This window comes from Harpia harpyja, chromosome 5, assembly GCF_026419915.1.
Source record: "Harpia harpyja isolate bHarHar1 chromosome 5, bHarHar1 primary haplotype, whole genome shotgun sequence".
Classification (NCBI taxonomy): domain Eukaryota; kingdom Metazoa; phylum Chordata; class Aves; order Accipitriformes; family Accipitridae; genus Harpia; species Harpia harpyja.
This window is the reverse complement of record NC_068944.1, coordinates 7447421-7519509: the sequence shown is the minus strand read 5'-3', so window position 1 is coordinate 7519509 and position 72089 is coordinate 7447421.

Below are 72089 nucleotides of genomic sequence, written 5' to 3'. Positions count from 1 at the left end.
AGATTAAAATGGTTATCATTGGCAAAGAAATTGTGAACCCAGTCCAAAGCATTCCCGTGCTGTGCCTTCAATGTAAAAAAGATTATAGAGTAACAATTTTACATAACAGATAGCAACCATATTTTCCTCAAACAAAATCCAAAATTTCTTTACAGTAATGTTTTCATTCAGGAAACTTGGCATCAATAGCTTAATATAAACTACCATGTAATTGTGTATAATATGTAGTTGTACATATGAGATAACATATTGAAGTTCTAAGTCTAAACAAAAGAAGAAGAAGCAAAATTTTTCAGTAGACTTGGACCAAATTAATTTGAACGTTTATTTCATGAAATTTCTATGTCTTAGCTTTTCATTGTGAGCTAAGACTTTTTTTATTTCTTAGACATCACTTTTAAATGCATTATTTGTTTCTCAACCAGGTCAAATTTGCCTTTCACTTTAAATACAGTTTCATGTTTGCCATAATCAATGTTCAAGGGGAGGTTACAGAGTATTGCTCCTTTTTCATCTCCTAGTGTTTCCCAGTGTATCACCATGCTGAAGACAAAAGCGTCCTCCCAGATCTCTAGGATGCCACTGGTCACTGTATTCCAGTACCCATTTTGGCTCATCTCCCATTAACTTTGGCATGATGGTAAGTAAGATGTAGATGATAGGTTCCAATAGCCATTCAGATTGGAAACTAGGAGCTTGATGCTTGGTGTGATAGGCAAAGGGCAACTGCTGAAAGGCACCAGAAATGTAAGCTAATATCTGCCTAACAAAGCAATTTTTACAGGATTGTCCTGGACAAACATCAACAAGGTAGGACTACATTTGTCAAAAGCAGAAAAAAGAGTATTACACTAAGTGAGATGCAAATTACCGGATTTTGTACAAGAGTTTTGCGTTCATGGCTGGGCAGGAGACACAGCTGGTACATCAGCCACAGGACAGCTGAAGTGTAAGCTTCTCTGTACCCACCTGCTTTCTTGTCACACCCATATGATTTGGAAGAGGAAACATGAAGAAGCATGAGATCACTGGTAGGTCTTGCTGTAAGTGCTTGAAGAGAATGTTCCAATTATCTGTGCAATTAGGCTCAGTTACAAAAACAGAAATATTTTTACATGGAATCGAGAAGTTCTTAGTAATTTTAAAAATAAGATGAAAGCATTGAAAACACATAACCATTTACTTCTTTCCTCTTTTCCTACTTTGTTCAGCCTCTGACGAGTACTCAAATTTCCAGGAAGTTAGTGAAATTTCTCATGTATATTAGAGGTAAGGTTCTGAAAACATCAACTGCAATGCAGAACATCAGTGCACAAAAACTTTTTCACCTTATATTTTACACTAAATCTGACTAAAGAACATATCAAGAGACTTAGCAAATCATCATGTCTTACTGTAAAGTAATTTACAGTTGCATTTGCAGGCAGGCATCAGCAGGCTCAAAACCCATTACAGCCAAAGATAACAACATTAACTTAATCCTGACAGGCAAAATACTCCAGTCAATACAGTTGCAGGTATGGTGCATTGAAATATCCAACTGCAAACAATCCTGAGAAAGGTCAGTGCAGCACAAGTGTTTAACAATACAAGTGTTCCAGTCTGGTGTTTTAGACAAAGGTTATCACCAATATTCAAATCAGAGAAATTCACACTGAATCATCGCCTTTGAAGTTTTTGTAACACCTAGCTTTCATCACAACCACAAGCAGTAGTATTCATGTTTCACAAAGCCTTTGTTTAAAAACCTGATTAGAAAATGCATCCAACTCAAAAAGGTGCGCAGAAAAGTAGTCAACCATTTATTTACATTTTTACATTTTGTAATCTTTCTGTCCATGATATCTGGATTACGAGGAAAGGTAGGCAAATATCTGAACATTTGCATTACTTCTAAGCCCATATTCCCTATAGCACTAGCAATTCCTGGATAGTCTATTGTTTTCACAAGTTAATAGTCAAGCTAGAAGATCTGTGACTTGCCAGAGTATACAAACCAAGTATTAAACAAAGCTTGGCCAAATTCCTTTTTCAGGGGGACAAACAGCTGTTTTGGAATCTAGCACTAAGAATAAAATTTACCTATCAAAGTAGTAGTCACCTTCTGATTAGCAAAACTTCAAGAAATGGAAGGAAAACAACTGAAATATAATAATACTTTGCCTCAAACACATCTTTGTTTCAGTTAAATTAAATCCCTTATTGATTTTGATGTTTGCAATAAGCCTCTGATGTTAACATAGAAATAAAGCAACCTTTATAGTATCTGTTAACTGTATAGGGCTGTTCCTCTACACTTACTTAATGCCAAGGTACTGAGGTTCCAACTTCTAGTTATATACGTAATTTTTCAGACTAGCTAATGTAAATCACATATTTGTTAAGGCTAGTATTTGCAAGGTAACATTAAACTAGGAAGCTTGTTCCTCCTATTGTTTTAGGTTCAGACTTTGTTAAGAAAATTACTACTATAATTATTAGATTTGAGACCTCATTTCACTCGTGAATCCAGGATGTAAGGGAGAAATGCAAGAAAAACAAATCTAGAAGTCCAGGACTGGATTTTTTCAGCATTTTCCAGTAAATTAATGTTTAAACTAAGTATATTCTAGTAATGGGTCAACACTTCATGTGAAGAGTAACATGTACAGTTGGTTATAGAAGATTATCAAATTACTCTTTGCTGTGGGGGGACAGTTATTATTACAATAATAACTGGCACATTACTGTGTCATGACTCAATTTCTAGGAGAGAGCTGATGCTTCTCAGGGAGGGACAGTCTAGAAGGTTAAAGCAACCATGCTTCATTAAACAAATGCATACCACTAGATCAAGTGCCAATAATGACATAACTGACATACAGCAGAAGAGGTCTGCACTAGTGTTCTCACCTTGTTTCCAGCAGCATGTGTCATTGTGGATGCCTGCACTGGGGCCCAGCACGAGCAAGGGGAAGAAAACAAATGATGCCTTCATAGGGAGGGATGGGCACGATGTACAAATGTCATTTGTCAAAACAAAGGAGAGACTGGAGCTGAACATTTGCATACGTGTGTGTCTGATACACCTTAATTTCCAGTGTGCGGCAGAGTATACTCTGGGGAAAGAAAGGAGGATGCTTTTTAGAGTACTTGTATTGTGGCCTCGCTGTGGAACTGTAGATGGAAATACGCAAAACAGAGACAATTGTGGTTAATCCACAGTTTGTGTAAAACATCTGACTAATTGCCTCTCCGTTTTGAATTTCTCTCTGCATAGGTTTGTAAGAGTTAACATGCAAGTATTAGCGGGTGTTAACACAAACTGAAATCTCCAACTGTTTGCATAAATACTCTGCTCTTTATAAAACTTTATGAAGTTCAACAGTTTACACCATTAATTCATTCTTTCTCCAGCAGTAAACTCCAGCAGAGGGACAGGATGGACAGCTAACCGAGAATAATTTTTTTTAGGTATCCCAGCTATATTTATTGCCAGGTAAACTTTAATATCAGAAACACCGTAAGGTCAAGCCACAATAATTCTCTCCATTATGTCTCATTAATTATGTTCCAAAAATGCTGAAGGAAGAATTTTGTTAAGTGTTCATTTAAGTGCTGTTACAGGGCTACTTTTTCCCAAACACTTAAAAGGCTTTTACTTAGATATTACCAGTTCATTCAACCCACACTGGCCACCTTTATTTCAATTTACTTTGGGATTTTTAGCCTCTCTACTTTGCAGGGGAGGTGCACACCGACTCAGTTGAGCACTGAGGGTCAGCAGCACCTCCTGAGTGTCCTCAGTGCTCCAGTAGAACCATTACCCCTGTCCCTGGGGAAGAATCACAGAGCACTCGGACTACTTTGCCATAAAAAAAGCATGGAAAATATCCCAGAAACTGTCACACCACAGAGAATTGGTGAAGGTGAAATAGTTATACGAACATTGTCCTTTATGTTCCACCAATGGTGCAGTAGGCAAGGCCAGATCCTTTGGCTACCCACGGTGCTCATTTTTGGGCATAGGGCTAGGATAAGGAGAGCAAGGCAGGGGTGCTCATGAGGAGAACCGTGCATTTGCTCCGCATGTTAGAGCACTGAAAAGCACGATTACCTGCATACCTCGCTACTGGACTATTTCAGGGGTTTCTGACCACCACTGAGATACCGGTTGGGCAGAAAAGATCATTTGTGACTCTTCTTTAGAAAGGACCCACTGTCACTATTAAAAGATTAGATGGGTTTTAGAGAGAACTTGACTTCAGACTGAGTTGCCTGTGAAAGCGATAGCTCTGCACATATGCACACACACGTGCTGAGGCGCACACACACACACACACAGAGATGTTCACACCCAAGTGTCAATCAACCTTCTTCCAACTACCACAGCCAGTGAGTAAAATCATGAGGCTGCCTGGTTCCTGCCTTGACAAGAAAACTTGGAGGTTTCTTTAGCTCTTCCAAGAACTTAATTCTATTACTACTATGCTGTTTAAATCTTATCACTTGACATGCATGTCTGTGCTATTTTCTGTTTAGCTCATAAGGGTTCAAGCCTGCAAAAAGGCCCTTTAAAGCGACATTATAAGCGTTGCCCATATGTCCTACCCTTAGACACGCAGACCACCTACAGTCTTCTTTCCTGGTTTTATAACAAGCCAGTCATCACACCTGTAGTCTGATAATTTTCACCAGCAGCAAGATCATTTTTTAAGAGGAATGGTAGCATGGAGATGGAAAGGAATTGAGACTGGGAGTTTGCTGCTTCTGGCTGTGCTTGAGTTAAAAGAACAGTACAAGTCACCTTTTTCCTCTGTGTGTGTTTGTGTGTACCATACACACATAAGATATATATGTGAGCACACTTTCCTGTTCACAATTTTGAAAAACTTTAAAAAGAACGGACTCCTGTGATAGAGAACTGAAACACCTCAAAACTTGCTGCTTGGATGTAAAAGCTAATAAGCAATAATTAAGGTTGAGAAGGCTTGTTGTTTTTTAACTAAGCTAAACTGTTGTATACTATCCGCTATAGCAGGATATTTGGGGGCCATGGAAGGTTAATCACTAAAACTTAGCACATAGCCTCTATGGCAAAGCACTTTAGGGACTTCAAACTAGGGTTAACTGACTTGCCCCCACCTTAGTCACCCCTTATCTGTGCACCTGTGTAGTTAAGCGCCTATTAGAATACAAATTAATAGGTCTGAGGTACTTAAGATGATCTAAAGACTTATGTTGATGTAATCTGTTTAAGATGATGTAAAGGTTTAGCATAGATTATGATACTTATGTATCTGAAAGCTTTAGTTTGGTTTATCTGCAAAAACCCTTCCAAGACACGGTTTGGAGGGAATAGAGGTAAAGAGAGAAAAGGGGAGTATCAGGAATGTTGAAGAATAGTTAAGAAGCGAAGGTGCGTATTTTGCCTCAAGCCATGCACTTGAAAGAATATACAAGTACAGGTCTAGAAACTCATGATTAGCCTGGCATACTAAGAAGATGCTAGTCAATTTAGTCTATTAAATATCTCCCAAGTGTGTTCATGGGAAATTACTGCTGACATTATTAGGCAGTTGCTAGATTTGTTATTTTGGAACCATTAGAGTTGTCTGAGTCTTTAAAAAGATAGAAATGAAATTTTAATTTCTGAGCTAAATATATACATTTTGACCAAGTTTATTTAAACATAAACATATAAAAAAGAGAACTTTGAGGAGAGTTGACAGCATTCATCACCTTCCGATTTCCACCCAGCACTGTGATAGGATAGATGTCACTTGTGATAGTTGCTGGGAATTGTTATAGTTACCTAATTATAGGTTATGTTCTCATGCATACATACAAGGAGGGAAACCTAAGGCATTCAACCCCAATTGTCATGCTCCCTCATCTTTAAGAGCTTAACTGAAGAATCCTAAACTTGTTTTCCCTTCAGTATCCATCTTGTCCCTCTGAAAAAAATGGTATTTTTACTAGTGATTTGGAGATGTACACAACAATGGCTTCAATGCTTTGCATTTAATAAAATAAGAAAGCACTTAAAGATTTAAGATTTGTTAGAGCTTTAATTTTTGCCTTCCTTCCAAAGCAATGTGAACTTTTCAGCCTACGTGCTAAAGATTGAAGTTCCACAAAGATAAAAATGGACAATGTTTCTTTAGCAGACAATTTGTCACATAGCCTTTAAGTTTTACTAGCCCGAAGAGATATCCGACAACTAAATAGTGAAAGGAAAGTGAATGATTAGCTGGCAGAGCTTCAGGCTACTGAAAGATAGTTTTAGTAGCCTGTCATGAAAATCTGTGGCCTCAGGCTGCAGGGCTACTTTTTATTTCCAAGCCTGTTATTGATTTTGGTATGAAGAAAATAATTTGGTATTGTTGCTTAAGGTGTCACTGAGAAACGAAAAAAAAACCAAACAAAAAACCCCAACCACATGTTTCATTTGCTAACAGTTTTTACTTCAAATTTACCTTTTTATTACAACAGGGATTGAGCTGGTAGATGAAGGGCTTTTACTACTTAAAGGTACTACCATCTTTATGAAACATGGCACACTAATCGAAAACACAAGTAAACTGAAAATTAAATTTAAAAGCCTATAATTTAGTATCTTCCTTGCCAGGAATGATGACTTTCATTTACGGAGGGAATCCAGAGCTGCTCAGGGTCAGTCTGATGTGTGCCATTTTCAGGCCTATCGCGGAGGCTGATGGAGTTGATTAATTTCTTGGAACTCAGCTTTGTCTTCTCCAGCTCACTGAACAACTTCATTTCAGCTGATGAGTTCAAACAGGGGTCAGAGCAATCCTCATTTCTGACAATCCCACAAAATGGGAATTAATTTTATGAGTTAGTACTATTGCGCTCAAAACTAAGCGGAAAGCAGTCAGCTAACTTAACCTAAGGAGGGAAAGAAATATTCCATTTACGAAGCCTACTAAGATAGACTGAACTGTTTAAAAATACAGGAAAATATTTACATTAGCCAGAGAAAATGATTAAACATCCCATAGAATCTAATGCCTGAAAACCCGTTTAAGGTCCATGTCAGAGCAAACACTTAAATTGTAGCTGTTGCTCTTCATCATTGTTTAAAAAACACATTCAGGTGGATTAAAATGAGTTAGAGAGAACTGAAAGATGCAGGGCAACGAGGAGAGCATACCTGCTTTAGAGGTAACAAGACTACAAGCTCTAATTTTGTTTCAGTGGCTGCTGAGACATAATAAAGCAATGCTGCTCTTGTAAGTAGTAATGGCATTTAACATTATGAATATTGATACTCTTTTCAGAAGCGAGTATTTCACAATGCAATCTTCAGCCTTTCTGCTCAAAGATGATTAAATACAAATAACATTACTAAACGAATGAAATTTTGAAAAACAATATACAAACAACACCGCTTGCCCTAATTGTATTCACAGCTTTCAGATACTACTGGGACTTATTTTACAGGTTTTTTTATAACTATTATTTGCATAGAATGATCTAGAACTACTCATATCTTGACATAAATACATAAGCTAAACTTACATATTAGAAGCATTTGCTAAGGATGTTACCTATGGCATTGCTGTTCCCAGTGCACCAGTTTGAAAAACCTGCAATGTCTGAAACACCTTCTAGATATATGGAAGAGGTTTTTTCTTTCAGTGTGCTGGGGTCCGGTTGAATAGCAGAGATCAGGAACAAGGAGAGCATCATATCCAGCAGCAGTGAATGTGGGTTTTCTCAAATAGACAATTACTCCTTCTTGATTTGATGGCAAAAAAATTTAAAACACAGCCTTAAAAATGGAGTTATGTTCAAGTCCTGTGGTTTCCTATTCATATATAATCTGAGTAGTGCAACAACAAGCAAGAGGCTGTAGATTTTTCTGTTTCATCTGGTTTCTGATGTTAGTGCACTGTTTGACTTGTATCTCCACCGGTTCATAAGCAAAAACTATTATCTTGTTCCTTTCTTCAGGGTATAACACAACTCTGGCCGAATGGCATGGTGGAAGTAGACAGAAAGTCAAATACAGTCAGATTACAAAGGTCATATTGTTGTTACTTTGATGTTTTATCTTGCCTCTAATTTGTAAAAGGACCTATTTATTCATTGCCCAACTTGGTTGTACGAAAACCCACAACATCCAAAAAACATCAATCCAACATTGATTCTCTAGAAGGCGAGAGTCAGAAATCCTGTCTTGAATGAAATAACCATGGTCATGGATTTATCCTGCCAGGAAATTATCCATTTCTATTCACTGTTAAACAACATATATATAAGGACAGTTTCTCTAACTCCGATGCTGTGATATGAATTTTTTTCACAGACGTGTTACAGTTTCTACTGTCTTTTGAATGTTTTTATTACATTTTAAAAGTTCAAACCACTTACAAGTCTAAAACAGTGAAATGACATCGGTATCAAGAAATATTGTTGTATTTATTTGTATTTTCTACATCTTTGATATGCAGATCTTCATAATAATAATTTCAGTAGGTGATGTTCAGACATCAGACTTGACTTACCAGTTTGAAAATCCCTAACGCAAAGCATCCAGTCAGTCATTACTAAACCATACATGGGGGTACACGCAATAAGAACATTTGACCCACGAGATTCCCAGCTGATATCTTAGACTTCTCTTAGAATTGACCAAAAGCTTTATTCTACAGAAGCCAACATTTATGTAGTCCATAAAGGTTAAAAAGGTAGAATTTTTATAAATACATGATTTTGTCTGTTTTTCTGGTTCCATGTAACATATGTAAATAAAATCAGCTTTTCAAGGGAAAAAAAAAAGTATGGGAAAGGATAATTTAAGAACTTCAGTAAGTCAGGTAACTATTGGATTTTTGTTCACAGCAATTTGATCAGATAATGGAATTATACTTTAAAAAATCTGTTTTGAACATCAGATGCTTTATTAAATAGAACAATTTTCCTTTCAGCTTGCACCCCCCCCTTTAGTTTATAACTGGATCTAGCAAAATGTAATATTCTACCGATCAATTTATCTAACGATTGACTCCAAAAGCAATCAAAAATCCCAACAGTTGTTTACTTACATTCGTTTTGTACTAACACTTTAAACGGTGATAAAATGCACATGAAAACAGAAGAGAAAAACTTGCGTTTTAAATGACACACCTGAGAAGAGTCTAATCTAAAGGTATACTGTTCAAACCACAGAAAATGTTGCCCTGGTCTCTCCTATTTAGAGGCTTCTCTGTATATTTTATTTCTATGGGAAAACTGTTTGGTCACAGATTTCTTCTAGTTTATTCCTAGCTTTCTAACTATTGCATCCGATCGAACCATTCTGAAAAAAAGAACAAGCAAAAGTTACTCTGTCAGTGAGTAAGTCCCTGACAGAGCTTCTCTCTGCAAAACATGCAAACCGCAAATGCTTAAAAAGAATAAATGATACTGAGGTACGAGGGATCAATCTTTTGTGTCGTTTTGCATAATTTTGCACAATCCTTTCTGTGCAGGCACTAAACAAAGACAGTAACTTTCTTTCCCAGCAGTTCATGGCAGTGCCTACGCAGGCATTGATTTTTAACACTGCCCCTTTTCTCACCCCTTACTTGCCAGGGAGACAGGGAAATGAGTTAGAGCTTTTGCTTATCTGTATGATGTTCTGAGTTGCCCTCCTAAATAGGGTTGACTCATGAAATTGCAAACCTTGGGTTCAAAATATGAATCGCTTTGCTGACAGGAATAAATGAAACATTTTCCAGGTGAACCCTTCCAACTTCCATTGTTTTGTATATGGAAAGATATGGCAAATCAGTAGCTCAGAGCTAGAAGACAAAAGAATAATTTCTGTTGTGACCAGTGAGTGCAGCAATTGTTGAAGCACAAACTCAGTGCTGGTGAAGTACGTGGAGTTTAAGAGTTTTCATTCAACAGCTGATGTTTGACACTAACTCATGTAAATCCTATAAATCTTCTTGTCCAATGAAGCTGAGATCTTGACGCAGATCTTATTAGCAGCAGACCTGAATGCTGTGATGTTTTGAATTGATAAATGTATTTACGTTCTCAGGTATTTCACTCAGAATAAATTACTGCATTGTAATTTGCAATGAAACAAAGCGAACTGTGTATAACAGCTTAAAATGTCACTATGACCATGAACCTTAGCTACTTAGAAGTGAATTTTTCTGCAACTCTTCTTTAAATAGAAATACTTATCATTTGGATAGCAAGACTAGAGAGGCAAAAACCTGAGCATGGTTTAGTTCCACTACAGAAGCCTTGAAGTGCCACAAATCCCAATCCATGGCCTACAAAGATTATATGTTAGGCATAAAAGGTGGTGTGCAACTAATTATTACTTTGAATTATGCACAGACTCTCCACCACCAAAGGTATCATCCTCTTCGGGGGGGGGGGGGGGGGGAGAAAAAGAATGTACTCATTCATTTTGAGCAAGGTATTGCTCATTTTTCTTCAAAACTCTCCTATTACTTGGTTTAGTTAAGTAATTAAGTATCCCATTTGTAACTGGAATTACTAGTTATCAGATTATACACAATAACAATTAAAAGGTACACAGAACACTGAAAGTGGATGGGAAGAGTTACCTGATCCAGTTCTGCAAGCAGTAACACATTTTGCAAAGTGAAAATCTGGCTTTTTAGACTAATTCTCCTGGCTGTCTCTCCTTCCAGCATGTGCAAACCTTTCACAGCCTCTGCTTTTCCAAGTCACAGGATGATAACTTTTTTGCTCACAGGTATCCACAGTGCATCCAACCCCCACCTCAGAAAGTCTTATGATGGTTTTACCTTTTCTTTTCCTTAATAAGGGAAGAAGTTAGGCTATTAAAATCCAGAGTCCTACTATTTATCCAGATAACAAAGCTGTGCCATTTCTCTATTGATGCAGTCACTCCTCAAAGTTTGGTATTTTCTGTACTTGAATGAAGTCAAACTGTGAGTATCATAGTTTAAAACCATTTCCAAATAATTTGCAAAGGACGAGAGATTAAAAATTATACAGGCTTTTGTGCTTTGAAGTGCTGGGAACTTTGAACTTCCACCAATGTCAGGTGACATTCTGTCAGCTGCAGACCTGCATCTTTCATTGGCACTGTACGGTATGAAATCAAATCAATCTTTTGATAGCACAAGTTTCATCCACACTCTTAAGATTGGGAAAGAGCAAATATGTGTGTGTCTGTGTAGGCTGTGAATTGGAGTTGCAGGTTTTTTCTGCAGTAAAAATGGAATTATATACTATTCAAAACTAACTATAGGATGAAAAAATGAGAGTGACTATGTACTCACGTTTGACACATATACATTACGTTTAATTCAAACACTGCTGTTTCTGCTGGACTAAGTATGGAAAGATTCTAGCAGCCTTCTGGCCCAAAGTATGAAAGGGGTAAGACTTACTGAAGCCTAAATTAATACATAACAGCAAACACTTCTGCATCAGCTACTTGCCATCTCTCCTTGTAACACAAGAAAATGGACAATACACATGGGAACTGTGTGCTATCCACTCAGAGGTCTTCAAATAGCATTCCTTAATTAATCCCCACGGGATACAGTTCTGAGAAGTGGAGTAACTAGTTTCTCTCATTACTGAGTTCTTCTTTATATTAACAGTACGTTACACCAATGGGATGGCAAACTGTTATGAATTGGGATTTTACATTTATTTTATCATCCTTAATCCAGCCTTTCGCAAACAAGACCTCACGTACGCTGTGCTTCACTGTGCTCTGTCCATTTATGCCTCGAAAAGATAAAGCACAGATTGCAGCCGTTGTGGCACTGCCACCCAGCCCTAGCAATTCACTGCTAACCTGGCAATCTGACTTGAAAGGACCAGTTTTAGGGAGAATGTAATTTAGTCATTATGCCCATAGAGTTTTAGGTTTATCTCACCCTCTCAGTAGCTTCACTCTGGGCATTGTCAGTTATACTGTTCTGAATGGTTGCTCATGAATTAATATGCAGTCTCTGATGCACCTGGCCATGACACTCTGAAGATGTCAAAAATTGAGACCTGGGACTTGAACTGCTGCTGAAAGTCAAGTGATAGCCAACAGAAGATATGAAAATCCTAGGAAAAATGTTCAGCTTCTCCAGCCAATGAGATTACACCTACCTTCTGCAAAGTCAAGAGGTTGTGAAGATCCCTCATCGTGTCTAGAAACTCATCCCAATCATAATTAGTACTGAAGAATACAATAATGACTACCTCTAGGGCACAAGCTCTGTCAACTAAATAAATTAGATTTTTCCTGCAAAGAACAGATGTCATCATCCTTTCTTATACATATTGATAACCGAATGTGCAAAATAAATGATAAATTTGATCTGAGGAGATCCTCTGGAAAACAGATAAAAGCTGGGTTTTTTTTAAATCCTTGAATAATTTGCCCATTTCTTCACCTTCAGGTTTATTTCAGCAAGTATCAGACATAAAATTAAAGAAAGAAAAAAAAAAGTTACAATTGGCAGGGATATGATAACAAAAATATAGTAAACAATCCAATATTTGTCTTATAACAGGCTTATTTAAATAAAAAAATGGGGAAAAGAATAGTTTAGAATAAATGAGGTAAAAACCAGTAAAGCCCAAAATTTTCATTTTGATTTGTGTTCATTGGACAGGTGCTCTGTGTTTTTCATATTCTAAAATACCAGTTACAGTTTGTAGTTTTATACAGTTGCCAGACACAAGCCTGCCTTTCAGCATTTAGCGTAGCCAGGTTTTATTTGTGGGCTTTTTTCAGCTTAGTACCATCTGTAAATTGACATCAAGGCTGTCACAGAATCACGGCATGGCTGAAGTTGGAAGGGACCTCTGGAGGTCATCTGGTCCAATATCCCTGCCTGGCCAGGGCCATCTAGAGCAGGTTCTGATGGCTTTTGAATATCTCCAAGGTGGGAGACTCCACAACCTCTCTGGGCAATCTGTGCCAGTATTTCCTGATATTCAGATGGAGCCTGCAGTGTTTCAGTTCGTGGCCGTTGCCTCTGGTTCTGCCACTGGGCATCACTGAAAAGAGCCTGGCTCCGTCTTCTTTGCACCCTCCCTTCAGGTATTTATATACATTGATGAGATCCTCACCGAGCCTTCTCTTCTCTAGGCTTAACAGCCCCAACTCTCTCAGCATCTCTTTATATGTGAGATGCTCCAATCTCTTCATCATCTTAGTGGTCCTTTGCTGGACTCTCTCCAGTATGTCCATGTCTCTCCTGTAGCCCAGAACTGGACCCAGCACTCCAGGTGTTGTCTCACCAGTGCTGAGTAGAAAGGAAGGATCGCCTCCCTTGACCTGCTGGCAACTAACTCAGGACACGATTTGCCTTTTTTGCCACAAATGCACATTGTCAGCTCATGTCCTTTCATGCAATACTCCTTTCCAGCCAGTCAGACCCCAGTGTACACTGGTGCCTGGGATTGTTCCTCCCCAGGTGCAGGACTTGCCTCTCCCCCATGCTGCACTTTTCAAGAAACAAATGTAAAAGGGCACACAAAACTCACATACTAGCAAAATAAAGCAAGTACAAAAGAAAAACTTTCTTTTCCTTCAGTTCCCACCCTTTACTTGCATGAAAAAGAAGCTGTATGTCGAATACGCTGAGCATATCAGATACACAAAATGGGGTAGCCAACACTTTTCCACATCTTGAGTGTGCCTGATATTCCTTTGTCGACCAGCACTCATCGCGGATTCAGGATATCTAGGCCCCTTCATGTCCTCTCCCTGAAAGAATCCAAATTCCGTCATTTCCCATGAGACTTAACCATGAGAGTCAAACCAACCCATATCTTCAGTGCTCCCTGCCACGTTGCTTGTCAGCTCCCCACTCTGCATTTGGGAATCCCTTTCTGAAGATTTTGCCTCCTGTAATGGATTTTATGGTGAACTGTCTTACTGGAGATATGGCTGCCTATTCTGCTACAGATGTTGGGGCTTAATCCACAGGTTTTATATATCTGGTCTTTGCACTTTTATATATACGCACAGAAATATATCTTTATGTATCCATATATAGGTATTTATACGTACCAACACAGATATTCCCTATATACACAATCTATACTATAGGTGTGTGATTTTACACACAGAGCTATATGTAAAAAGACACTTATTTATAAAGACATTAATTTTATAGTTGAAGGTACAGCTGTAGATTTATATTTATTTATAAGGTATATCAAGAGGTTTATATTTACGTCTAAGTATCTATCTTCAGTAACTGTAAGGTTTTGCATATAGCTGTATCATGCTGAAGGAGACATCAACACACATACACCTTGGAAAGGAAGTGTAAAATTAATGTGCATCTTATAGTGATGGGCTACCTGCCACTTCAGTTCCTCTCAGAACAGCCAGGTCAGCAGGGACAGAAGCTCAACTGACAGCATTGGAGAGTGGCAGCAGAAAGCTGTAAATTATCACTGGTAAAAAGGAGGCTGTATATTTGCGTATACATCATTGTGTCTTAAAGCACTGGGAAATATGACAACCTGTTTGCTGCTTATCCATTTTGTTTGCTGCATCTCTGATGTAATAATCAGTTGTGCAATTTACGCTTTTAGAACTCAATAAATGTGTGTTCGGCATAAAAAAAAAAAGGACCCATCAATTCCTCTAACACAGGCCTTTGTTAGCTATGTGCTGTGACACAGATCTTACTTTGCTCATGGACTGGAATTTTTTTGCTCAAAACTACTGGAGGAAGTAAGGTAGTATTCTTTCATTTTCATGTCATTTTTCATTATTAAATTGAACAAGTAGGAATTGCAAAGCTGAGCAGGTGGTTTCAGGGCACCCAAAGTAGCTTGTCTTTTGGACAGAAAGAAAGTTAGGCTATGGAAAGTATTAATTAACACTTATCATTTGTGGGAGTTCTCAGCAGTTGACATTGAAAAGATCATTATTCTTCCACATAACGTTTTTTAAAAAATGTTATTTTAAAGTTAACAGTAAATTTGTCAGTCTCCAGTGTAAATCAAATGGAAGTAGCTATCATAAAATGATGGACAGTACCACTGAAAGTCTTCGCTACAGCGATACCAAAACAAGATATCATGGTATGGACGTGTACGACTGTGGGGGTGATCAGAGTTTTGGAAGGTTATAGGGGGAAAAAGACAACATTTTTTTCCCCACATCCGTACGCCAGAGCTGATCTGATTTTTCTGCAGAGCCAGGCTCTATTCCTTGGAAAAGTGCATTTATGATGGAGTTTACGGTGCAAGTCAGAGGTAGGGACACTGGAAGTGCATCCTTCTCCAGCTGCCCTCTCTTTCAGACACTACCATCTTCCACAGACTTCACAGCAGTTTTTTATGGAGTAGAAGGAAGAGAAAAGGAAGTAAATATTCATTTGCTGTAATATTTTAAAGAAAGAGTGGAAAACAGTAAAGCTACTTTTATAGAGTGTAACATTTTCCCAGTAGAGGAAAGAAAATACTTTGAAAATTAAAAAGTCATGAATGAATATTTAACATACATAAACAGAAGTCTATAAAATCTGTAACAGCTGTTTCAGATAAGATTTGTAACAGCCACTTAGTTTTTCAAAAGTGTGATAAAGTCTTCTGACAGAAGAAACATAATTCAATGAGTTAGTAAAACTCAACAAAGTGACTATTCCATTTAGGTCACAATGATATTTTCAAGCACATAAACTTTCCCTGCGTTCAGGGGGCAGCTCTTACAAATCAAACTACATTCATAAATACTGCTATGGGAATGAAGGGGGGGGGGGGGGGCGAAACAAAACCTGAAGTTTATTAAGATTGAAGTTGGCGAATGTTCACTTTTATTTTCCCTTGCGCTAATATCTTTCAAAAGTAAAGAGTACAGAAGGGAAAAGTCAGCAAGTGACTAGCATGGAGAAACAGGGAAGAAATAAGTACTGACAGTGATTGAATTATGTTGATCATATCAGCAAAACAGCTATCATTGGCACAGGAGACCTGGGACCATCAGCCTGGGACCATCTGGCAGCGATCATTGCAGTGCCTGACATCAAGCAGGTAATGTTAACTCCACCACTGAAAGGGGGCTATGAACTATGATCAGAGATACAGCCCCATCAATAGACATCTATTTTCCTGCTTTGCCATAAATGTCAGTGTCCATAGACCCCTCAATTATTCAGTGTTCTCCTGAAGGTTAAAGGCTTAGAGCTGATTTTATAAGCCAGTCTTGACACATATTGTTTCCCCTGACCACACACGCGCACACACACAAAATGCAGGCTGGGAATGCCACAGCAGATAAAGATCAGCTGTAATTCATTTGTGATAATTAGAGAAAAAATGAGCAGTACTTAAGGTGAAGAAAAAGCAACAGACTTTGTCTCTTTGGAAAAGATTCTTTGAAAGCAAAAGGCTAAACGCGTTCGGCTTTTTGTTGTTGTTGTTTTTCCCATTTTCAAAACCAACATTACAATTTTATGATGCACAAAATGGAAAACTTTCAAAAATGTCAGGTTTTGAAAAAGATTACTATGAATAATGTATTTCAATACAGCTTTGTCAAACTGTTCTATAGTACATACATTTGTAATTTCTTAACACTGAATTTACTGGGAAGTGACACTACTGTGCTCATGCTGTTCACACTTGTTTACAAATAGAGGCAGTCAGGCTTTGAGCTTCACATTCAAGTGTCCAGATACTGACGTGACTTGCCTGAAAGCACTGGCAGGAAAAGTGTGCTGTGTTAAAAATTCATAAAGAACACTGCTTTTTATTTCAAGAGTAACAGGAGCAAAAGGTTTTTGCAGTGCCCTGGGAAACAGAAAGTTCAAATATTGTGAAGTTGCAGGAGTAGATCAGAGCATACTATTCACAGTTAAAGCCTACAAGGCAGTTCTTTATAGTGTCTTGGGTGAGACAACTGAAGGAGAACTGAACCTAAGGAGCCAATTTGCTGAGTTTTGTTCAGTCTGTAAATTGAGTAGTTTTTATTATAGAATCATGAGCTGCAAGAACTGCATATTGAACAACGGAAAACTGTATTTGAATCTGTATATTTCTAAGTTATCTAAACTTAAGTTTCTGTAACTCCTCCAAAATATCAAATAGACCCATGAAAGGCTGATACAACAGATTGGATCTTTCAGAATTCTGAGTCTCACCAATTATTGATCCCATAGCTGGCTACTTTTTCGGGCACCCTCATGTGGGAAGTAGCCGTGTTGAGGTTCCGGGCTGGAAGGAGACAGGTATGTTTGGGGATTTTTTAAAACTGTGTGCCCAAACTTCCCTTTCAGAAATGCCTGCACTCACTTTGAGTTAGATCTAAAAGTCTACTACTTAAGGTGAAACATTTCTTTAGCCTCTTGTCCTCTTTATCCTGAAGTCTATACTGACTGCTAACAAAACTGCTATGCATCACATATTTTGAAATATCTTTAAATTAATATTCAGCAAAACAGCTTTGCCTTTCAGACAGTTTCTGAACCAGATCCTTCTAGGAGAGACAAACAACTAGAAACACTTGTCAAATATGTTATTTCATACATTTAATTAATATCTATCAAATGTCTGTCAGATGGCTGACTGAATCCTTTGAGGAAAAATTAGTAGAGTAAAACCTCAGTGTTTGACAGTAGTCAGATTATGCAAAGGGGGTCCACCTCAACTATATGCACACAAATAAGGGAATGCCAAGACAGCAGCATTATGGGGAAAGCTCTCACACTTGGGGCACACGTGGGGCTCTGCCTTGGGATGGATGACAAGCCAGTCAAGAGCTTATGGGTTAGAGGGTAGACAAACATGGGTGATGTTGTCATGGGTGTCTGCTATAGGCTGCCTTAACAGGTATAAAAAGCAGATAAACCCTTCTGACAAGAGGAGGAAGCGTCATATTCATATGTTCTTGTCCTCATGGGACACTTTAACTATCCTTATATCTGCTGGCAGGGCAATACAGCAGGCCACAAGCAATCCAGAGAATTTGTGGAGAGCGTTGATGACACCTTCCTAACACAGGCCATCAATGATCTGACGACAGTAGGTCTTCTTCTGAACGTGATACCTACAAACAAGAAAGATGTTGTGGGAGATGGGAAGCTCAGGGAAAGCCTTGGCTGCACTGACCCGGAGATGATGGAGTTCAAGACCCAGGGAGAAGGGAACAAGGCAAAAAGTAGGATCACAGCTCTGGACTTCAGTAGAGCAGATTTTGTCCTATTCAGGGACCTGCTTGGAAGAGTCCCACAGAAGACAGCTGTGGGGAGAAAAGGTTTCCAGGAGAGCTTGCTGTTTTTCAGGGATCACATCCAAGCTCAAGAATGGCTTACCCCCATGACCAGGATATCAAGCAAAGGTGGCAGGAGGCCTGCATGGATGAACAAGGAGGTCTTGACTAAAATATCAAAAGGAAGTATACAGAATGTGGAAGGAGGGTCAGGCAGCCCAGGACAAATGTAGAGGCACTGCGTGCTGGGATAAGTGTAGGAAAGTCAAAACTCATCTGGAGTTGGACTAGAAAACCTCCAGAGGACCCTTCCAACCTCAAATATTCTGTGATTGTGCGATTCAGTGATTTTGCGAAATATTCACAGAAGCATCCAGTTCTCCCTTGTGTGTCTTAGTCAGATTTTACCATTTTTTTTTCTTAGCTTCATTCAGCCTTCTCATTCCTTCCCCATCCTGTGTTACAATGTGTGTTTCCAGGTCATCTACAACGTACACTTTCTGTACACACAGATGCAGTCCTAAAGCCTCCTACAGTTTTCTTACATGCTGACAGCCAGCATCCTTAATACCTGGTGAAATGTCAACACACTAGTCCTTTCAAGGCTCAAATGAGTGGCGTAGAGAGGATGTGAGATTCCTATGTCGTGAGGCATCTATGAAGTAGCTCACTATCATTCATGAGGAAGCTTCTAGGAAAGGTTATAATGCTGTGATTTGTGAAGTTAACGCCCAGTGGCTCAGGCAACGTACAAGACTTCAGAACTCAGTTCTTCCGCTCTCAGAACCTTTAGCAATGCTGGAGAGGAACATCAACAACTTCCATCCCCCCTTCACTGTTGCAGAGCTGCTTGATATTTTCATTGGTATTACATAGCTGTCCAGTCTGTTATGTCTTCTTTTTTTTCCTGTCCTCCTCTTTTTTTTTTGAAGTTTATAAGAGAAGTAATTGTGGGGTTTCCTCATATCCTCTAGCCAGAAAGAGAAAGGACTTTGGTCTGGCAGACCTTGGGATGAAGGCAACATTTTTGTCATTTCCCTATTGATAACTTCTGATGATTATTTTTGGTTTATTCGGAAAACCAGACCCTAGACTCAAACTATATTTAAGGGTCTTGATGTAGGTTTTCCTTGCTACTGAAGATTTTTAAGCATAATTTGCAAATGCATCAGTATAACAAGATGATTGGCTGCTTTGTAAACCCCTGGACAGCATCGGTTTGATGCAGTATTCCTTTCTTTCTAATGACATTGTACATGTAAACAGCTGGACTGGAAAAGTGAGCATCCTGAACTCACAAAATGGGTGACCACAAAATTTTCTCTTTATGCAAAACCCTATTTCAATTATTTTGGTCGGATGAAGAAGCAGTCCCCTTGGGCCTCTCACACACTACAACTCTGTAGGCTCCCATGTAATACAGATTTCCACTTCCAGCAATAGATATGCATGCATTTGTCTCATATCTTATTCAAGCCCTTTCCTTCTCACTGCATAGCCTTCTAGTCTCTGCTTTTCACTCTCACCAAAGCAAAAAATTCAAGGTTCCTGCAGCTCTGCTACAGCTGCATGCAGCTACAGCAAAGATTATACAAAGTCTGGAAGGTCAAACATCACTTGAGTACAGGTTCAGTGCCTATTAGCTCAGATTTTAATGACATCTTTATTCACCAAGAACATTGTGGAAATTCTCCCTGTTAGACACTCTAACACTATAATAGAAAAAGTTCATCTTTTTAAAATTAGCATATGTACAAGTCAGAAGCTTCATCTCGAAAATGCTGCCACAGTAAAGGAAAACTGTCAAATATCTCCCAACGAGTAAGACAGTAGGGAAGTGCAATTACAAATAAAATGCCTGCCACTTATTAAATAAAGAAAATAGTGTAGAGTTAATTCTTGTCAAATTAGGTGTATTATCTTTGAAATTTACTCATTTCAAATGTGATCAGCTTTTTCTACCAGGAAAAGACTTTATCAGGCTGATACTAAAAGAAAACATTAATCGTGTGATGATCATAGTCAGAAGATGCAAAACAGTTTAGACAATATATTTTGCTACATGACGGTATTCTTGCTCATTTATAGAGTACCATTAGAAAATCTAAATCAAATAATGGTTTATCTGATAAGAAACAATGGGCAGACATAGTATTTATCATAGCCTGCACATTCTGGATCTAGTCAAAAAAAGCTATGTACTTCACTATTCTGAAAGAAGCTACATGCCTTGGAAGAAGTCCCTGATGAATCAATCAATATGTGGATAGGTAGATCCCTAAGGCAGAAGTGAATGTAAGGAAATGGCTAATACTTACATCTAATAGGGATTATGGAAGAAAATGTTTTTGTTGTGTTTTCTCCTGTTTCAAATATATCCAAAAAACCAAATACACTGAAACAAAACCAAATCACCTTCTTATTTGGATTGTTGTCCACAAGCATTCTAGGTACTGACATTTTGTTCTCCTCTTAGTTGGCAACGCAGGTTTTCAACTGGTATTTGGATGCTCAGACTTTCAGTACTAGGAGTTTCGTTTTGCTTGAATTTTAAGGGGTTGTTGCCAGACCTTTTCATGTGACCAAATTTTCACCTTGAATAAATTACTCATTACAAATTTTTTTGCTCAATTTCAGTATATTGTTACAGTTCCTGAAACTATTAATCAGATTTCTTTGAACTCTCCTTATGCTTGAAAACAAACAAGGCTATTTTCTTTAGATTTGCTGCTTCCTTTTATCCCTCTACAGGGTTTTGACATTTGAAATATTTTCCTTTTATCTTAATGATTGCAGTGAATTTTAATAAAATTTTCATTTGTGGCTTATTTAAATTCAGGGATGATTCTGGTTATCTTAATATATACTTTTAACTCTCTAGGGATAAGTCCATCCAGAATCATATTCTCATCTGGTCTTATTTCTTTTGTATACAGGAATTTTTAATGATTTATATATCCACTAATTTCCCTTTTTTCCTCAGTGTTCCAGATTCTGTCTAATTCCTAATTTTCAACATCTTAAATTGTATTGAACCTACTCTGAAAAAAATTCTTCCCTTGTTAAATCTTTCTTTGTGGACTTCGGCTCTAACAATCTTTTTTCAGACTAATACTGCAAACAAGTGGGATTATCTGCCCGTCCCCAGTTTCCTTATAATTTGACAGTAGAGACCACAGATAATTTATAATCTAAGAGATTTCCTATTTCAAATGATTGCCAATTACTGCTGTTGGGGGATATACTGATACATCACATTCTTTCATCTCTAATACCCTTTTATACTCGTTACAAATACTTCCTCAGCTTGCTACTCTAGAATAGTATCTATTACGTAATACCTGTTGTCCTAACAGAACATATGCGTTCTAGAGAGCAGTTCTGGCAATTTAAAAATAGTTGATAAATTGTATATGCTTCTGTCAGCATGCCCATATCAATGCATTCAAACCTTCATTAGACCTTTCCACACTTTTCATACAGCAGGTCCAAGACACTCCACAATGCGTTCTGATATAAGAAAGCAGTCAAAGACTGATCTAAAATCATCTGTATTCAGTACAACACTTAAATATATTTAACCTTGAATGTCTATCTCATAGACTTCAATAAGAATTAATATGCTGAAGTTCCACGTGGAATAACCTTAGCTGTTACAACTCACTGTATATCGTACATATGTGCTCTTCTAAAAAGATACCTAAGTATAAAATGTTGTTAAGACAGCAAGTGAAATGAAGTGTCTAAAAGACAAGTTTCATCGCAGAGTAAAGAGGAACAAATACAGCATTGTAGCATAATCCCCTTATGCCACGGAGCCTGGTACTACTCACAGCCTGACTCTAGTCCTAGATACTAAAAACACTTGACAAATCAAGTTCAATCAATAAATGACTCCTGCGAGGACCACAGATATCTATTTCCCTTTTGGCTAAATGTTTCTTTGGTTATCATTGATCACATTTGATACAACAATTGAGTTATTGCAAATTCTAGCTGATTAATCTTCTTTGAGTATTCTGCTCCACTGGACCCGTCAGTTACTTTTACTTTTAGGATTTTTTTTTACTTCAGACAACTCTTGAGTGTTCACTAGCTTTTGAGGATGCTGCTCCTGGGTTGAGTGCAGTGGGAAGCATGACCAAAATGTAATGTCCCCTTTAGCGTACAAAGTTAAGAATCTTCCTTTATTCTCAAATGGTCTGTATTTTTTTCACAGTTGTATCTGGAATTACTGTTGTATATGGACTGAAAATGCAAAATTATGGGTTTAGATTCATAGTTAGAACCATCTGAGTAAAGACTGTGTAAACCATTTGGCTAATATCATACTCCATTACTTTAAAAATTGTTCTCAGGTTGACTGCCTAAAGAACAAAGAACAAAGGAAGAGCTGAGACAAACAGAAAGATACCTGCTGTTTTATTTAAGAAAGTTGTCATTGCAGGTAACTACCTGCAAGCTGGAGAACTTCCCTTGCTGCTTGTGAGACTAGTGCTTGTTCAGCAAAGCTCCAAATGGGAATGTCGTGTCGTAATGCACAATCCCATATGCAATGTTGACTCAGCCCTGGATTCCAGAACACCTTAAAATGAATCAGTCTTGCTTTGCAGTTAGGAGAAAAAAACTCTAAAATAGTAAAATACATTGCACAGTTTCAGCACCTGTCCAGTGGAGCCACTTATGAGCCCTGTCTGTCCACTTTGTCACGTGTCACAGGACCACACAACACTGCCACTGAGTGTTCATGGAGTTCGTACTCTCAAATAGTATCTAGCCCTGTAATGAGTGCGAGTGTGAAGCTTCCAGAGGAAGATATAGCCAACATTTGTATTTTTTAGTATAGTAGCAAAGACAGACATAAAAGATTAAACCAGTTAGGAAACAACAAAGAAATATCTGCTGCACCCCTCTCCGCTTCCACCTCCTCCCCGCAAAAAAAAAAAAGAGAAACCACGTGGCAATTTTGCTTCCTACTGATAATGGAATTTCCAACTTTCATCTTCTAATCCATCGCACAGGAGTCTTCAATAAAAACACTTGAAGAAATATGGGTACATCAGACTGTTGCTACTGCTTGAAAAAGTTTTTAATCTATTTGTGGCAGAGATTGTGTTCCTAAGTAAGTTAACAAGATGATGCTATCACTTCACCTTGCTGTTGATAAATCTTGACACATTTCTTCTACCTTGTTTCTGGCAGAAAGTGTTTATATTATAGTGCCTGTGTTCAGCTGAATGTTTATAGGATGCTACGACTCTACCTGAATCATCAGTTTCCTCATCTCCTTCAATGGTCATATGGATTGTAAGTCTCTAAATAGGCATCTTCTGCTGAGATTCAAATCTTGTTCTTTTTTCAACATATGGAATCTTTCTCACATTTTGTTTATATCTGCATCTCAATGCAAGAGATCCCTTTCTTTACTTTGCATGATAGAATTTTAAAAATTATCAAAATATTCTTGCTTTTCCTTTGGCCTTGCTTTCCTCTCATTGAGTTTTGTGAATGCATCAGAATATATGTTTCAGCACAAGAGTTTTGCATTGTTTCATTTTTGCTCTGCCAGTCCTTATATACACACCTTTATGTCTTCCTCATCAGTTATTCTTGTCAATTTGAGCATACATTTCTTAGGTGTGTAAAAATTGCGACAGCAGATCCCAGTAGTGATGCCTAAAACTTTATCCTTCATCTAACAATGAGGCTAATATGATCACAAATCACCTCAATGAAAGAACAATGTGTATTCTTATGAAACTTTCAAATATCACAGTTGCAGTCCATTGCCCATATTTAGAAACACCAAAAATTCTTCAGCAAGAATTGGAGAATATTATTAACTGTCTTATTAAGACAAAGTGCAAAATCACAACTTCTATGGACAAATTAGAAGAAACTTTGCTACAGATGGGGTCTCACTAACAAAATGAAAAGGGAACTGGACATAATTGTTGATGATAAAGCAATCTAAATGCCGTATAGCCATGAACAATTTAATTCCAGGAGGCAGCAGGTGGGGTATTTTAAGTAAAGAGAAGGAAATATTAATTCTGTGGTCCAAGTCTTTACTAAGACTTCATTAGAATATCAGCCTCACTTCTGATTAACTATGCTGAGAATGGTAATTTCAATGCAAAACCAGTCTACTCAGATGATAAAGGGTTTTAGAGAACGCATCTTAAAAGAAGAGACGAGTGAAACAAAAGTTGGGACAGGATATGATTATTTTCTATAAATACTTGATAAACTCAATGGAAAGACAAGGACTGTCAAAACTAAATATACTTGTACAAGACCAAAAGAATGTAAAAATTAGTCATGGATATATCTTCCCAGCAAATAAAAAGAACATTTCTAACCATTAGAAATGAAGTTCTGGTGTGGATTTTTGAATAATGCAGCAGAGGCCTGGAACATACATTGACTAAAGATGGTATTTGAAAACATCTGCTAGACTCCATGTGGTTACCAAAATAAAAGCAAACAATGGTAATATTGATACATTTCATAACTATATATACTTGTCATTTGAGCTGTATACGTGTAATACATATATATATAAAAATATATATGTTTACACACATACATGCACATATGTATTCTTGCAAGACTAATGTCTGAAGTTTTATATATCCTTTATTTAAAACAACTAAATATTTTGTTTGTTTTATTTGGCTGTGACACTGTGCTGAACAGACGTGTTCACTGAGCTGCTAAGATCTAGAGATTTTTCTTGAACAATTCTGGTTCATTCAGTTAAAAAACCCTTTAAGAACAGGATCAACTCAAAGACGAGGGTACATTGTCTTGCTCATTGGTAACATTTCTCCTAGCTTTACTAGATTCCTATGGACTTATCCTAAGACAATCTAGAGCAATTCAGCAAAGCTGTTCCAGCCCTTCATCCAGTTCATCAATGAAAAAAATTAAGCACTCATAAAGGCTCTTTAGAGAGTCTATTATCAGCTTCCTTTTATATTAGAATATGACCATTTTTTTCCTTCTCTTTCACTGCTGTCTCTCAGTCAATGTTGATCCTTCCTTGTCCAACTCCATTGTGAATGAAATTTCAAGTACAGATCATTCTTTGAAACATAGACATTCACTGGACATAAATGAAGTTATTTGTAACTCAGCTAGCAATGTTCCAACAGACAAAGACAAAGTATCATGAAGAAGAAAAAGATTTTTCATTTTTTTCATCAGTGATACTGGAAATGTTCTGCCATAATGAGCAGTTTTAAGAGTCTGATAACTTAACCATTTTTACAATAGCTCCTTATAGGACTTTTTTTTTTTTTTGGTGTTTGTTTATCTGTTTAATCAGAGCTATTTTACAGCTATTTGACAGAAAATATGATTTTTAATTCCCTTACACCAACTGATAATTTTCCAGTCTTCCAGTCATTCCAACTATGATTCAGATCAGGTTTGGTTCTCTTATTTTCTTTTAATGTGAACCCGCATAGCCTGAAAGAGATTTGATTATGGCAGAACAGTGTACACCTGTTTAGCTAAGTTCTGCCACCAGGAGCATATGGCTGAAACAGAAGTTTCTCTTCAGACTATAGAAGTCTGCAAAGAAATCTGGGAACCTCAACCGAAATGCAGGACAGACTGTGAGGCTGGAGCAGCCAGCCTGACTGACGTCTAGGTCATAAATGCCTGCTTGGTGGCCAAAATATATCAAACTTTCAACATGCCAGTGAGAACCAGAATGAATATGACCAAGTATGGACCCATGTGAGATTCAAGATCTTGTCCCCCAAAGCAAAAGGTGTCGGCAGAGAAGTTTAGCTCTGTCTGCGCCAGCATCAGTACACTAGGCAAGGACTTATTTTGAAGACAAATCTCAACATCCACCTCAGGCGGAAGGCCACCACTTGAGCGTTAAATTTTGGGGGTTTCAGAGGGAAACTTCTACCTTTATTCTTCAGTTTAAATAGGTGTTCATACAGGCCAACATAGTTCAAAGATCTTCTGAATTATCTGAATGAGAATCACTTCCCCTGTCAATCAGTCAGGTTTATTTTCCTTAGTATTTATGAAGCTGTAATCCTGTTAATGTTCCTGTTGTTCAGAAAATCTTATCTGGTAATAGGCACTGAATTTTCAATTTAAAAGAATGCGGAAAAGATGCACAGCTTTTCATGAAGAATGAGGAGGGGCAGAAACATTATTTTACATTAAGGGTACAAGTAGAGCTGTTTGCATAAGGATGAAAAATGGCATCCCTGAGAAACTTCCCAGCAGTATCAGCTTTTGCGTAAATGTTATCATGGACTTGCCTCATAACTGTGCAGGTGTTGCATCACCACAGTGAAGAAATGAGTAACGGAAGGCAGAAGAAAACTGCCTTACAACAGAAGAGCTCACATGATAGAATAGAGGACAAGATGTAGCCAGTGATACGTATGACTTCATAAATAACTGGTCACTTGCTGTCTGCCTCGGGAGACGAGCGATGAACAGACAAAAAGGACCCTTTTGATTTTCCGAGTGTGACATATGAACGTTTTGCTGTAGCTCTGACCAGCAGCAAGGAAGACTGTCAGTACAGTCTTACTGGGTTTGCAGTTACCTGTTGGGCTAAGGGAAACACTACCAAAAAAGTAAGCAGCAACTTGAACATGTTGTGTTTGGTTTGGCTGAACTGTAACAGATTCTAAACTGGTTCCTAAGAGAGCTTTAATATACTCTCAACCAAGCATATTTTGATAATAACCTCTCCATTATATTAGTCATTAAGGAAACTTGAAAATACCAGTTCACAAACTAAACAGAATAACTCTTCTCCATTCCAGACTTTTGCTACAATTAGAGTAATTTATTTTGGGGAAAAGCCAGGAAAAGATAGAGGGGGGGAAGTCGGAAAGAAAGCAGTAACAATTAGATCACTTCTGCCTCTGCTTGCTGGGTGGGTCTTCTGAATGTCAGCCTCATTATTCTGGACGTCAACTCCAGGCAGCAGCTCCTAAATGCCTTTCCAAATGGTGGCCTAAATGGCAGTCCCTGTTGTACATTCTTTCTCCAGTAATAGTGGCAGGCTGTTGGGAACTTCTTTTAGTTCTTAATAAATTTCAGGAGCGCTAGTTTGAGAACAATGTTTGAGGCTTATGCCAACACAGACTGGCAGATAAATGCTTCGGATCCACAATTCCATTATCGCTTCTGAAAGTCTGTAGACTGCAAGTCTTGTTCACTGGTCGGGAAGAGCCCAGATATTCTGAGGTGACAAGGACGACTTACATAAAACATATATAATCTCAGCGTCTCAAGGGCCCTGCATGGCTCTGTTCACCAGGGACTCTAAGCCCCTCACAAACATTAAAGAAAGCATCTTCATTGTGGTTGCATTAAAGAAAGAATCCTTCTGTGAGGTCAGTTGGGATCCAAAACATGGACAAATTAAGTGAACAGACAACAAATCTGTGGCAGTGCCAGGAAATCATGTTGTAATTCTCAGTCCACAGCCACAACCACAAGAGTAATCTCCTTGTACGTTTCTGGTAGCAAAAGGGGAGAGGGGGGTGAAGGGGGGAAGTCCCTCACAGAAGCCTCTTCATTCTTATTTAACGTGGATTTTATCACGCATGGAAACAACCAGTCCATTTTCCCATGTAGACTGTAGCAGGCTGTTGAACTAAGCTCCCAATAAAATGCTTACACAACATGTAAAGCTGGGCTGTTTGAAACGAGAGATTCAGACTTCAGGCTGATTCAAAACACGGGCTCTGTTTCTTACTAGCAGCTGTGCCTCAAGCACTAACAAATCTTCATGCCTCTCTCTCATTTGTTTGGAGGGACAGCCAGTACCTTCAGCCGCAGGAGGTTGATCCGTGGCTATAAAAGTAACTTAGTCTGTTACGAGCTGAGGGCAAACCCTTCCTCGAGCTATTCGTTCTCTCGGTTTAGCTGAAAGGTGGCTAGGCAGCCACACCGTGTCATGGGCACTTTGTAGCTGCCGGAGCTGCCTCTCCTCTGCTCAGCAGTGCCAAAATCCATCCAGTTACACCTCAGTCCTCATGCATGGCTGTTGCGGTAGAGGAGCTTGCAAGATGAAGGCAGAATATTCAAATGCATTTCTCCTGATTGCGATGCTCCTGTTCGGGGCAGGTTGACCATCATTTGCCTGGGAGAAGTCAAAATACATGGCTAGTTTTGCTCTCTTCTGATCACTGTTGCTTTCCTCACCTGAACTATTTAGATTAAATACATTCAAACACTATAAAAACATCAAAAGAGCATATTTACTTTGTGTTAACATTTTTATGAAGTCCAACTACCGCAGAGAACTGAAAGAGTCCAGGGTAGAAACACAGGAATTGAGCCACATTCTCCAGTTTGCTTTACTTGCTTCACTTGCCAAGGTAAAAGCAAGCCCAGGCCGTAACACTTTTCCTCAGTGTCACGATCCTGCTGTCACACTATGGCTGCGGGAAGGAGTAGCTGCTTACTGCCCTGCCTGCGTTCTCCACCTTTTCTCACATAAGCTACGTGGTGGAGAAGTGAGAAGATACTCCCTGTCCCTATCCTCCATACAGAGAGATATACGCCAGTGGATGGATACATTAGCAAGTTCCAACCCATGCTCAAGGTCTCCCAGATTTCTGTGGGGGTGATTCTACACTCCCCAAAAGCTGCTTACAAAGTGCAGGACTCACTGCAGTGAATAGTTTCTTTACTTGGGCTCAGAACATGCCTTCGGTTTTCTGTGCAGCATTACATTCTCCGCGGTGCAATGTTGTTTTAAGGCTTCTCTTGAGAAGCAGTGTAGAATAGAAAAATTAAACTAGTATTTCAGTATCCAGTGGCTCCAATAACTAGACCCCTAGGCACACGCTGTGCCTGCGTCTGACTAATCTGTGTCTCCCTGCTAGCAATAAGAAGCATCCTGAAGCCAAGAAGCCTTCTGGCTGCTTTGGGCTCCCAGGGCAGGCTGCTTGAATGGCTGAATGGCACTGCGACTGGGTCATCTCCATGTGATAATGGTCCTCAACAAATGTAAGTGTGCCCTTGAAGCCACAAACAGCAGGAAATAACTGAGTGGTGAATGTGGCTGTGGAGTTGTCTGTATGATCTAAATCTGGCTGAATCTGGCGTTGCTGCAAAAAGGCTGTATTAGGTAGGGTGCCAGAATGCAGCTGTGGCACCTTATTAAAAAAACAAAAACAAAAAAGAGAGAGCATTTTCCTCCTGAGTGGCTGTTTTTTCCAGTTTAGCACAGGAGCATTGGCATTAGCCAATGGATTAGCATTGGTAACGGGAAGGTATAGAACCAGTCTGGTGTACTGGAAGAGGGAGGGGAGAGGGAAGGCCTGAGCTATCACCACCGACTCACCAGATAAGGAAGTGTTTACGGTGCCTTTAGCTAAGTCCATGCACAGCTTCAGCTTCATTTTTACTCTTCCCCTCATCTCCTCCTTGGGCCCTGTGGCATCCTTGCAAATGGGGGACATTTCATGTTCTTCAGCACTTACTTAGGAATAGTACTTCTCCCTGTAAACAGCCACAAAGTCTGTGACTCTATGCGTCTAGAGAATTTAATAATGAAAAAGATGAAAAAATATACACTAGCTATGCGTCAAAGCAAATGTAAACACAAAATAATACTCTTAGATATGTAGTCACACACTGTTACGAAAAACATAGCGGTTTTAGGGGTGACTGTCTACTACAGTCAACAAAGGGAACAAAAAAGGTGTCAGATAAAGGGAGGGATACACGTCCACCTTTGTCTCAGTCATTTAAGCAACAAGCTTCCAAAAGAGAAAGCAAGCCTTTTTTAGAAGTTAAAATTTCAGTGAGTTCCAGACCAGAATGAAATTTTACCTGGAAGGTGCCCCTCTGCTAAAGGAAGTCAGCATGACTTTTCAAATCTGTGTTGAGTATTGCTCTGTGTAAGTGCCATTTCAAAAGATTCATTGGCTATGTAGGCTTTTACTATCAGCATATTTATTTCACCTCCTAAATGAAATCCAATTTGAGGCTATTAATATTAATGTGCTGAGATAATTCTGATGATGAATTAATAAAACACTTGGCCTCTCAATATGCTGTTTGCTCTTACCATTTAATGATGCTCTTAACTGGAAAAAGGAAGAGATAGAGCAGACTCCAGCAGGAGCCTGAAAATTAGAAACCACTTCATTGTTTTTAGCTTGCCGCTTTAATGACAATCGATGGCATTGATTTTGGACTAGAAAAGTATTTACTAAATCTTTGCCATGTGCTACAATCCCTATTTAGATTCCTTAAGCATAATCTGTATGTAACACCTGCTTAAAGTACTTCAACTACTTGAGGAGAATAACTTAAAAAATATTTAATGCATTTCTGTAGTTTGTTAGAGATTTGCTCCTATTTCTTACGTTTGTCATAAATATTGGGCTTTTTTGCAACATAATTCTGCTGCTACTGAAAGCACAGCTGTACCTTAGAAAAAATCAGATGGCATCAACACTCTCATTCCTTTACAAGAGGAATTTCAGTTCACTGAACATTTTATTTCAGATAAGGCTAATTCACCTACCTTATTATGCTATTTCCATTTGAAGAACTGAACTCACTTAACGTACATGATTTTTACATTAGTCTCCCCAGTTAGCACACAATCCTAATAGGAAAAAAATCTAAATAATAATAGGATTTTTCCACAGACAACTAATGTAAAAACATATGTGTAGACATCTATAGTGTCATATTCATAATTTATTTTTTTTTTATTATTGATATGAGGGAATATGGAAAACCTTTCATTCTAAGCTTGCAAATACATATAATTTATTATGGTTAAAACACAGAACCTTAATGTTAGTCATTTTTAGTTTTCATCTAAGAAAGAATGAAAACAATTCTAGCACCGTGATTGCCAATAATTGCAATTTCATCTAAAATTTCAGTCCCGGCAAGCCTGTCGAAGTGGTGGCTAGCAGAACGCATACAATCTAGTTTTCAAAGTATGAGGTGTACTTTAAAAATTCTAGCAGGATGGCAAGCATGAAAGTGCATTCCCAACACACATCATGTTTAAGCCTGGAGTTTTCATTCAAGCCAAATTGCCTCTCTTTGAAATGGGTCAGATCTTCAGATGATATAGACTGTTTTACCTTAACTGCATTGTAGAAGTATGCAAAAATATCAGGAGACAAAGAAGCAACAACCGTAACATTTTATTGCTGAGATTAATAATATTATTAATAATTATGTTTCTGAAACAGCAAAGCTAAACAAATTGCTACCTTCAAACTGCTTCTTCAGAGAGAAAACAAAGAGAAGAAATTTACTGCTGTTCTTTTTCATTAAATTATGAAGCACTCAATGCGGTAAAAGCCCTGTATGCATCCAGAGAAAGTTCTCTGAGGTGGAAGAGAAATGTTTATCATTTCTAAAATTATGCGAATTGAGAGTCAGATTTTCACTTTTATTATATGTGGCAGGATAATAGCAAGTGGGTTTAGGTGGTAAGGGAGATGGATGATGTCTTAGAGTACCAGTTATGTATCAGCTCTTTTTGATGCTGCTTCTTTTGAGCAGGCATGGAAGGGAAACCTATACAGCAAATCATAATGCAATCTGCACTTCATAAAATTTGCCCTCTGCAGCCATGTCTGAGCACAAACTAGGTAATGCAGGTCAACAGTCACTGAATGGCCACAGTAAAAACCCAGTCAGGGGACTCCTATTTTTTCAGTCTATTTCCATTTCCCCCCCTACCCGGATGAAACATTTAATTTCTGCAATAATAAATACAAGTATGAAGGTTTAGATGTTTCACGTCTAAGCACATTGCAAAGACAAAGAAAACGTTCCTTCAGCAGTTATCACATTATTTCTTTAGAACTAATATTGATTATCAAATATATCTTATAACTTGCACGAGGCATAACGTAGCGGTCATTACTTTAACTTCCTTCATTGGAAGTGCTCCAAGACTTTTCTTTCTGCAAAGCAGTATCCTTTCTCCTGTTTAGATATACCCAGTTGCCAATACATTCATTATTTCTCTCATCAGGCTGCCATACGAGATCTTCAGTTACAAGTTCGTAGTTCACACTGTATATGAAGAATGAATTTCAGACATGGTATTACTCATGACTTTCCCTTCCATCTACCCTTGGTTGAAAATTACAACTTTGCAGAAGTTGTATAGGTTTGTATACTTCTTCCCAGTATTTCAGCTTTGGACTGAGAACTATAATTAAGAGAAATTAAACAAAACCCACAGAGCTGCTACCGACTCCTTCCAAAACAACCAGAGTTAGCTACTTCGGTAGCCACTCTAACCATCAACAGGATTCTCATGTTACAGAGGTTGGAATGATAGTGGTAGCCACAACCTTGATATTATATAGGAATTTAGTTTACTTTAAATAAAGACTTTGTTTTCTTAATTACGTACATGATGGAAGGGTAAGGCTTTCAAAATGCACTCGGTGCTTTGAAAATTACATTGCCTACATGTCTTTGGCCACCATTCTGATGATCGTGATCCTAAGAAGACTTTCATGTGTGCTTGGTTTTATGCAGTTCAAATAGTCCTGTCAAAATCAGAGTGGCTACTCTGATGCCTGCAAGTTATTCAGAACTGAAGTCATAACATATAAAGCAGCTGACTTCAGTAAGTGATCTGTTACTCCCAAATCCCCATCAATGCTGTGAATGACGATATTATTTCTAGGAAGTGTACCTCCTTTCAGTCACTCGTGGAATATTTGCATGACCATACTTTGTGTGAAAGTTCTGACCTCTGAGACAAAAAGGAAATAAATGAGAAGAATCTGAATGCCTTTAATTTGAAGATGTTTCTAAGAGACTGTTTTATTCTCTTCTTTCTATCATAAAATATTACACTTCTAAAATCAGTTAATTTGGTGAAAGAAAACTGATTTTAAAATATTAAAATGCATTTGAAAATGTCAGGTAGCCTTTTAAAATACTGTTTAATGACAACAGGCTAAAACATTCCTATACTTCAGCTGCAATATATTTTCTTAAGCAGCCACAGTGATGTTTCATAATTAGATAACCTAGGGCTAAACACTGGGAGTTTCTAAGTGTTGAGTACCTTAAACTTTTGATAAAGCAAGAGCAGAGAGTACTCAGTGCCTCAAAGGATAGGTCAGTGTTTATATAACAACGTGTGAGAATCAGTTTTTGTCTTGTTTTTCTTAGACATAATTTGATGTTTTGCAATAGAAAAAAAGTGTAAGCGCACCCCAGCATATCACTTCTATCACTGGTGTGTATAAAACACTTCCCCTACGCTTTTAAGGTGATGAAAAGGACAACTAGCTTGTGTCTAAATCAGGAGAGCTTGATATGATGTCAAAGCCTTTGGCTAAACATAGATTGACTTAATTCTTTCAATAATGAACTTTGGTCCAGAGCATTTAACAACCACAAGAGGAGAAACCCAATATAAAAGAGAAAATCTCCTCATTCAGGTTATCTTGACTCTGCTGCAGGCAAAACATAGAAATATTTTTTTTAATCGAGATTCTCTGCAGCAGCCCATTCCAAATGCCAGTATCCATCACTGATGACTGGATCAATAGCTCTGTTTTGGCCCCAGTCTCCTACGAGAGATGGCATGCCATCAGTGACAGACAAATATCACAGTTAAGCAAAGTATCCAGCCAGACCTAGTAACATTTTTATTGATTTTTGTTGTGCAAATAATGTCTTTTTGGGCTGAATAAATGGCTTTGAGCCAAACAGTCATTGTTTATGATTCCAAAATGCAATAAAGGGACAGGAAATATATTATAGCCTATGTCTCAAGGCACACAACATAATCATCCTTTGGTGGTGAAAAACTATCCAGCTGAAACCATGAGTGCATATTTATCCATGCTTAAAGGTACCTGTAGGACTTGCAAATCTTACACAAAATGTCCTGTTAGGAAACAGATGGTATTGCCCTTTAACCTATTGAATAACTACTAGAAAACCAAGCAAAAAATAAGCACTATATTTCTTCAATCAATACAAAGAAAACACTTTATTATTTTCCCTTCAAATGAAATATCAAACTTGCCAAAATAGCATTAGGATGCTTTGAAAAAAGGACAAAACAGAAAGTACCCTGACAGTTTTTCAAATGCTACAAAATTATATTAATAGTAGTCCGGCAACAATATTTGTTGGCTTTGTCTTCTGTTCTTTTTTTCAGGAATTACTAAACTACATTCTGTATATTTTTTTAGTATTAAAGGATCATATTATTTATCTTTCATAAAAAAATTTCTTTTTTGTTTTGCTAATATAATTATTTTTTAATCACTTAAGCTAGCAATATAAACCAAAATATCTCCTTATGGTTATGTCTGCCCACTAAATCCCAAACCTTTTCTAATGGATATGTATCTAATATATCCAGTAGATTTAATGAGAAATCTCTCTTAGTCTCAGCAAGTGTGCAATGGCCAGACTTTCTAGACATGCAGGTGTCATAAACAAATATTCTCTTTCAACGATATTGTTAAGTCACAAGCACAAATCATCAGCAGTGAAGGTCTGAGGAAAGAAATATTCCTATAACTGCCACACTATCTACAATGAAATATTTTAACAGGTTTGTTGTTGTTTCCAATTAACTAGATATAAGCTGTATTAGCTTGCATTATTTCAAGGCTGGTAAAACTATTTTGTCCTCATTGCACAGCCCTGTATTTTCATGGAAAATATCAATAATTCAAACACCTTTCAGAAAAAGTCAAGAATATTTGTCCTCACCCCAGAAGAGTCCATTCATCTGTAGGAAAATGCTACAGTAATCAAGTGCCAGCTTAAATCCTGTCTCTCTCCTACATCTTTAAATTTCAAGTTTTTATTAACTCTCTCATGACAGCCCTAAATATACTTTTGAGGGCTTTTAGAGTGTAAGGCAAAGGTCGTTCCAAAGAAATGATACAGAAAATCAGGAGGTTTATTTGTAACTTTCTGAAAATTAAATTGCAGAAAATAGGATGGAAGTCAATGGGAAAGGATGGAAGTCAATGGGAAACTTTAAGAGGAAACATGGCTGTATTAGCCTATATTTGTTAATGGCCTTATTATTTCTACTGTAAAAAAAAAGCTCTGATCCTCTTCCCAGTAAGCCAATTGCAAATTTCTTATATTCTTCAGCAGAAGTAGTTATTCTCTTTGAATTGCATAAAATCATTCCAACAAGCCTCCTAATCATACCTCTCTGCTGTATGTCTTTTTAAAGAGTTATTCAGCTTTAATCAGTATGTCATTGAATGGTTCCAAAGCTTTTAGGAGATTTAAGCTTTTTTTTTTTTTTTTTTAGATGAAATTTCCCAAAGTCTCAACCCTGGAAAGATTACACCTGTAATCAGAAATCATGCGTGAGGACAGCTTCCCTAAGTCAGGACATCTCATGAGCCCAAAGTTACTCCCATGTCTAAAGGTTCGTGAAGGTAGGATGTGAAAAGGCAGGAGAGAGATAAAATGAGATTGACTTTTGACATATCACATGATACCCATAGATACAGGATACCCATAGATCTGGCACCTCTTTTCCTCTTGCCCACCTCATCCAAGCATTCAAAAACCAGAGTAACCATCTTCTGAGAGACATTATATCAGATCATAGACTTGGTCTTCTGTCCTTCACTGGCTGGTGTTAGTTTTTTGTACACTTTACAGCCTCATATCATGAGCAACATCTTCTCTCCCCACCTAAAGGGAAATAAATTATCATTCTTCCATTTCATAAGGGTCAAGTCTATTAGACAAAAATCTCTTGTTCTTTGAGCCCCTGCCTTCGACAACAAGTACACTGAAGCGTGTGTGAGCCAAGTCTCTCTGAATCCACCATTCTATCCCTGACAATTGGTTTTTTGCTCCAAGAGAGAATAAGAAAACAGTAAGAAACACCTATTGAGTGTGATTCATCTAGCCTATTTCCAGATATCTCTCTTACCAGGAGATGAATAGTCCTCTGAAGGTGTCTGTTTCTTTCCATTAACTACAAGGGGAGCCCAGAATTACTGGCTTAGACTTCAATGTCTATCCTACCTGTACATATCGAAGTTAAGATAAATGAATCCCAACTTTGGTCACTCAGACAGTTTCAGGTTGCAGATCCTGAGCCGATGATGGTCTCTGTGTCCTTTAGGGCTGAACTGGACAGGATTTCAGGCACACTGTTTCTTTGTATTTTCAACTATCATCCATCATGAGAAGTCTGTTTACTTATTTGGGAGCCTCACTTTAATTTTAACCCAGAAAGCTGGTACCTAGTGTTAGGTATTTTGATTTCTGTCTTTAGATGTTCAGATGTTTTATTCGATTTGGCCTGAAATGTAAGATTTGTTTGGGCTGAAATCAAACTAGGAGTCAGGTGGAAGTAATTGGACCTGCATATTGTACTGAAAACATGTACACTTTTTTTCTTTTCTTAGTTTAGAGGGTTTCAGGGCACTTTATTTGAAATTTTAAGCTCAGTGTAAATTGGAAACATTAAACCATGGAGTATGAAGCTATTGGCAAGTACTTCAGTGCATAATCAGGCAGGTTACCACTTCTTTGGAGTAGGTAGCCCCCGGTAAACTCAGACCCATAGTGAATCATTCCCGAGCCGGAGGAGCAGGCCTATGTAAAACCCAAGCTGGGTATTAAGAGATCCATAACTGCTCCTCCTGCAGACCTCAGCAATATGCGTTCACATGCTTGACACAAACCGTCTGTGCCAATAAAACCCAGGCCATTATCATGCTAAGGAAATTCAACCGTCCCTGCAGACTAAGCCCTGTCTATGTCAGTTGGTCAGGCATGTCTTCCCCTGGGGGAGTTGAATCCCGCCAACTGAGTACATGGTTTCAAGAGGGCAAATAAATATGCTGTAACTGGATAGCATGTGAAATCTTCCTGCAAAGACTAGTCACCTGGGTGTTATGAACTGTGAAGTGAAAATAGTAGAATGAATATTGTTAGAGCATGAAATCACCTTCACCGATGAAACTAAAAGTAATGGAATAAAAATGGTTTGTTCATAATCCTCTTATTACAGATCCTGTTTTCTCTTTAGGTAAGAACCCCTCCACCCATTGTTCTCACTTCAAAAGTATAATTTAAAGAATTTTTTTAATAGCAAATGCAGCAAGGTAAAAACAGACATGCTTTACTGGCTGGCTTTTAAAGACAATGACAGCTGTGGCCAGACTGACCTCATCACCCCACCGGCAATATTTTTATAGCAGTTAGAGTAATGGTAAGGCAGAGGCTCTCATACTTGCATTTACCTAACTGTTTTCTTTCCAGCTGCTTCTTCTCTGGCGATATCTAAGCTTCTCATCCATTTTGTAGGTGAAATTTTCCGCACAGAGTCTCTGTCCACAAGTAGGCTACCGGGAGTGCCTTATTGACACTTGGAGGTGTGTGAATTACAGCTTTGCGTTGGACTTCACCTCTTGGATGGAGAGAAAAGCTGGTGGGGAGTAAGGGTAGGCTTGGAAACGTGCAAACATGAGGTCTGCTCAGAAGCACTTAACCAGCACAGGCCTGGATATGGAGCAGCTAAGATTTGCAGGAGACGGGCTTCCTGGCAGAAACAGCACGAGCCAGTGGACAAGCCCCTAACAAAGCAGTCCAGATGTCTTGTGATCTATCTCTAGTTTTCTCTAGGTTGCCATGTGATCTTGGGAAAGCCGCTTCCCCTCTGGGCCTTAATTTCACAGTCTGTAGATGCTTAGAGGGACACCTAACCTACAATGTGGTTTCAGATCCTTCTGAAATGCCCATTTCCACCAACTACGACGCCTACAAAGCATTAGCTGACTAATGATAGTAAGTTTAAGAAGGAACAAAGGGTGTCTATTATCTGCTTGAGAGGCAAATCTCCAGCTTGATCACTTTGTGTGAGCTGTGGTTTTCCCTCATCAGCGATAGCTGTTTGCTTTGTCTTTTTCACTGAGTACATTTGGTACAGGAATTATTCTTATGCCCCCAAACATTAACAGCAGATTTTAAAAGACCATACTAGGAAAAGGAGGAAAGTGAGATTTCTGCCTCATGTAGAGTGCGATTTTCTCTTCAGAACTTCTGAATAAGTTTGTCTTTGAAAAAAACAGCCAGAGCTATGCAATATTTAAGCCTAAATAAGCTGCAGCAGTTTTTATTAAAAGCAACAAACTCTACGATTTTGCCAGGGTAACAGTTTGTTGTGTGTCTTCAGTGTTACAACAGTAACACTAGATAAACTTGTTTTGCTGGGGTAAGTCCAATATGAGCTACAGGTTCATAGCCTGTCACCTGCATGGTTTCTCCAAGGATTAGGAGATTTCAGAGGCTTTTATAGGTTGGTTGGAGAAATCATCTCAATGACTTTGGGTTTCTTCTGATACTCATGCTCAGGGAAGGAGACTTAATTAGAGCAGCAATACACGCACATTCTTGTGTATGAGGGAGAGTTCCATCTCCACACTTCCTAACTATTTAAGCCATGCTGAAGTACTCAGTCATTTGATCTCAGTATCATCTGGGGACCAGCTGTCCTGCCAGCTCTCCCACTCCCCATGTGGTCTCTGCACCCCATATGTTTCCGGCCCTTTTTCCCACATGCCTTGATCTCCCTGTATCTACCAGATACCCAGATTCCAGCTCCCTTACTTACCTTACACATTATCTGGGCATGGTACAAATGGTGGTTTCCACCTCCATTTTATCCTTAGCACGTATCTGGCCAAGCTTAGCGCCAGTTTGCCGTGGTGTTACAACAGAAGTAGCATTTCTGGAAAGTTCCTGTGTTGCTCAGTAAAATATATCAAAAGAAAAAGTGCAAAAGATGAAAAAAAATCAGAGGATAGAGGATTTTTGGTCATCCTCATAATGTACTTATTGCCTGGAAAAAGATAGGGGAAGATATGGTCTCTCAGGGCCAGTGACTGTCTTTCCAAAAATCAAAATTATGCCAACAGCAGAAGGTTGGTCACCAGACAGGGTGAGTCCCTCACCTCTTTCTATCTATCTGCTTCTTCATCAGTGATGAGGTTTTTGTAGGTGTTACAACCACTCTCTGCTAGTAGAATCCAGTCTTTATTATAATCTTAATGCTATAATATCTAATCCAACATAAACTTGTATCTGATTCTATCCATGTGACTTTAAATTCACTTTTCTACCCTACCATCCTTTTTCAAAGGCTTTATGATCATTTAAGATTTATCTAGTAATATAAACTACGTTGTACTGTTTCTAAACACTTCTTATATTGTGTTATATTTTATATATTGCATTTTATACATCCTGTAATCAATCATGAGTATGCAAAATAAAATGTCTTCACTATGAGCCAGCTTTAGAATGTCACTTTGACTTGGTTACAATCAAGGTAGAAACAAGGGTTATACTACATAGCCCCCATCTGAGCTCTGAATAGCATGTCTTGAGAACTAGAAACAATACAGTTTTGCCAGGGTAACACTCCACTAGCTTCTCAGCAGTATTTATTACCAAGAAGAACTATTTGCAAAATATTTTCAAAAATACACACGGAATTGCAAGTTATCTCTGCACAGTCGTTTGTTTACTTGCAGGTAGACGTATTCTTCTCTCCTTACATCAATCTAACGTTAATGCATAACCACACTTTTCAACATGGAATTTTGCCTTGGGTTGAGAAAGTACCCTAGTAATCCAGCCACTTTCACGAGCTAAATGTTTAAAAACACTTAATCACTGTAGACAGCATCTGCAAAATGTTCCCTGCACCATGCAACTCTAACATTCAGGATTAGACCCTGAGATAGCAAAGCATGAAGCAGATAAATAATTTCAAGCATGAGAGAAGTTCCATTTACTTCAATGAACTGGTGCCCAAGAGTTTTTCTGGATCAGAACTTGCACCCTCACATCAGTAACTAAGGCAGAGTCAGGTTAAAAATCTAGGGATTAAACTGAGGATAGGGAGAGGAATCTTGGTGCCAGAGAGTTGTGCAAATTTGATGAGGCTTTCAGGACATGAGGACAGTCAAGCCTTGTGACAGGTTGCCCAGAGAGGTTGATCAGTCTCCATCTGTGGGGGATTTCAAGACCATAGTGGATAAAGCCCTGAGAAACCTGGTCTGACCTTGTAGCTTACCCTGCTTTGATCAAGAGGTTGGACTGTAGACCTCCTGAGGACCTTTACAACCTTACAACAAATTATCCTATGACCTTAGGAACATAAGGATACAAAAATTCAAAAATCAAAACTTTAAATTGCATCAATTTATCCGTGGTGTCACTTCTCACATATGATAACATTACCATAATTCACAAAAATATATGAAAAGGAAACATTGATGACGTAGACCTAAGACGTCATCAAAATTTTGGTCCCAGCTTCTGGTAGTTGTTGCTTGGTGGTTTTCTCTCTTCCACCTCATGATTATTGAAGACACTTGCTAATAAGCATAATGTTTTCAAAAGCACAAATTAACTGGAAGAGAGGATCAGTGTTTGTAGTCCCTGATGATGATCTTATCAGTATAACAAAGGGACACAACAACATGGTCCTCATGTTATATTAGACATTTGGGGACAAACAAAAGTTGTCTAAAGATATTTCAGCAGCATATAGCTGGACATGTAGCTGAAGAGGTTTTCTAAATGGGTGTCTCTGACCATGTTCCTCTGCCTACGTGAATACTGAGAGGCAATGCTTGTTCATATAGCAAAGTATTTCTCTAGTTCCTTTGTTTCTTGATTGTAGCATAAGTAAAATGACAGAAAGTACCATTTTGCAGAACAGAAAAGGACTTTAGCACTGAGAGGGACTTGAAAAAAATTAAAAAACACTTTACAAAACTATTGCAATGATATTGTCATAGTAACCTATTCCTCCTGGACTGTGATTATAGGAATCAGGGAGTGAGCAAAGCAGTCGTGAGGATTTTTCTGGGTTATCTGGCTTTGAAAGGATCATGTTCAAACCCTGAAAAGATAAAAGAGAGACTATACAGAATGTAAGCTGGACCGTTAAACATTTCCATATGACAAACTCCTCTCCTGAGATCTGACCTGCCTGTAGATTCCCCAGTTTGCAGATCTAAAGGAACCAGGCCCACCCGCGCCTGCTCTAAAGAGAAGAAGCTGGGTCTGACTAGCTTTTGAAAACTACTTTAAAATTCTTGCCAGAAAATACCTCAATAAAAAAGGAAGATATATCCATAAAACATTCAAAAGAAAATCCCATGAACCAGGATTTTTAGAAAGTAACTCATCTAAAAATGATTGTAAAAACAATATCCCATGTAGGCATTTCTGAAAGAAATAGCTGCCCTCTGTAGAAGACATTTCTTTTTCCTACAGATTACTGGTAAATTATGTCCTTAGGCAGCAATCCTGACATTTATGCACATGCATAACTCCAAGCACATGGCTAGTTTCATAAACCACAATGGAACTATCTGCATTCTTAAAGTTAAACACATGTATAAGCATTTGCAGAATTGAGATCTGTAGTCCTAAATCAAAACTTTATCTGACAGCAATAATTATGCTGGTGGGGTAGAAAATTGGAGGCACGAGTAGTCAGATGTAGCTGTTTCACCTTCATCCAAAAGAGTGTTTCTCCACTGTAATTCTAGCATCTCCACAGATGCTAGAACCTGATCTCACCTTCCATCCCCACTGCAAGGCAGGGCCTTAGGTAAGTCACAGGAAAATCTGAGTTTCTGCTGCCTCTCAGGACAGTCCTAGCTGCACAGTTAGTGACCGAGCGCGTACTCCAGCTGTCATTGCGTATCACAGATGTCTGCGTCACGTTGTCACGTGGCTGATGTCCCGCAAATAATGTAGCTCAAGGTCATTCCAGAAAGCTAGTGACATCATGTATCACAAGACCAGGTGGGATTTACAGGCAGCCTGAAATCAGTCTGCTCTTCAGAGCATCCAGACAGAGCAGGCATCCACTGCAAAGCTACAGGAGAAAATACCAGTACTGCTAGAATGCATTATTAAATAGCAAATATTCAATGAAACGCCAGAATCCTAGGAACAAAACTATGAAAATGATAATTTTGATCAATTATCAAAGTAAGATCGGGCACCCAGGTTAATATTGAGCAAGCAGCCGTCATATCAATACAGATGTAAAATCCTTTTTAACGTTAATGGGAGTCAAGTTGAAATCCACCCATTAACTTCTGACACCCAAAATATATGGGTGCATATGTCTTAAGAAAGCCTACCACTTAACTATTTAAAATCTATTCTTAGCAAATGAAGAACAGCTTCTCTGGCAAGTTTCCCATATGGATTCCCAGTAACTATTGTAAACCCACTCAAAGCACTCATTTCTCATCACAAATTTCCTGTTAGTTAAAAATAATAATATTGTTAGTCATCTACGTCATCACATCCAGTGATCAAAAAAAGCTACTTTGACAATTCTGGTCAGCTAGTGTTTTGTGAGATGTTAATTGCTAATGGTCTGTCCTGTGTTCAGGAAAGCTGGCACTCGCTGGAGAGCTAGCCACGGGTTGTCTCTCAGCTTAGCTTGATACCAAAGGCCCTCACCGACAGAAAAGCCCACTCAAACGCTATTTAGCTCAAGAAACTCCTTTGTGTAGAGAAATCAATCTGAGGGTCTAAAAACCTTCTTTCTCTTGCCATGTGTACATTGCATAATAGAACAAATTTCGCGCTTTTGCCAATTATTCTTAGCAGATCCGCAAGCCTCCTCCCTGCTGCACATCCCTCAGGAACCTCTCAGCAGTCAGCTGCACAGAGCACAATCACAGCCCAGCCATCTGACAGCCCAGGGGTGTTTCACTTCAGGAATCCTAAATCAAGAATTTTTCACAACTGCAAGTATCAATAGCAGCTGTAACCGTTATATGAACTACAGAAGTTAGGAAGCCTGGTTTCTTGTGACTTTTGTTTTGTGGTTGAATTGCTCCGTGTCTAATGGATTAATGCCTTCATAACACATTTCCACGTGGATCTTCTGATTCTAATATTAGAAATCATGGTATATCTTTCATTTCTGCAGGCCCTTCTCCATTCAACCACCTCAAAGCCTGTGGAAACTTCTTATTTTTGAAATCTCTATTCTTGTACCAAACTTGCTAGAAATTTGCTAACAATTTCAAAAGACATTAGACAGATGTTTAGGTCCCCTGACTTTATAAAACATATTTCTTCAGGAAACTGGTCTGATAAATCTGCTAGGTTTACACATCCCTAAAAACTTCGCTGTGAATAGTAGGCCTCATCTTCACAGGCTCATTTATCGTTGCCATGTGTTTTGACAAGTCATTTGAGTACAGCTTGTTTAGATCTATTTAATTAACTGGGTTTAACAACTATTAATAAATTGCTAACTTACAATTTGCTTTACTAGTCATCTCAGACATATTTCAAAGGTTTTTGTATTTTTTACATAAAGATGAGTTCTTCCTATTTAGGTTTTCATGCTCTCAGAACTGAGAAAGTATCTATAGACAATGATTCCGTATCAGAGGAGTATCAAACACATGCACCGAATTATTAGTTAAAGAGCGATACTTCTTTCACTCCTACCATAGCCTACAGAGAAAAAAATGTTCAAAACATTCAGCCTTTCAGACTGACTGAGAATTTGAGGCCTGGAGTATGGAATGTAGTTCGTTAGGTAGAAAATTCAGGGCTTTGAAATTTTGTGGAGGTGGACATAAGTCTTAGAAATTATGTCTATAAACTGAGGGGACAGTTGCAGAAAATATTTTTAGTCACGTGTGCTATAGAAAGATAAAGTCAACTGAAGCAAAAACTTTGCTGTAATGATGGGAAGAATGGAGAGTTATTGCAACTGAGTAACTATGTATCTATATCTATATATCAGTGTGTTAGAGATCACTTTGCCGTGAGTAATAAATGAGGCTAGTTTTAAACATTGAACAAAACTTTACCAAATTCTTTCACTAATAACACACTTTTTATTAACAGTTTTTACACATTTTTAATTATTTTCACTACATATGGAAAACTGTTAATTTTTAACATTTACATTCTCAGCTATGAGTATACAAATTAGCTGTGAGTGTGCACAATTACAAGGTGATGAGGCTCAAGAGCTCTTTCGGGAAAGAAGTTGGAACAGAAATGGACTAGTTTTCTGTCTTCTCTAATTTTCTCTGCTTTTGCCTGATTTTTAATGTTATTTACCCCCCTCCCAAAAAGGGTTGTCCTCAGCTAGCCCACGTGCTTGTTCTTTATCTTCCAACTTTTTGTGACTTGGGTGCTTCTTTCCTGCAACTGCACACATCTTTTCCCCTTTGATGGTCACATTGTTCACATACTTATGAAAAATGCTTATACATTGTGTCTGACTATCACAATTTTGCAAAATATTTGTATACTGTTGTTGTTTAAGCAATATTAGTATGCTTATATTTAACTAACCATTATTAATTATATACTGATTCATACAGTTACAATTTCTAAGTGTCACAGATCTCTGCTTTGGCTTCAGAGTCCATCTTGCAAAAGCACACTGAAATAACTTGGCAGAGAACCTAATAAAAATAAGGTGGTGAAGGGTTGCCTGTTGATGATGGCCATGAGATTCTAGAACAGCCTTTAGGCAGAGGAAATTGAGGGGGGGGGAAGAAAAAAAAAAAGCTTGTAATTTTGAGGTGGAGCTGATCAGTTTGTTCTATTTTTGAAAGGAGCAATATGTTGTGGTTTCTGCAATGGCAGACAACCAGGTATGATGACTCAGTTCAAGTTCTATAATCTTGTGTTCTCCTTCCATATGTTGGATGATGATTAAGTCACCCAAGGGAGGAGAGAATTAATAGTCCATGCAAATAGGAACTACTACAGTGACCTGCCATTATGCACATCCAGCAGAGAATAAGGTTTTTCTGGACCCTTTTGTGACTAAGCCATTCACAACCTGCTCCTGCTTTTGTGAGGAGGCAATGAGCATTTAATGAGTAACTTCAGGCTCTGCAGCCTTAAATGGGAATTGTGCTGTTCCTCTCAGGATTTGGTCCTGGATTTTCACTTCTATCCTATCAGCCCTAGAACTGAGACTACTATATGGCCATTTGGGAAGTTCTATCTGTTTGGTCAAATGAGGATGACAGTTCAATATTTCTGAAAAAGGGAATATTGAACAACCCAATAGGAAAATAGAATTCCTCTTCTATCTTTCACTTCTTAATATTGCAGTAGGAAACTGGAAAACACGGTACCCACTTTATACCTTACCAGCAGCTACTCGGTCAAAGCAGAATTCATAGCAGATAGAGACAAATCATCTGATGGCAGAGTTTAAAAGAAACCTGTTACTATGACAACAGATAGGGTCAGATAACAAAATGAACAGACACTTTTGATCTTCAAAAAATTCCTTTTCCTTTGCTCTCTCCTCTGTTATCTGGACCACTCCATCAAACACCTAGCAGATAACAGAGTTGAAAACCCAATCGACCTTCAAGGAAGACCAGACAAGTTGGAAAGTCTATGGAAAGGTTACTATTACAGTGGAAATGCTTGTGATTATATTTTCTGTGTCTGTGTGTGTATGTGTATGGGCGCGTGTGTGTATTTTACCGAAGTAACAGAGTACTGTTCAAAAGGCTTTACAAAAGCCTCTAACATTGCAATGTCAAGGTATTTTTTTTATAATGCCACTCAAGGAAAGGAAATAGAATATAATGTGATCTGAAATGATCTGCTACATAGTCATATTGTACAGTTAGCATTTTGTGGGTTAAAAAAAAAATTAGGTAGGCACTTCTGGATTTTGGAGCAGTAATTTATTTTGCATGCCTTACCACTAAATGTTACTTCACTCGTGCTACGAAATCTGGAAAAATACCTCTGAATTCCAAGCCCTAAAAAAATATTACGACGTCATCTTTTAGTATTATTTTACAGTATTTCCAAGATTTGTATACTGATAAAAAGCAGTATGTTACGCACTGATGATTTGGAAAGAAAAACAAAGCACCATGTTACCACACTTTACAGTTGAAATGACAAAAGAGCAAAGACGAAAAAAAAGACAAGAAAACTACATTAACTAAAGGGAAAATGCTTTCTCACCATCTGAGGCTACTGAAGAAGTAAGTTTTCAGTGCACAAGTTAAAAAGTCAGTGTAGGGAATGGCACTTCCTACATGTAGTAGTCCTGCTCTCCTAAAGGGATGTCTCAACCCAGGAACTGGATTACGTAGGTGAACCTGTTTTGGGCCAGGGGTTCTACTCCAACTTTATTTTCCAGTCCTCCTCCATATGGTATTGCCATTGAATGGTAAAGTGAGACGGTGACTATTCCAGACGTTGCGTTAATTTAAGCTAACTATGAAAGATCTTCAGTGCTGCATGCTGTGGGTCAGGAATCTCTCCTGGTGTCTCTGGCCCATATTCATCCATGGTACTTGTGTAGTATATTAGATTTACTACGTGTGTCAGAGGAAATATTTATTCTGCACAAAAGCAAAATTTGTGTGAAAATTTCACAGGGACTCTTGTCCTGATTACTCTGAGTTTCACACAAAACCAACTGATTTAATGCTAAAATTACGAATCACCAAAAAAAGGGATGACAAGGTGTGATGCTGTTACAGAAATTGTACTGCTACTTTAAATATTGTCAACAGAGAGAGACAAACAACCACTATCTTCACATCAATGAAACTGGATTTTTTTCCTTCTTTCTGTTTTCAGCAAGAAATCTAAAATCTCTCTTTGACCAAAATTTATGTTCAAAAAATATTAATTTCACTGGGCAAATGTCCCTGTCAAGGCAAGACAAGATATTTACATTTTAGCTGATTCTACACTAGGTCTAAAAAAAGGCTCTGATTCCTGGATGAATAAGACCCTACACTTCAATAAAATAATTTTACACTTCATAACTTGCACAATCTTTCTTTCCTTTTTTTTTTTTTCCCACAAATAAACTTTCAAAATAGGTATTATCAAAATATTTTTCTAATATTTTTCTATAGATATGAGGAAAGAAAATCTAAAAGTTCAGTGTTGGTATTACATATAGTTGTGTTGACTTCATTTTTTGGCCAAATATTTTATTGAAATTTGGGGATTTAAAAGTTTCAGAGATTTTGAGTTCACTGTTTAATGGTTCCTTGTCCATACTAAGAAGTTTGGGAGTTTGTTTGGCTTTTATTACCTTTAATTTTCAATCTGAAAAGATCTTTTTATTTAGCTTAACTGATTGTAAATGTCATGCTCTGAAACTCATATAGCTTCTAGCCACAATTCTGATGGAGAGCAAAGACAGAAAGTGCTGTGCTATAAACATTATACAGTGCTAATCAATTTCTGTAAATTAATCAACTACAGATAACCCTTGCATGAAAATCCTAGTACAAAGCAAGAAATAGGCATGGCACACGAATGTAATTCCTTACGATTAGCTGATCTTTGAACTTTTCAACCTGAAGGGAGTCTTCTGTTCTCAGTGAAATGGTCTCAAAAAAAAAAAAAACCCAAAAAACAATTTGTATTCTTTGCAAAAAGTACCAAAACATTATCTATAGTTGAGAGTAATGAGGGGAAAGGAAACAGTCTTTAGGAAATTCTGCATCTGAGCAAAGATAGTACTATCTTGCTAACACCTTTTTACCACATAAAAGTATTTCACTGTTCCCATACTGTGGATACAAAAAGTCAGGTTGAGGCAGCTTTGAATGTTGAACATTAACGCATTGTACATGTCTCTCTCCTCACCACTAACATGCTTGATAACATATTGTTGGGCCACAGCAGTCATGAGATTACCTTTAACATAGTAGTTGTTTAAAACATGGTTCTATGTTCATTTTTATTTTTTCTTGAGTTTTAAGGTCCATCTTTCTAAACTTTCCTTATAATTCCTTGTAATTTCCTTGCAAACTTGTAACTAAAAGGGTAAGGCATTTCTTTTTCTCTAAAAGTGAAAACTAAGTATTTATATAATGACTTATGTCCAGGTAAGGTTTCAGCAGAAGCATCACAAGTTGTTAACAATGGGAAAAAAGGTTGTTCATCCAAGTGTCAAGTTTGACTTTTATATCATGACTCTCATGAGGCTCCCCATGCAGTTCCTGCAGAATTAAAAAGCTTTATGAGGTTTTAATGCTGGAATGTTTTACCAGATATCTCCTGTAAAATAGAATTATGCGCAAAAACCCAGAGGCCACTAGAAAACAAAGAAACCAAAGTACCCAGGATGTTCTGTCAGCAAAAATGGAAATTGTTATTTATTTCTTTCCTTAGCAGTTGCTTAATAGAGTTGAGTGGAACTGAAGTGATCTTAGGATCCAAATCAGAGCAGTCCTAAACTGCATTTCCTATGCTAGCCCACTGCCTCATGGAAAGAGCTACTTACGTTCAGGAAACCTGCAGCCTCTTCTACGGCAAGATTCAATGGCCAGACTGCACCTTTTAATGTGATATTCTGAGCCATATAACCTTTCTGTTGGGTCCTACAACACGGGCAATGGAAAGCTTCGCAGAGACATGGTGGGACACACAGTCCCGCCAGGGAAACTGCTACATGGGAGAGGCCTGGAACCAGCAAGCATTTCCAGGAAACGCAGCTTGACGATGAACTTATTTGAAGCTCAATGATTGTCATTTCTCAATTTAAAATCCATATAAAATGGGTTGTTGCCAGTATCTGAGAACTGAGATACGTACCTGAAGGAAAAAAAAAAAAAACAAACAAAAAAACAGCGGGCAACTTTGCAAGTGTCTTCATATATTCCAAATTATTCTTAAACATCAGTGAGTTGGTATTGTACAGTAAGTGTGCATACTAGTAAATGAATATTCATACAAGGAGCCGGGGCAAGGGCCTGGGAGCCCATCTCTCATTTGTTCATGTAGCAGACAGCATGATAGCAGCAGCTGCTGCACACTCTTCCTCCCCTCATCCTTTCTTCAAGTTACTCAGTCCCTCTGTTGAAGGACTGGCAAGGTCACCAATTTGTGCTAATTAGTGGCAACCGGACTTGCATATGGAAGGCCTTTTGTTCAGGCCACTGAAGAGTTGCCAGTCACCTCCAGTTATTATTCACCTGATCTTGAGATGAACCAGAAAGAAAACAATCCACGTTAAAAGATTTTCGAAGGACATATGCTGTACCTAAGGAAGAAAAAAGTATTATTAGAGAAAAAAATACATACATGCTAACATAGTATGTACTTCATCAAAGCATCTGCATCTCAAGCTAGAAAGAAAAGTCCAATCCCATTTTTCTCTCAGCTCTATTCATATGGGAAAAGCAATTTCTGATTTTAGACAATGAGTGGTTTTAGATAGTGAGTATACCTGTAGCACTTGCTACCTTTTTCCTTAATATTATTCCATTTAAGAAAACCCTTCAGAGAAACGATTTTTAGATAATTCCACAAAGTGCTGATATCAAAAACCCTGTGAAGGGCCACTGTTTTGTAACTATTCAACTTGCCTTTTTAACAAAAAAAAAAGTGTGCAGGTGAGTATTGTACTGTATGTCAATAACTGAAAAAAGGAGATGGTAAAGCAAGTTAAATAATTGCCTAACAGTACTTGTACTAATGAACATAAACTTCTACTATGCTAATTTTTCCCTGCACTTTTAATTACAGATCAATAATACTTTGCAGTTGACATTTAAAAATGCTGAACTGCAGGTAGGAACACAGGCTGAATAAAAATATACAGTGTGGTACTGAATTTGCCAAATCAATAAATTTTGCCATTTAACAAACAGTAGCATGTAAACAGTCACCAAGATTAGCAAGTGTAAAAGACTATGCTTCAAGTGCTTAATTATTGTTTAATAACACTAAGCTTCAGTTCAGTGACAAAATTCCACTGCTGTGAAAATCAGCCATTCTATTGTTTGTTTGCTTTATTTATGCACAGCATCTCTTTCAAAGGTTTCAGTTTAGCTGAACCAAAAGCTAAACAGCACTCACACATTTTCTTCAGAAAATGAGGTTCTTAAAGATCAAAAGGTGAATAATTGCATAGGGTTTAGCTTACATTTCCTTACTTAGATAAATGAATCTTTTTTCCTTTAAAAATGCTTTATTGCAACAAGTACATTTAATAAATAGGATCATGGCATTAAACAGTAGTTACATATAAGAATATCAATATAATATCAATTATTCTGTTTGAAACTAAAGGCTAGAATCAATAAAATGCCGTTCAACTTTCCTATACCAGCTCACGCTAAGATAAGCAGGAAAGAGCAATTTTTTCAGTTTTCTGACCCTGCAAACTGCTTTTCTTTTTATTTCTTTTTCTTTCCTTCCTCTGGGTTTGTCTTCATTGCAGCAGTAGGCTGAATCTTAACTGAGCATTGTCACTACCTGATTCCCATGCACACAAAAACATTTCTAACTATGTTAAGTGGGGAGTTAACTCTAAGGAGTATGGAAGAAAACATAAGTGAGTCTGAAACTAATAATTCAGTGGGAGAATCAGTGATTCTGTATTGCTAATGTACCTATTAAGTTCAAGTGCTGTTCTACTGTCTGAATTTTCTGGCCCAAGCTAGGATTGTTGAGTTGAGAGTGGGTAACTAAAGATAAAGTCGCAATCAGGATGACCAGTTCATGAATTTCTACAATATTTCATAAAGCATGTGACCCCTGCCTATCATTTCCAGCCTAGATGATCATTATAGTAACAGATGCTACAAAAGCAATGTGCCTTTTTTGCTGCTGTGTGAGATATGGCAGACGTTCTGATACCAAAGCTGGATACAAAATGGAAATCCTAGCCTGTGAAAAATGTTAGATTTTCTGGAAGAAAAAAAAATACATGTTGAGTCAGGACACCAAAAAAAATGGATGCCGCAGGTGTCTTGTTCCTCCTGCAGCCAGACTTGGAGGAGGAAGGAGATGCCAGAGGCAGGTGATTGGGATCTCCTGCATTCTGCCTATACTCCAGCTCATCTACAAGAACGTTGACAAGTATCTTCTTGGGAAGATCGAGTAACTGTCATTTTTGTATCAGGGTGGTGTATCAGAGTGTATAAAAAATTTCAGTTCGGGGAGGAAGAAAAAAAGGATTTTCCATTGGTAAAACATTTCAGCAGGATATTACCAGCAATCTCTATTTGCTGTTTACTTCCTGGAGCTCTCAATCAGAGCTGAACAGATCAAGAGATTGTCTCATTAAGGCAGCTATTGCACATTTGTGAATTTAGAGCTCACTTTTGCAACTGTTATTGACATTAAGGAGCACTTACTCTTGTAAGTGGTTCAAACTAAGTCCCTTGTAAATCAATGGATTTACTATTTCCTAACTGGGTTAAGTATCTCCATAGCTCCTAGAGCTGACTTAGCAAAGTCTGCTTAGGAGACTTTACGCAAAAGTAACTAATACAAAACGTGTTCAGTGAATAGACATTCTCCCTAGGGAATTTTGCCTGAGTGATACCTGTCTCCTGCAGTGTAAACCACAGAGATACCTCTAACCTCAGCTACACCATCCAATATAAGAGCGGGAAGGAGACAGAAATAGGCATGGAAAGGTGGAATTTAGGATGGGTTCATTAGAACTGCTTTCAGGGCTTTGTATTGCTACCACGAATATCAGGAGGATGTAGAATTGTGATTAACATTACAATTTCTAAATGTTGGTGGCCTTGTGTGCACACCAGCATAGTATGTTTGAGATAGTGTGCCTGGGCATGCCTGTCCCAAGGTAAGCCTGTCACAATGTCCACTGAAGGATTTGATTTGCCAGGATTGCCCAGAGGACACCGAGTGCTATAGAGAGGTTCATTTCAAAACACAGCTAGAAAATGAAAAAACAACAAAAAAACCAGCCAGACAACTTGCTCCTGGGACTGCTTTTGCATCCCACACATCATATGTCAGATATATAACCCAAGCAGCCAAGGGAGGACGGACTGAACAGCCAACATTTCATATGGGCTGTTTTGGAAAAACTGTACTGAGCGTGCTGGGTAGTATGAATCCCAGCTTAGGTGAGTAAAACTTCCCCATTTGCTCTTTCCCAGCTGCGAAACTACTGTCCTAGAGCTAGGCACCTAACTTTCAGTTGTTGTGGAACAGTCTCACTGTGCCTGTATTTCACTCCGGATTTGATCCCCAGGCTCCCTCCTGTAATGTCTCAGAAGAGCTGGATGGTAGGCTCTACTTCACCTGGCACAATGAAGATGGAGCAGCCAGCTAAGCCAGTCACTAGGGAAGACTTCAGATCTGAAAGCTTCAATTTCATGTATTTCCTTGACACTTTCAATTGTGAACAGATTTCTTGCATTAGGTATCAAGTATTTCTCATACAGACAGCGTTGTGTGGGGACTACCTCCCTAGCATAAGCACCAACGTCTCAGGTAGAATGTGGAAGTTCCAAATTGCTGGTACATCTGATCCACAGCTGATCTCATCTGATCCACATCAGGGACCAGAAACTCTCATCAGCCTAAGCAGGTACCTACTCGTTCACTGTTCTTAGTTGGCACTAGGCCTATATACAAAGGATGTATCTGTGCAAGAGATCAAGGCAGCATATGGATTCTGTATGCCAGGTTACTAGAATACACACTTGAGAATCAGGCTAAAGTCCCCAGTACAGCAATGTTTAAATTATTCTTCAGCAGCAGCAAAAAGAGAATATGAAACACATAACCACTTCTATCCCATCACTGTGTGTTAAGCAGAGGATATCCTCCATCTTTGTCCTGCACATCTCAGCTGAGTGCTAATTGGAGTGAGGTAAAAGGCAGTGAGCAGCTCCTTTGGTACTGTTTTGTGTCACACTCTGTCCACTCGGTACTTTCAGAGGACACCTCTTTGCCTGGATCCCAACAGTGAGACAAGCAGAGGAACCTATAGCTTACATAGTGTCAGCAGTATTTTGTTCCGAGTACCCTGATGAGGTCAAGATGTGGTGGCCTTGAGACAGCATCTTAGGATGTAGATCACAGAAGAGTCTTTCACAAAACTGCTGGTTCTTATTGTTTACCCCCACACTTTCTCTCTTGCCTCACCAACTCCCACACTTGGCCATTTGTCCTTGCTCCATGCTGCCTACTCCGTCATGCTGATGCAAATGTCTGTCAGATGTTAAACCAGATGAGGACTCCGTGCTTAACTAGCAGCCAGAGCAGTTTCTCAATCCATTTCACCTTGTGTAGGCACACAAGTACTTGTGTTGCCAGAGAAGAACAGCATGAGGACAGAAACTCTAGTCAAGAACACAGAGAAAATTACAGCTTTAGTTGGCCTAGCTGCCACTGAAAGTAAAGTTATGATCTATGTACCTAGAGCAACTTAATGAGGGAAATCAAGCACCTTCATGGCCTGCCGCAGCAGGAAAGTGGTTAGCAGATTTTTTTTATGAAGACCTCGCCCCCTTATTTCTACATCTTTTGTCTGCTCATCACACTGTGACACTGTCATGGTGCTCCACTTTGCTCTGTGCTTTGTAATCTGTGACTGATATCATATGCTATTTGACTACTACCTTAAATATTAAACTTCTGGTCACTGATATCAGAATCAGTGAAGTTACTGTACCTCAGCTGAGGCCACTTACAGTGTTAACATTCAAAACTTCAGCCATTCAGAAAAAGTAGTAGATATTTTGAAAGGCTTCCCCAAATACTGCATCAGCAGAAGCAATATGTTACTGCAGCAAACTAGAATTTTGAGGCACATAAAGAGAAGCTTCTTTCAAATGGGGAAGGTCTGGGAAAGTATTTTGAGAAATATTTTGAGAAATACTAAGAGAAAGTACAGAAAACTTGCTGTATGTTTTGCTGCACTTGCCAATGAGACTCCAGTTTTAGTTTGCCTGCCAACAATATGGTAAATATTAATAACCACCAAGTTTAGTGAAAGATTTTGGTTTGCACTGATATGAGCGTCAATATACCTTCAACTCTGAATACATTATAACAAGGCCTGACTGACCATGACAATTTCCAATATGCATTGCTAAGTTTCATCCATATCACTCATAAATACAGCGGTGTGCTGGTTTTGGCTGGGATAGAGTTAATTTTCTTCATAGTAGCTAGCATGGGGCTATGGTTTGGATTTGTGCCGAAAACAGGGTTGATAACACAGGCATGTTTTGGTTACTGCTGGGCAGGGCTTACCCAGAGCCAAGGGCTGTTCTGCTTCTCACCCCCCCCCACCAGCGAGGAGGCTGGGGGGGCACAAGGAGTCAGGAGGGGACACAGCCGGGACAGCTGACCCCGACTGACCCAAGGGATATCCCAGACCATAGGACATCGTGCTCAGCATAGAAAGCTGGGGAAAGAAGAAAGAAGAGGGGGAAATTCAGATTTACAGCGTTTGTCTTCCCAAGTCACCGTCAGGCGTGATGGAGCCCTGCTGTCCTGGAGATGGCTGAACACCTGCCTGCCCATGGGATGTGAGGGATGAATTCCTCATTTTGCTTTGCTTGCATGCGCGGCTTTTGCTTTCCCTATTAAACTGTCTTTATCTCAGCCCACGAGTTTTCTCACTTTTACCGTTCTGATTCTCTCCCCGACCGCACTGTGAGGGAGGTGAGTAAGCGGCTGCGTGGGGCTGAGCTGCCGGCTGGGGTTAAACCACGACAAAGTGTAATGGAGAACCTAACTTCAGCCACGTTAGTCTGCTTTGCTAGTGCCTCTTCAGTTCTCCTTTTCCAATTCATCTTCACAAGATAAAAATAAACTAGAAAATACAGTTACTAAAAACACATTCCAACAGCACTTGCAAATCGTTCTCCAGTAAGTACTTTACAGCTGTACAAGAATTATCAACAGTGAAGTATTCAAAAGAAAAAAAGAGCAGATTATTCCAAGTACAAAAATATTCAGTTCAGAAAATCCTATTCAATCAAGCCCAAATACTGTCTAATTGGTTTTTAAACTACAACTATCAACTACAACAGGTAAAATGTAAATTCTGAATTTTAAAAAGCTAATAACTTTGACAGAAAACAGCTGACTATGAAATACTTTAAGCATACCAGAAGTGTATTTATTGGCTTACTGCTCCTCGTAGTTTAGCACTGCTAGTTTATAAAGGGAATACGGACACTGTTTAGACATCGATATATTTAACTGGATATTTTTAAAAGCTGGCGGAGATATTTATTCCAGATTTTCTATTCTTGTGCAGTGGATATCAGGCAACTCAGAAACCAAAGCAACAAAAGAGGAAACTCTAAAGTAAGCTCATGGGTGAATATCATTATGGTGATTTCTAGCATTTTTATCTTAGAGTTCTGAAGAAATTTAATGTTGGTATGCCTCAGCTCTTGCCCAAAACATCCATCCTGGTTTTTTAACTGCCTGAAGTAATATATTAACAAGCTGATATATCTCTACTACATCAAGTGTGAGAATGGGAATGATAGATTAGAAAAAGTTACTTAAACTACAAGTAAATTAGGTTAAACAGAAAAGTTATACAACATAATAGTAACCAAAAAATAGTAACTTCTGAAAAGGTCACTTATGCCTCAAAAATGCACCAGTTTTCTTTGATCGTGACAACAGAGCAAAGGACAAAGGAAAACTTTATATTAACTTTTCGAGATCTTTTACCTCACACTTTAAAAGCTTTTGACCAGCTCCCTGACAGCTTGCTTTTAACAAACTAATGACGAATGATAAGTATTAGCAAAGATAGAAAACAGATCATTCTCTATTTAGCATTGTTTATATTACTGGGTAAAAGTGCTATGCAAGGTGCTTAAGTGTGTAATCATCACAATGTTACTTACACAAGTGAAACCATCGTATTTGAGAGGATTTCATAAAGTTACACAAACACATGGGGGAGAAGGGAAGATACCCACCTATGACTGGATCCTGGGAAGACTCAGCTCAATGATCCCTGCCGCATTCACTCTCTGCTCAGTGTACCAGAAGCTATTTGTTATGTTCATCCCCAGCAGCGTGCCCTTAAATTTAGTTGTATCTCTTTGGGGCAAAACTGAAGAGAGTTTTCAGACATCACCAATGGAATTTTCAGATTCCATCGGTGTCCCAGACTGGGATGTTTTATGCCAGTCTTGGGAACTTGGTGTAAGTGTCAGCAAAGCAAAGTCTGTTGTCCCAAAAAACAATCACACTCATGGTATCAGTGCATCTTTGAAGAAAGACAATGGCATTGCGAAGGGGATTCGTATTGGCATGGGTCTTATTTTCCACCCTCAAAACACTGGCAAGGCCACCCTTCCTTTCAAATTCTCATATGTTTACATTAAGCCATTCCATGCAATGAAGTTTGTGGGCGACCTGACTTACTGTCCCAGAACATCTCTGAATTTCCCTGAATGCTCTGGACTGCCTGACTCTTGTAGACTGACTATGCACATTGCATACAGTCAGGAGTAGGATATCAGCTGTGCTACTCACTTAAAAGTCAAAAGAAGTAATTAATCTGCCCCAAAGCCACATATGCTACCACTACACTGTGGCTGTGGTCCCAAAGTGGTCCCAAAGAGCTTCGAATTCAGGGGCACTCCAGGGACGCAGAACCTAACATATTGCACTTTTTTGGCAGTCTGCACTGAGCTTTAGCTCAAGATGCGAGTGTCATCTTCTGCCTGTGTAAGGTGCATCTAAATACTTGCAGGAAGCACCCCAGAGCCCTGGGAGGTAGGAACCCTGGTTGCACATTCAGCACTCATGGTATATGGCAACATATAAGATGTTGCCAGGTCCTCAGACATTGGAAAATTAGAATGTGCTTGTGGTGAAGCTGCTGCAGCGAATCTGATATAAAGAGAATGTGGCAGTGGTTCAGATGTCTGCGTACATGGGCTCCAATCATTGTGCAAATGCTGCAAAGTATGAAGAAACTTCTGGGCTATGGGTAAGCTTCAAAAAGGATTTCTTTCCATCTCTTTAGTGTGGAGGAACTCTTGCTCAAAGACTGGCAACACCATCCGCAACAAAATTTCCCTACAAACTGCCTTAGCCATCAGACTTGCCTTTCTTCATTTTCTTGCTAGAATCCATTCTAGAAAACAATATGTTCATATTCTTCACATTATTGTGTTTTTACATGATCATCTACTATCTGTATACCCCTTGAGAGCTGCAGACCTCATCATTCTTTGCACTAAATGAAACCTGAATCTCAGCCAAAAAAAGAGGAAGGGAATTTAAAGATCAGAGTATGCCATTACAGCAGTCTCTTTTGACTTGCCTGAATAACAGAAGGCTGAGATTTTCACTGAAGGATTCCTACATGAATTCCACACATCCTGATTTAATCAGAACATGTCTTTTATACAGTCACCAACCTTTATTTAAAGGCTTCAAGTAATGCAGAAGCCATCACTAGAATTAACAAGTTGGGCTGATAGACAACAGCAGTCCTCACCATTAAAAATATGCGCTTTGAATTTATTTCACTTTACCCTCCAACGGAAAGATCCTGTCATACCTTTGCAGGCTAGATGAAGGACCCTTCCATCAGAAATGTTCTCTTCAGGTACACATACAACACAGAAGCGGGGGAACACTCAATTTTCTCTCAGATAAACAAAACTGACTGAGTTCTTCCAGTCTGTCCCTTAATGCAGTTTTCTAGACTGGGAATTATTACAGTAGCTTTCTTCCAAATCCTTTGGGGTGAAGGTAGCTCAGTTCTGGCATTGGTGGATATTTTATCAGGACTGCTGGTGACCCAACACATATGTTAGTGGTCTGTTTACCTAAAAAAGTATGAACAAGGACTCTAAGAACATCATTGTGGCAAAGTTTATAGTGCTTTTCTTTAACTATGTTCAGCACTTGTAAAACACAAGATTGATTAATATGCAAATACAAATATTCTTGGTTTTAATTTATAAATTCATTTCTAAATTTAACTGTATGAACAGCGTTTTCTCACATTAAAAACATCTTCTTTCCAAAAGATTTTGACTAATTTTATCAAACATTCAACTATGTTTATAAATATTTAACCAGTTACTAACTAACTTTTAGACTCCTGGAATCAGAGCTATTTATTTTAAGGGCTTTGTAAACTATGTAAACTATGTGTGTGTCACTCCTTGAACCAACTTGTTTGGTGTATAGAGCTTCAAAATAATACTAAGTGTGTTTTTTAAGGTAGACCTCTTGCAAAAAGATACTTGCTTCTTAGTCCCATGAACTATGGAGTTACTAAATTCCTAAACCTGAGAAGTTTACAATTTTTTTTGGACCAGCACTATGAAAGTTGTACATGTTTCAATTACCATAAGCCCTGTGGCAGAGCTCTGAAAGATGTTTATAAAGTCTATTAAGATGTCATAATATTGTTGAGCTCTATGAAGCTCAGATGTCCATTACCAAAATATTAGCTAACTAACCATATACAGCAACAGGAAATATTTCTTGTGGAATGCAGGTGCCTGTGATTTACTGTAAAAAACCCTTATTGCTAGATGCACATCAAATCAAGGTAAATCAGCTTCAGCCAGAAATTAATTTACTCTAATTATCTTGGCACCTACTTCAGATGTTGCAGATAAACCAAAATGAGTTACAGATGTAAAAGCTGGAAGACAGACAAGAGACAGTCACTATAGCAGAGGCTGAAATCATGGATTATAACAGTAATTTCCCAAAACCTAGAAAGAGTGGCCTATCAGAAGAAAACTACATTTCTGTTCACTCCCAGGCTCCTGAAAGAATTCTGATTCTGCTGATCTCTGAGCTAGGACTGTCAGATCAAACTCTTCTCCTCAGCAACATAAGAATAGCTTTAAATTCTAGGAGACATCAGTTCCATTTTCCAAGCACCTAACTTCCAATCACAGCCCAAACACTTTATCTAGAATCTAACTGTGTTTGTGAGGCCCACGCTCAGCCTGGCTAATGTGTTGATCGTCACAACTGGAAAAAACTGAGAACATTTTAAGGACCAACTATCTTTTTGGTTGTTGAAACTGTCAAGCTCTTTCAACCACGGCATTTCTAGCTTTACTGTGATGAATAATTTAGTCATTCCTAGCTAAGGCTTTGGCATGTTGTGGGGTAACTGGTGATCAAATTTATTGCTTATGTATTCCCATCCTGCGTTTCAAGGACAGGATAAACACTTTTTATTTAGTCCAGCTATGGCATACAAAAACTTTCAGACTATTTCAGACTGCTGAATGCTCTCCAGATGCAGAGGTCCAGTGAGACCAGTCCTAACACAACTGGTCTTGCTGTAGACAGCAAAGGGGGCAGTTCTCATATACAAGGCAATGGATTGGGGACAAGAATCTCAACTAAAACAATAGAATAAGCAATTGTAAGATTTTTCTAAATGTGTGTGCTGAGGTGGAGTTTCACATCTTTTTGAGCCAGTGTAGCCTATCTATCTGGCAAGTTAAAAAGTGAATATTTAAAAAATATGTTTGAATAAAGAATATTAATCTGTTCATATATAGTATAGTTATGGATTATATATGTGTATGCATATCAAAGAACTGTCATTTATTTTTTTCTGCCATCTGAAAACAATATTGTTTTACTGTCCTGATTTCATAATATAAGTATGTTATGTAAATGGAAAGCTGCTCTATTTCTATTAAAGATTAAAAGTATTCAATAAGCAGAGGAGTTGCAGGAATATAATTCAATTTAAGACCAGTAATTTGTGTAAATAAATGTCTAATATGAAAGAATCACCACAAGAGGAAATTAGGAATGTTCAATTTTTCATGATACTTATCAAAAGAACAAAAGAGTTCACGCTCATTAAAAAAGTTCTAAAAATAATAAGGTTCAGTTTCTCCTATGGGTTCATATGAATTTTTTATTTTCCATTTTAAAATTAGGATTGTGCCATATACATGCTTTTTTGTGCATACATGAATTGAATTTAAACTTTTCTGTTAAATTATTAACCATGGTTTTAGTATGCTCTAAGGTGAGTAAATTAAGAAATCTTGGATTGTAGGAGATGTAGAAAGTGCTTGTATCAAGGGAACTGATGATAAAATTGCCTGGAATTATCTAGGAATTAGTACTTCAGAATTCTTTGCAACAGGAAGAAATGCAATGCCTCATTTTAACCGTAGCTTTTGGAGACTTTTGACTAGTTCACTGACTGACTGATTAAATGCTGGTAGATTACAGCAGGCAATGGTCTCCCCATGATAGAGTTAACGTTGAAACTAAGAGCGTTGCACGATAGACAGGAGCTGCTTTGAGGTTAAAAGATTACATCATTTAGGTATCTAAATATCAGGTTGTACTTAAAATTTGGAAATCTTTTTGCCCAAATGCTAAAGGACCAGAGAGGATACTTACTTTTAATAAGGATGGTCCCTTTTGATCTTTAGCGACTGACCATGTGCAGTTTATACAAACCCATTCTAGATTTGTATTTCAACAAATTAGAGGTAAGCATGTGGTGAATGATTAACTTTCCAACAAAGTGAAAACACAGGAAAGAAATGACAGGGAATAATCTCTTTTTGACACCAGTAATGTCCAGCTAAGGGCTGGAGTTCAGGATTGTGGGTTTTTTCACAGAAGCACAATTACTTATCATGGATTTAAATGCAATCATTCTGGAAGAGGTAAATTCTGAGGTCTTTTAAGACTGCCATGACAAAAGCTCTTTCTGTGCAATTTACCACCTAACTGCTCCAGACTATACCTTCTTCAATGTAGCAACTGTATGATTTGAACACGGCTCTGGCAGACGTTCAAGTCTCGGGCTGGTAAGACAACATGCTGTTGACTGCAGTTTTGGTCAGTTTTGTCTACTGAGACATAAAGATTTCTGGTAAAATTGTGATCTGTAGTGTGCAAGCAACTTTCATGCTCAGTACAGTCAGCTTGTATAAATAAATATTTGGCATTATAGAGATTTTTATTTTCTATAAAATGATCCTTTTTCATAGTCTTCTACGTAAGAAGGCATCTCAGAGAAAATGCCTTCCTTGTGAATTTGAGCATTAGCTCAGGCTTTTTATCTGTGGAGGTAACTTTCATCTTGATTAAGCTTAGATATGATTATGCTTAGATGTGGCAAAGACATTTAGCTGATCTTTAAGCTGAATACCAGTTCCCCATGGTAAGATTCTGATGGAGTTTTAGACAAATAAAACTTGATGTCTACATTTGAGCTATTGACTTTAGGCTGCCCTTACAATGAATGGAGAAAAGTAAGTGCTTCTTAAGGGCAGGTTGGCTGTCCTATTTTAGATGCTTATCTTAGTATCTCTGGAGTTGTCTGTTTTCTTCCACTGACCACAGAGAGGACACAGGGTGACTGCATCAAGACTAGACATCATACTTATAAATGACAAAGTTACACCAGAGGTATCCATCCTCAGCGATGAAGGTAAACTTGTGTTATACTGTCTTGAGGCCATTAGCAGCCTTTTTATTCTTGGGCCACAGAATGTTGTTAACTTGTCTCCAGCTCCTAGGTAAGTAGAAGTGTTTTTCCTTTCTGAGCATTTGATCGTCTGCCCGTAGCAATTTTTGTGCAGGATTATGAAAAGTTCTGTTTAAATCACCTGCCGTGTCCCTCATGTATAAGAGGCTGCATGATATTCTCTGTGTGTGTGTATCTTTTTCCCATCAAACTTGGATGATTACGTCTTCACTTTCTGAAGTTCAGGTGAAGTCAGTATCTGTACTTCAGTCCGTGTCAATCAAAACGAAGGAAATGTCAATGGTTCTCAACTGTAAATGTAAGGCGGGGTAGTTGTTATCCCTTTACAGTGGATTTCTTATTCTTTGCTCGAAAGATCTTTAATTTGTGCCAAATGTTGAAGCCTCTGTTCACACAACTTGAACTCAGCATCAAAAGCAAGGAATATGTTTTTTGAAAAGTAGGCATTTGAAATCTGGCTGGTCATTTGTAAGTTGCTATATTAAGCCAAGACTTTAGGCCCTCTAGAGTGAACCACTGGAAACATTTTTAGCTGAGGATACCTACCATGACCATGTGAGTTAGTAGTGCTATTAACAAAGTCAAAATATATAAGAATAATAAAAATACTAAAGAATATTATTTCAGCCATTGTATTTTAGAAGGAACTTTGTCTAATCTTGCTACTTCACCTAATGAAGTATTTAATACTGACAATACTTACTGAAATAATTACCTTTATTTGTCTACCATTAAGTTCAGAGGAATGATAACATCAATAATAACATTATTTGGAGAAAATAAAATAGGCAGACTAATTATAGAACTCTGCTTAATAAAAACCTAACTCCATTGCCGTTAGCATTGACATAATGTAGTATGGTATAATGATTATAGTTTTTAGGGGGAAATAACCAGCATGTTTGTCTCACCATCTTTATTATTTAAATGATCATATATTATATAATTACCTTCAATGTAACCATCTTATCTCATGGAAGATCTGCGGGAAGGGAAAACAACTTAAATCTAATGACTTTTCTGGCACAATCAGTCCTTCGTTCTATATCTTTTTATGTGAATGAGAATACTGATACTGGTTTGAAAAGGGGAGACTGGAAATGCATAACACTGCCCCAAATCACCTAGATACTATAGAGTAAGTACCTTTCCAGTCATCTGATATCCAGATCCTATTCCCAGAAACATATCTAGATCTGTGCTAAACGTCTAACTCATCTTGCCAACCTCTACTCAGGCTTTTTCAGAGGACCATGTTTTTTTTCTTTTGCTCTCTTCAGGTGCTTCTTCAAGCTTATTCCCGCCTCCCACAGATTCGTGCTTCTCTGTCCCAGCTCTCTTTGTAGGTACAATTTCATAGGAAAATGTTATTATGTCACAAGACTCTCTTTGCCCTCCAGCTCAACTACTAACTGAAACTTATTATGCTACCAAATTTCACTACAAAGTCACTTGTGCTGTGAACCCAGTAACAGGATCAGAGAGCTGAGGGAAGGGGGAATCTCTGTGAGAAGGAGAGAAGCTAGCATGGGAGTGGGAGAAGAATCCTAAAAGCTGGAAGCCCTCCAAGTCTCATATCTCTGAAATGATGCTTGCTTATTTGATAGCCTGCCGTGGGCTCCTGCGAATAAGTTAAGCCACGGCATACACAGCTGAGACTTAAGGATGGGTGACAGTTGCTCCTTCTGCCAGCCAGACAATTTTACGGCAGACGGGACCATTGGCATTTGTATGGTATGGTCCTTTGTGTGACGCAGGACCCCTAGGTTTTAGATTTGGAAGAGATCACTCTTTTGTCTTAAAACGAAGAATTTGCCACAGCCTTATCAAAGCTGCTCTAGGAGAGCCAGTGGCTCCTCCGGGCAACCAGACAAATCATCATTCTGTCCATTATATCTATCTGCTGTACCTGAGAGAAGAAACAGCAGCTGGGGAGTACTGCCAGAGACAGAGGAGGTGGCCAGTATCTATCCCAGCAGCTTTCCCCATTTCTTATGAAACAGAGCCTGCCCTCGGTCCCAGGCATCTGCCGGTTTTCCATTCGCAAGCCCTTCCCTCAGCAGCTCCGAGGATTCACCCATTTATTCCCCCTAAAAGGGAAAAGAAGTTGCACAGGCTATGCCTTGTCTCAGGTTTTCTTGAGAGAAGATATGTTGCCTCATGACCTGATGTTTATGATTTTGTGTAACTGAAGTGAAAATATGCAAATTATCTTATTAGCTAATGCCAAATATGGAACTACAAAAAGCTCAAAAATAATTCATCTGCTCCTGGCCACATATTTGGCAAGGCTGTAAGTTATTACACTCTGGGGCTATATAGGCATAAGGAAGAGAACTGTAGTGAAGTCTGAGTCATTCTCCAACACAGAGAAATGGATGTGCATTTACTTTGGGAAAATACAGATGACTGAGAATAAATGATGGATTGATTAAAAAGCATATGTTTCTGATGAAATTTGAAATATAATGTCACAAGTAAGTTATACTACAGTCGGTGACTAATTGAAGGCCCTTCAGCACATAAATATCTGTGTCATGTGTGAACCAGAAGAGACCTAGATTCCTATGGCTTCAAACCTTGAAATTGAGTTGGCATCAAACTGTATCATGGCGTGGTGATTAGCCACACTGTGAGTAAGCTTGGAGCAATGTTTCTGTTTGAAGACAGATTCTCAAATCTGTCCAAAAGCCACATGCAGTGATGTCACCTTGAACACTGACAGGGTGAGTTTTTCTTAGGTCTTTCACATTTGAAGTCTAGGGTTGGAAGTCCCACATTCTGGATGCACCCAAGGAACAGAAGATTGTTTAAGCAAAAACAGCAGGGGAGGATGAAGGAGGCTGACTGAGCAGAGTAGTCCACACCAGTAAAAGGGAGCTGGTGCAGCCTGAACTAGAAGCGTTTAAGAGCCCTCTCCAGCATGACGCACCCCATTCCACAGGTTTACAAAAGGACACCTGATAACCCATTTCTACAATACTTCAGAAAATGTCCCTTGGCAGGATATAAAACATGAAATATGACAGTCTTTAAGGCAGTCTTTTTCACTTTGAGGCCCTAGTTTGGGCTGAAGAATGAAGAGAGCTGTTGCCTGCTTGGTGGTGCAATCGGTAGCCTACAAGCATTCAACATTAAAGCTGTATGTAAAGGACCGAGATGAACTTGCAGATTTGTTTTTCAATGCAACAGTGCTTTAAACAGCTGCTACAAAATCTGATTCAGAATTGCAACTATTGTGTTCAGGATGTTGTAATCAGGTCTCTTTTTTCAAAACTTTTTGTAAGTACTGCCTGACAGCAATAGGACTGTGTGGCAGACCCTCAAAGGAGAGGTGATTGCTGTGTTTTGTGGCACGAGAACCACAGGAATGCAAAAAATGACAATTGGGAGTCTTTCATGTTTGCGCAGTTATGGATTCTGTGAAGTTAGTGTTACTATTCGGAGCGTCTAAGATTAGTCAAAGCTTCCTTTAGATAGCACATTAATGTAATGGATTGTTTTCCATGTCTCTTTAATTTTAGCAAATTGTTCAGTTGCCTCAATATTGTAAGTTTAAGGAAATCCAGCTGTCAATTCCTATTAAACTGGCCTGAGTTTTATATTGTCAATTCAGTTGTCTTTCACACTCTAGCTGCTAAACCTAAAGAACTCTTTACAAAGGCAGATTTATGATGGATGCCATCTGGCCTGATAGAAGGAAACAGATATTGATTTTTAATATTTTCTCCAAACTTGTTTACTCTAGGATAATACAGCAGCTGTGTGGCGGCTTGTCTCAGAGTGGAAAGGATTATTACCAGTGCCTTTTGATGAGATAAATTACCTAGAATGACTTGAATGGCTAAAGGGTATACTTTGATGTTATGTCGCTTCATTTACCCTTATGACTAAATGATTATTGATTTTATATTTTTAAGCTCTTGAAACGTGAAAATAAGTTGGTAGAGAAGGCTAGCTGTGTTAGTTTTATTAATTTATTTCTGCAGGGCATAATTCACTTTGGACCAGGTTGTGAAGGTTTTGGGTTCATGACCGACTCCAGATACAGTTGCAAAAAAATGGCTTATTTATATAGTCATTGCAAGTAGTTCCAAAATCAATACAGTCTGGGATTGGATGATTAAACTTAGTCCCTTTGTGGGATTCATTCCTGTAGCTACCTCTGAAATGATCTTGACTGAAGCAGATTCATGTGATCCAGTCTACAAATAGCAAGTTTGTTCAAGTTGAAATATTATTTTTTGCTCATCATTTTTTTATCTACTGTGTTCACTCAGTGACATTTTAACAACCAGAAAAAAGCAGTTGATTGACTACTTCAATGAAATCACTAATCTGCATTCAAAGAGTTGCCTCCAAAGACTACTTGGATTTTCCATGGATAGATTTAACTACTGCTTTGATCAGTTAGTCCCAGTATGCAGTGGATTTAGGTCTCTGTACTTATGTAGGCAGTAGGAATCCAAGGTGTACACTAAACCTTTAAATAGTCTTCACAGTTCAAAACAGCTATTTGCCTTTTGTGTACAGCAGACACTTACATATTTCTGTGAAGTATTGCCTTTTCTATCATCATTTAACATGTTGGTGCTATTTAATGTTTGTCTGAAATGTGACTCTGTTGTCAGTCTATTGAAGTATTTTGTAGACACTGGAACAAGTGCAGAAATGTGCTCAAAAAAAAAAAAAAATTCTCTCTCCAGTTTCCCACAATGACTATTTATATATGCACTTTGCTTGGTGCCTTTTTATACTTTAAACAGCAATTCTTTTAAGCTTAATTTCTTCTGGAAATGTTCAGCAACCAAAAGGCTGTGTTATCTTATTTAGTCTCAAAAATTGTGATTCAAAATCCTGACATTTCATTTCTATAGACCGTGAGCAAATTATAAATAGTATTGCTAATAGTATTTCAGCTGTCTAAAAGGAACTGAAGGCAATAAGCTATAACAAAAGCTATGGCTCTAACAAAGTTTATTACTTGAAAGAGTTAGCAGTGCATGAACCTGCAGAGGACTGTCTAAACTAAAGAATAATATTTCATGATTTAACAGTACATATCTATCCATCTTCTGTAGAGGCTATTAACCATATGCTTGTCTCTTGTTCAGATGTAACTAAATGTGGGTTTGTGCGGGTTTTTTTAAAATATATGTTTCACCCAAAACTGTGTGTTTCTAAAACATAGAGATCTTTCTAAATATAAATGTATGTAGATAATATTATTTACTCTGTGTGTGTGTGTGTGTGTATTGTCAGTCAGGAATATTATTCCTCCAAAGGATCTTTTATTGTTATAAGCCTGGGCAGCATATTTTACAGAGTTAAAAAAGGTGTAAAACACTTCTCCTTACTTTAGCCACACGATATGTATAATTAATGTGTAGTAAATTATATGGCCCAGTTTAAGGCTTGTTTAAATGCATAGAATTTGAAGTCTAATGCAGGAATAAAATAACTTTTGGATCAGTGTAATGTAATATGTTGATCCATTTTACAGGGTGGTGGTGATTATTTAATTAATCACCTTTTGACAATTATTCACACTGGTCCGAATCAAGGTCTCCATTAAAACCGAAGAATAGCTTCATTACAAATGACCCATAAAAGTGTCAAGTGCTGGCAGTGAAGACAAGTAATTTCCTTTCCCTTTAAAACCATTAGATCGAATGATGGGGGTGGGGAAGGTGATGAAGTGCGTAATAGTGTGATTACAAAGAAAAGCTTAAACAGTAAATTTGACAGCCATGTTAGAATGGATAGAAGATAAGGGTTATAAACTGTTGGTTCTATACCTCCAAAATCTTTTAATTTTATAAGAAGACAGGAATGAGTGGATTATATTTTGAGAAACTTTTTTTATCCTCTTTCGGTGTTTACTTATAAATCGAGGTTTGAAAATTGTCTGACTCAAAGCCATGGAGATATAAAATAAATACTGTATTGCCTTCTGAATATTGCTTAAAATAGCAGTTAATTGAGACGAAATTGTTTTACAGCTCTCCGACTATTTTCAAAGCCTGCTTATCTACGGAATCTTTCTATATCTTATTGGTGAGAATAGCAGCAGGACCTTTATGTCACTGTAATTATATTGGGCACTTTCTTTTACATCTGGAAAGTACCAAGAACTACCAACTGATTTTGTGTAGAGATAAAACTGCACTCATCTTTGATTAAAGGTAAATGCTGTACCTTTTGCTGGAAGTCCTTATGTTCTTGCTATGCCAAAACATGTGAAACAGTTTTAATTCTCAACTTGTGATAAAACCTCGTATATTTCTCTAATGACCACTACAGTTTCTCTACGAAAGGATTAATTTTTGCACCTCTCAAATCAAAATATCATTCTTTCTGTTCAATATTAAATTCTGCCAAATATGCACAGGCTGAAAGTATACAGGGATGTAGCTTCCGAAAATATAACAGGAATATTAGATTGTCGCTTCCAGAGGGGCTGAACTGAAGAAAGCATTATTCACAAACCACATTCTGATTTTGAACACGCCGTTGTAGACTTTGTTGTCATTTTGTTTGCTTGTGTTACTTAAGATTGCGGAATAAAGCTTTGCTAAAGAATTCCACGTAGTGACCTTACCTCTTATGTAGGCACACTGGCTTCAATTTGTGGGAGCTAACAAGTGGTGGTTATTAGCTCAGCTATCACCGCAAAAGGACGTTAAAATAATAATTTCACTTGAAGGTTCTGGATAATCTTGCTAGCATAGATTCCACTTACTACAGAAGATGAATATATATTTACTAGTTTTTCAAAAGCGCAGCAAATATTGACCAGTCCCAGAGATGTATTTGTTAAGTCTACTTGTCATTCTTCCTTTGATCTTCATTTGTTTTAAAATCTTGCACCTAAGGTTGGACTAGTTACCGTAAAAAAATCCCAAAAGTTCAAGTGCTGCTTCTAAAAACTAATGGCTATTGACTTTCATTAGGATTTCTGTGATGTTATCTAACCCTGTAAAGACATTTGCGGTATGCAGTTTACATTGTATCTAGTGATTGTATAATCATTATTGATTTTCCTTGTGTGTAGTACCTATGTCAAACAACCTAATATATTTAAATGGTGATTATTTCAGCAATATATCTATTATTAGATAAGATCAAAGGCGGTTAAATGTGTAGCAGATAGTGTGATAAAATGATATAATGTGTATTTGTGCCAGTACCTATGCCCTTTTGTGCATAAAACTGCAATTCATACTCTTTAATGATTAACTCTCTGAAGCATGTTGTTATTTCTATCCTGTAGTAGAATAAAGTACGACAGATGGATTAAAAGAAGCCCACTTTTTAAGCAAAAGGCCTAGGAGTTATGTAAATGTAATACAATTAGATGAATTGCTTTTCAAAGACCATGGGAAATCACTCTGTATATTCCATTCATTTCTTGTTTTCCTACCAGTACTTCTGAAGAAAACTAGAAATATATTTAGAAAGCTGCATGATTTCCCAAAGGATATAATCGCTGTTAATCCCATGAGTATGGATTAACAGAATAACTTGGCCCATAACAGCAAGTGATTTCTCAGGCTAATCTCATGAGTAGAACGGTTATTGTATTTTATTAGTGATCAAACAGTCGTCTACTTAGTCTGCAGTAGAAAAGCGGCAAATCTAATGCATTCATTTAATATCAAAGAATGCTATACTTTACTTGTGGAGTTTCTCTGCTTTTACTAATATCATTTAATTAAAATATGTTTCTGGTCAGTAAATAAAAGTTGCACTCTACATTTAATGTAATTAAAAAACAAAAAACAAAACCAAAAATGTAAATATACCTGTAGTGTTGAGGTGAAAGTACAAACCCAGGCTTTTCGTTCTGTCTTGTTACTGTTACAATTTTATCACTTTCTGCATTGCTCCAAAAGCAGATGCTGCATTTGAAAATATAATATCTGTGCATTGTATCTGTACGCTTGAATGCGTGAATGTACTTTCTTAGCAAAACTGATAGCTTTATTACAATTTTTTAACTAGTTCTGAAAGATAGAGCCCTGCGATGGTACAACAGGCTTGCATTCATTTTCTGTGGCTCCATTTGCAGTTTTGAAATGGTTTCTGCACAAGTACTAAGCCTCGAATTTGAGTTTTTCCTCACAACTCACTGTCCTGTGTGCATATACCAGTGCTATTAGTGTTAGAGATCCTCTCTGCCACTCTCCATTATGCAGTATGGAGATGAATGCTTTGGCCTTTAGTTGCTACTCATATCCTCAGAATTACTCCTTGATGTCACTCTTTATGTCTTCTGCATCCAGCTGTAAGGACGGAAACCATTACCATCCCTAACTATATCTTCCACCAGGAAGTTACCAACATTGACAGTCAAATGCTGGAGCAGATCATGTGGATGTTCCCCATTTAATCTCAAGGAAAATCAGACATATTATTTACACAATTAATACGATTGTGTGCCATAACCTGTCTGAATCTTCTCGAAGCAGCTGAGGAATGCCTCAGAAACTGCTCTTCCAGAAACTCAGCACTGAAGGTGATCGTTCCGATGACCAAGTACTAAAGGGGTAACTCCAGCAGAGAACAGTGATGAGCAGTCAGAGCATTTATCCGCCCAGTGATACAACTGGATTAAGAACAGGATGCTAGTTCCCAGCGGTCTGCTCGGTTTTAGTTGGTCCCCAAGGATGAAGATGCCTACCTGGTAATGCCAGGTTCCAGCCCAGGAGGGTACTCCAGTGCAGGGTACTCACACAGAGTGTCCCTTTGCTGTAGTTTCCCACTGTGGCCCATTCTTGAATTCCCCTGGATGCTCCAAGCTGACCCCCATCCTGGGTAAATGTGAGAGTCTTCATGACGGGTATTCTCATCTCAGATAGGAGAGCACTGCTTTCAGTTGGGAAAGCTTCTCTCACCGATGGTGGAGCTCCTTAGTTGATTCTCAGTTGTGGAAACTTAGTCTTTTTCATTGGAAAATTTCCATATGCGACTGAATGGTGGAGCTAAATGATAATTTACTTATTTAATCATTTTCTCTAGATCCTGATTGTGCAGGTCTCATCAAAGCAACATCAGGAATTTGAATAATTCTGTTGAGGCTGGTAGAATAGCAAGTGTAGCTGTAAAGCTACTTACCATATGGGAATGCTAAGGACAAATTTTAGACTGCAGAGATGATTTCTTCATGTTCCAGATTAACTAAAGATACTTTATTCAGTACAAAGAGTTGGCAGCCCTACAATAATTAGTGACCTGACATTACAAATTGACATAGCTGTTCCTGTGCAAACCATCCAAATAGGCTCAACTGCAGGACTAGGACCTATGTAATTATCTCTGTTGTATATACAAATGCACCAGCTGAACCTTATGCAGTCCTGTAATGTGTCAAGAAGGTAAACAGAAGTAGGAACTGGTGGTTTGAAGAAGAGGAGACTCCTAAATAAAGCCAACTTGACAGAGCATGTCCCACCAGCACTTTCATCCATGTACTCTTGATTCAGTTCCATCTTAATACTGTTCAGAGCTGTGAGACAGCCTCACACAGGAATAGGTGGAAAAGCACAAGTGACTAGTTCTGAGGCATTTATTTCTCTGCAGGAAGTGCAATAATGATGTTTTAGTTTGCATTTAGAAGCTTAACTGTATAGGACTTTCCTCTTTATCCTCTGATATATTATGCTTTAAGTAGCAATGCAGTTATCCGTGCAAGACTGTGGTTCAGCCTACTGCAGTCATTAGAGAAAAACGAAGAAAAAGAAGTCTACGGTAGTCACGTCTGGAGTCTACAGTTCCTTCTACTACAGGCAAAGTGTGGGAGAAGACGGAGTAAGCAGCCAGGAGCAATGCTATGAGCAAGCTTGCAGGGGGTATCCTAGCTGTCAAGTTATTCTCCTACATTTCTGAGTGTGATCATTTAACTAAAATACTCATTTGTTTATTTTAATGTGGTCTTTTCCATGTGCAGGAAACAAAGAACCCAGACAGGAACAAACTTGCTCTTTATGTAAATACATATTTTAATAATGTTTGTAATGGGTTTTTTTTCAGTTGATACAGTTCTTTCTCAAACTTCAGGCGTATAAACAATCTAAATGAGTCTGTATTTACTGCCTGAAGCTTTAAAAATGTCTGTTAAACAAGTTCAAGTAACCCCCCCCAACCCTTAAATCTTTTTATGCCAAATACTAAATCTCATGGCATAAGGATCCAGAGGCCAAAAGGGTGCCATGGGGCAAATTGCAGACAGAGCCTCTAATTCCATGTGTCCTTCAATTTTATTGCACAATTTCTGTCTCTTTCCAAAAGGGTGCAAAGAGGAAGCTGGGAGGATCCCAATGAGCGTTGGACTATTATTATGTCTCTGCATCATGTAGAGCCGCTATGCCGAGGAGCTCTGTAGTGGTTGGTTACAGCAGCATAACTTCTACACACCATAGCTTTGGGCTGCAAGGAAACAATTCCCTCCTCCACCCTCCCCTTCAACTTCACATTGTTTTTCTCCCTTGCTAAGTCCATTCAGTCAGACTTTGAGCAGGACGCAGGGGAGCTGGCAAGAAATTTCGCTCATCCATTACCACAGTGCTTAAGGACTTGTGCGTGGGAGAGATTCAACCACCA